The 72089-nt window shown below is 40.3% G+C and overlaps 3 protein-coding genes across 3 annotated transcripts; all 3 read left to right on the forward strand.

The window, feature by feature from the left end:
* The first annotated feature begins 5810 nt into the window (after positions 1-5810).
* Positions 5811-21956, forward strand: ADGRG4 (adhesion G protein-coupled receptor G4). The gene is made up of 16 exons (XM_032124330.1): positions 5811-5941; positions 6390-6484; positions 6880-6932; positions 7630-7669; positions 7991-8016; positions 9142-9290; positions 10213-10345; positions 10848-10966; positions 12001-12211; positions 13326-13491; positions 13613-13762; positions 14563-14685; positions 16415-16460; positions 17615-17718; positions 19494-19615; positions 20204-21956. Exons 2-16 carry the CDS (start codon positions 6410-6412, stop codon positions 20478-20480), a joined length of 1794 nt encoding a protein of 597 aa, XP_031980221.1. The 5' UTR covers positions 5811-5941; positions 6390-6409; the 3' UTR covers positions 20481-21956.
* A 13043-nt stretch (positions 21957-34999) lies between these two features.
* BRS3 (bombesin receptor subtype 3) lies at positions 35000-42772 on the forward strand. Its single transcript, XM_032123690.1, is given in 8 exon segments — positions 35000-35364; positions 35367-35501; positions 35504-35651; positions 38346-38697; positions 39431-39457; positions 39459-39560; positions 39562-39615; positions 39617-42772. Coding segments are annotated over 8 exon segments (1185 nt in total). The 5' UTR covers positions 35000-35222; the 3' UTR covers positions 39842-42772.
* A 3105-nt stretch (positions 42773-45877) lies between these two features.
* Positions 45878-69805, forward strand: HTATSF1 (HIV-1 Tat specific factor 1). The gene is given in 18 exon segments (XM_032123691.1): positions 45878-46148; positions 46151-46203; positions 49775-49816; positions 49818-49856; positions 49858-49927; positions 49930-49980; positions 50290-50323; positions 51444-51624; positions 52647-52734; positions 52737-52809; positions 54516-54615; positions 55147-55236; positions 55720-55857; positions 56217-62323; positions 64874-65375; positions 65529-65761; positions 66358-66776; positions 68851-69805. Coding segments are annotated over 14 exon segments (1365 nt in total). The 5' UTR covers positions 45878-46027; the 3' UTR covers positions 56502-62323; positions 64874-65375; positions 65529-65761; positions 66358-66776; positions 68851-69805.
* Positions 69806-72089: the final 2284 nt, after the last annotated feature.

Here is a 72089-nt window from a genome sequence, read left to right on the forward strand (position 1 = left end):
TCCACTAGACCAGCTTGCTCCAAGCTGTGTCCAACCTGGCCTTGATCACTTCTGGGGATGGGGCATCCACAAGTTCTCTGGGCAACCTGGAATGATAGTAATCACTTTTCTGCAAGGCTTCTGTCTGTTGTGTGCCTCAGATGGATGTTACTTCCTTGACAAGCAGTCTTATCAGTGTTTTGGGGTATCTTATCATTCAGCCCTGATATCTCTATGTACTACATGGTATTTAAATTACGCAGAGAACCAAGATTGACTAATTGACTGATTGACTGACTGATTTATGTAAAACTAATGACACATTTAGGTGCTCCACAGTAACAGTGAATGTTTCTCTGCTAGTTGTCTGTAAGCTGATGGCTTCACAGGGAAAGCAGAGTCACAGCATGAAGTAATTGGTCATTTCTGGTGTCCCCTTTGAGAATCCAAAGAGCATGCCAAGAGATGGCATATCTCCATCACGTGCAGCACCCACTGACTTCACCTCAGTTCCCACTACACTTCCCCATCTCCTGCTCCAGGTTTTATCAAATCTGGGCCCAAGGCAATGAGATCATCACAAAATTTCTGACTGCCAATGAAACCTGTGCTCAGAGGGATTCCCCCTCCCCAGTGGCACCCTCCCTTGCTCTGCACCAAAGGACACAGGCACTAATAACAATTGCTGTAAATTACAACCTTCCCATCTGTCTCCTGGCTGCCTGCTGCACCGCCTCTATCCAAGCACCCCTCCTCCTGCACTACCTGCTGCCAGAGGTATTTCCCCACTTGTGTCCCTGGCTGGGAGGACATGATCTGATGAGGAGGGAGGAGGCTCGGTTTCCCTTTTCCAATTAACCTTTGCCCTTGGGCCCATTTGATCTGTGAGAAAAGTGTGTGCTTGGCTTGGCAAGAAGTCGAAAGAAGCTTAGTCATGTTTGAGGATGAAAATCTTAGCACCTCTGATCAAAGCCTTCACTCAGTGTTCCTGGACTTTAATTTTTCAAACAGAAATAACCTGGATGAATTGGAGCATATTTTTAGTGAGGCAAAGCATGTTAGAGAGAGGCTCTCAGTGGTCAAAGCATTCTTTCCTTCTAAAGCAGTCCCCACAAACCAGGTGATTTCTTCTAGTTAGGATTCTCCAGAGCAGCCTGAATTGGACATTCAGTCAGTAAAACGTTGGCCCAAATATTCAAAAGATATCAGCAAGGAGAGACAGCAGCACGTCTCACAAGCGAGGAACTACACTGACAGGCACCAAGGCTACTCTTGCCTACGGAACCACTGGATCGACTTTATGATCCACACTGGGAGGAGGGTTACTGGAGTCTGACATCTTCCCAAGAGCAATAACTAAGATGACTGTTGTGAAATTACAGAGATGTTCTTAGAATTTAATCATGTTTGAGGATCTGTCATGTGTCAGATCTTAGCAAGACCTTAGCAAGTACCGCTTTAAATCTACTCTTTAATTAACTGGCTTTCATGAGCCAGCAGTAGCACAGAGGCAGACTGATGGTACATGAGGTGGGGATAACAGTGAGCAGTGTAAACACGTATTGACATTTGTGTCCCATCTGTCAGGCAGGGGAAGCTGCACCTGGCTGTGGTTCATGTGGATTGTCCATATGAGATCATGCATGTTCCATCTGTGTGAGAAAATCTGAAGCAGGCATGTAAGAAGTTGTGCCAAAGCATTGCTGTGGAATGAAATGCCGTGGGGAAGTGCCATGTCAATGCAAATGTCCCATCTCAAATTGTTGCTTATGCCCTGTAACAATTTCTAGCTGCAAGGCTTGCCTCTTGCGTTTGTAGGTGTTGTTTGTAGATGTTTTAAGTTAATGTTGCTTGGTTCTCTTTGACAGTAGACAGGTTATGCAATTGTGCTGGGAAGTTAGGCAGCCTGCTTTGTTTTGGAAATCTTACGTCGCTTTTGGAAAGCCAGGGCTCATTTAGGCAAAGTGAGGGAAACTTCTCATACGAATGTAGCCAGAAGCAGCCTCAAAAAGGTGTGTTGGCATTTTAGAAGTGCTGTAATTATTGTAGTCATTGCATTGGTTTTGCTTGATGTAGCAGGAGTAAAATTATTGTTCTGCCTTCACTTTTTTCCCAGAGATCTTGAAGATGATCCTTTGCTTTTGCAGCTCAGCTGGGCCTTTACTGAAAGTGTGGAAGTAAAAGTGTGTGTTCTCATCCTTTCACTGACTCAGTCTTCATGTCTTCCTCCCCCTACCACACCCACACACTGCTTTCTGGTTTTTTTCTTAATTTTAAATACTCTGGGAGAGGGATGAATATTCAATATCTGAACACGACTGCTGATAATATAGAAATGTATTTATTGCAGTTCTCTTATTGGCTAGTCTCATTTTTTATGCTCATCTGTTGGAAACCGTACATATTTACAGGATGCCAAATAAACCATTTATTAAATTATTAAATTGAAATCCTCGAGTAGGACTTTAAAAAGTCAGTGGTACAGTACTCTCGTAGCTTCAGACCTCATCTGTCATCACGGCTCAGTCCTCTTTTTGCGAGCAGGATTACATACATGTTAATTAAAGCAAATGAGGTTACAGGATGAAGATCGCCAGTCCCACACCTGCCTGCTGGTAATGTTCCTTGACATGTGAGAATAAACAGATTTTTTTTTTCTTCTGGTGATAACGAGAGAGAAGGAAATAAATTAATATCTGTGAAGTTGTAACCATGCTTTAATTTGTCAGGAGATGGAAATAGAATTCTGAGTGACATCCCTGATCAGAATGGATTTGGGCTTTGTTTGGCAATTTCTCTGTTGTTTTTTTTCCCTAGCAGATTTTTCTGATCCATCCTGCCTGACGCAGGGTAATATCATACATCACCCCCGAGGAAATTCTTTTCAAAAAATTACACTGATAACAACAGGAACAGAGTGGAGCCTGTAATTGTCCTGTGCAGTGATTGATAGATTCAATCCTACCTGGAGAGGATCTGCAGCACTGGAACATGCAGGGAGACAAGTTAAACCCCAGGTGTTCTAATAGTCTGGAATGTGGCTTGATGGATCATATCCTAATCTTGTGTCTATATTTCTGTAGGAAAGAAAAAAATATTTATTCCGGTGATAGGACATACCTGGCCCTTCTGCATTCTCGTCTCACTCCCTCTATGGCAGCGGTTCTTAAAAAGGCTCATAAAGAGACACTAATTTTCTGTCAGTTTGAAACCAGGGACTCATTATCTGCAGCATCCCACTGGGGCTCACAGAACCATCTCTGCAGCTTCGCACCACAGGAAGGCATACAGGTTTTCACTACAAGTTTAAGCTGTGGAATGGAAGTCCATGGAGATGCTAGAATTTCTGCACTGCCAGGGCCCAGGCCCTTTGTATCCTCACTGCAGTATATTGTGAGGATGGGGGGGGCTTGGTGCGCACAGGTGCTGGAGGAAAAACCGCAACCCCTTAGTTCCGGATCCTTCTGTTTTCTTTTGAGGAGTCAGTTTCCTTTGTCTCTTTAATTTATCATATACTTCTGGCTTCTTGTTTTCTGTGTATTCCTGAGTCTGTCAAACAGCATTAGTGTTGGTAGGAGCTCTGTGGATGGAACATCCAGGTCTGTCGTGCAGCTCAATGAGCTAAGGCCTGCGGATCTTTTTCCAAATAAAGAGTCAGCAAACACCCGTCATGCCAGGTCATGTTTCTGACCTACTGCAGGCAATGGGTTTGAAATGGCGATGTGGCAGCTTGCTCCTGGACTTGCCAGTGTTTTGGTGGAAGAGTAAAGCAGACTGGATTAGTTCTCTGATTCCCAAAGTGTACTGCTATCTCAGACACAAAAGGCCTGAGTAAAGAGGAGAGATATCCAAATGGAAATCTAAGATTCATTAAGCATGGGAAAAGCAGGCTTGCTGTTTTTACAGCTTTCCGTGCATCCCAGGAACAACAGGGACTGTACTCTATCAAAGCAGGTTCTGGACAGTTTGATCTTTGGAACAGCTGGTCCATCTTCCTTGCTCCCCATCCTACTCCCGCCAGGTGTGTGGGAGCCTCCTGGCTCAGCTCTCCATCAGCCCTGAGCACTCTGCCTCTGCTGAGGAGTCACAACCATTTCCTAGATCATGAGGTAACACCAAAACAACTCCGAGGAATATTCAGAGGCTGGAGGTCTGAGCTGAAGACTGGAGGTTCTGAGCTTAGTCTGCAAGAGCCAAACCTGGAGAGACAGCTCAGAGCTGGATTTCGGTCGCTTTGTTGTCCACTTGCTCCAGTCTGACTCTGTGCTGAGTTCACAGCCTGTGGCTTAGTGCAAAAGGGAAAACCAGTTCTGTGTATAGGAAGTAGGAGCTTAGGTACTGTAGCATGCCTGCTCAGAAGGGGCTTTTGACTTCAGCTGTCCTTTGAACTTCACAAGACAATTTGAAGTAATTTAGGATAGAAATAGGAGACTTCAAGTTGTTAACAGCCCCTGTTTCTGTTATTGCCATGGATTTGAGTGAGTCAGAGATGGACTGTTGTGCTGTAAGCATGGGTGAGTCTCCTTACCTTGAACTACAGTAGAGAAAACAATGTTTTATGTATGAAGCATGGTCTTATCCTGCTTCTTTCTGGCCACACTCCTTATTCATAGATATTTGGCTTTGTATTCATATGTTGAATTTATTTCTCTTAGTCAGAGCTGGAATGTCAAGTCTCTGACAGTCGTGTCAGAGTGTGAAGTAAAAAACGCCAATTACCAGCCTCGAAAGGAAATGGTGCTTCAGGGGCAAAGTGTTGTGATCCTGCTTTTCTTTGAGCACCCAGACCTGTAATGTTACAGGGTGATTCAGTTCACTGCAATTTTCTGTTGTACATGTGTGCGGAAAAATTCACACCACCAGAGGTTTATGTCCAAAAAGGAGACAGAGGAATCCTGTAACTTTATTCAAATAGAGGGAGAGGCCACGGGGCATTTCCTCTGGGGTCTCTCAAATTGTTGGAGGATGCAACCTCCTTTTAATACTGTTTTCCTGGCCACATCATCCTCTCCCTTTCCCCACTGGCTGAGGTACTTGAGAGGTACAGACTTCCCGAATCACCTACTACATGACCCCCCTAATATGCGACACACCCACTCCCTGCTTTTGTATCTCTGTTCTTCTTTAAATTCAGGAATTTTACATGGCTTTGATTACGCAACACTCCTTGTCAATTAGTACCATTCCTCTGAATTTTATGGTTCCTCTCTGTTACTGTCTTATTTTTCAACCTCCGGTTTTATCTACAAGCAGGATCACACAGTCTATTTGTAAAGACACACTCATTCCTTTCACATATGACAAACATCATCCATTTTCTCCCTGTCTGCCTGGTGATGTGGCAGATTGCATGTGAAATGCAAAAGTCATATCTGCTTTGACAAGGTGATTCACTTTGAGGAAAATTAGCTATGAATGAATGCCTGGAATTCTTTACTTTGAAAACAACAGGCAGGATGGTCAACATTTAAAATGGGAATCTTTATGCCAGAGACCATGAATATCAATGTTCCTCTCACAGGCATTACAAATGCCTTTTCCTGAAGGCTGGCCCAACTTACACAGGCAAGAAGGGAACATGGATAACTGTCCTCCAACACAAGAAATGAAAAAGGATAAAGGTGCATAAGCTCTGATTTTCCCTGTGATCTAAATTCCATTTTCTCTCTTGTTATGTTGTGTTTACCTCTCTATAAAGAAGAAAACCCTGTGTGGTTGTATTTTCCCCTTTGCCTTCACCCTGCTGAGGTCTGTGGAACCACGGCAGCTCCTTGTAATGATGACCTTTGCAGAAGGACTCAAACCTTTCTCTCACCTGAACTGTGCTCTTCCTCGCACTTTTGCCAGTGTGGATTCTCAGGCCTTTTATGGTTCTTTCCAGCAGATTTCAGTGAAGCATCCTCAACAAGGGCCTCCACGCTGCCCCCGGTACCTCCAGCCAGTACCAATGGTACCGTTCCACGTAAGTGCTCAGGGGGCCATTTTAAATGTTGTCATGATCGTCAATGACACTGACTGACACTGTAGATGTGACAATTTAAGACTTAGTCACATGTTTAAACCTTTGCTGCTTAGCAAGGTGACCTGTGTCAGCAGATCCTCCTGTCTCTGCCTGTGCATTCTCAGCAGGCAGTAAAGGCCAAGACAGTGCACCCCAGCTATGAACCACAACTTGGTTGTTAAGGTGTGATAATGTGACCACGTGTTTGGGCTCTTGAGGTCTTTAATAAAATTCCTATCAATGCAGCAGTAACATAGACTTGGACACTGCAGTCTGGGGTTTCCCAAAGAGCCTCAGTGCCATGGGAATGGGAACACAACTATGGTTCTACAGGGGAGTGAGCAGATGGGGAGCAGGCACCTTCTGTGCAAGCTGCAGGATATATCTCACCTCTATCCTCTCCTTACAGTCAGATTCTTTAATGTTCACATGAACTTTTCTCTTCTCTACAAAATGGAGAGAGCTCCTGATTGCTATGATGCAAGGAGGCTTCTTGAACACTGGGTGAGTAGCTTGCTTTTCTCATTCTCATGTGTTTCTAGCAAGTATCACATGAAGACAGCTGGTAGGATCACAGAATAGTTTGGATTGGAATAGAATGGGTTGGAAGGGACCTCTATAGGTCATCTAGTCCCACGCCCAATGTACAGAATGCAAACTGCTGGGACAACACAGAAATGAGCATCCATGTAACAATTGTGGTGTTTCAGAGTCATGTTATCCAATATATAACAGGACAAAATGAAATTCTGAAGGAAGGGAAAAGTGTTAAAATTTTGCAAAAATTCTTAGCCACTTTCATTGGCATTTAGAATTCTGATGACAATTCTAAATTTACAAGCAGGTCTAGAAAAAGTATTGATAAATAGTCTTAAAAAAATGTTACTGTTTTTTTCCAGTTTAATATCATGTTTACTGGAGAAGGATTTGTTGTGACAAACTTTAAAGTGAGGTAAGGTTCTGGCTGTGTGGTGGTGTCACCTTGGCCCTCTGTCCTTTGCACAGTCAGGTTCCAGATACCCATTTCACAACTGACCAGTCTGGGGGGTCACAGAGGAGAACGAGGCTTACAGACCCCTGGAGGCTGGCTAGGATCACACTGGCTCTTATGTGGTATTGTCTAATGAAAGAATGTAATAGTTTGAAAACGCTGCTAGGAACAATGGTTTCTTGAACCAGATTCCCCTATTTCATTCCTTTTAGCCCACTCCACCTGTATTCATATTCAAACTGTGAGCAGCAGAGAGGGATATTTTAGCAATTTGTAAACATGTCACTAACACAGACAGTTTTGTCATTTTACATCTATTTCGACATCCTAATTTCTTCTCTGACTTCCACGGGTACTTCTTGTTTCATAGATGACGACAGAGTAACATGTTGCACTGTTCACATGGGATGAATCCAATTCATAAAACATTAAGGGAAGGTTCTTCCCATTTTGGAAGAAACATTTTTTGTGAGAATGCATATGAATTATAGCACTTGGTCCTGGTAACTTCTGTAGATATATCTATGCTGAATTCAAGATGACTTCTAAGTTGTAACATCTGTGGTCACGAGATTTTTTTTTTAGGTGATAGCAGAATGGGGCATGTTACAGTTATATGCTACTGTGAAATAATTGTTCTGTTCTCTTTTGTTTTCAGGGATAATTATCCACATCACAGTGCCTATAAGAGGACTCACGTATGTAATTTGTTATTTTCTGATACCTCTTACAGACAGGTATATTTTCTTACCTCTTATAAAGAGGATATAGTAGTTGAAGGGTCTAAATGTTGATGCTATTGTGTTTTGTTGAAATTACTTAATTATCCTGATGAACCTCTGGCAGTACTGTGAAACAAGGGCTCCTCCCAGGTGTCAGGTCCCAGTAACACTTAAAGCAACAGGCTCTGTTTTAATGAGCACACTGAGTTTCTGCTGATTGCTTTCCTTAAAAACCAAATTGTGCCTGTTGATTCTAACCAGTTTCTAACTTTCTGTGTCCTTCCATGCGAACTGAAGGGGAAGGTAAAGCAGATGTCACAAAGGTAAGACCCAGGGTTATGAACTGGGTTTCCATGCTTTGTACTGATTTCATTTTTAGAGGGAGGAGGAATTGTATCCCTCCATGGCTCTTTGAGTTTCAGAGTGACCGGAAAAGCACACATGGAGGTCAGAACCACAGGAATACTTGACCTGGGGAAACATGTTTTGGCATCCAAGGTTCCCCTCTCATACCTCAGATCTTGGTGCTTCCATGGCAGGTTGTGAGGTTTGCGCTGCCCTGTAAGAGCTGGCCCTGAGCAGGGTCCTTCACTGGGGCCAGAACCGTGAGTGGACAGTGCCCAAGAAGGATACCAGGATGAATCCTGTGCCTCTTCTGTAAATCTAATTCTGAAATCCTAATCGCCTTCTGACCCCAGGCCAGGAGGAAGAGGAGCTGAATTCCCATCACCTCCAAAGGGCCGTGAATGGTTTAGAAAGACCATGATGAGTGGTGGACAACTGTGTGAATTGAAAAAGCTTGAAATATCCCAGCCCTAAGGAACTCTCACTCATTAACCCTCAGTTAATTTAGAGGCCCATGAGGCATCTGCCCAAGGCTTCTTGCATTTTTCTGCCATGTCTGAAGCCACTCAAAGAGACATAGACTCTTTCCAAACCTTCCAGAGTCAGCAAGGGTAATTACTTAGAGCAATAGCTGTTCTGAGGAGAAGAAGTGGAATCCACCAGAGATACTGAAAGTGGTTAGTTAAATCCCAGTTTTCCAGGGAGCCGTGGAGTCACAGGGTGCTCAAGCACATCGCTATTTTATGACTGGCTCTCTCCAAACTTTAAATGTTGAAAAACCCTTACTTGTGACAGGGATGTTCCTTTGCCAAGATAATGTCATTAAGAAACCTTTAGAGTCATTTACCATGAAACTATAGAGATATTCTTGTACCTGTATTCCCAATATTTTCTACTTTAGAAAGCATTTCCAGAGATAAGGTGCTAGTGTACATTAGAAGTGGCATCCGGTGATGTTCACCATAGGACTGCACTTATGGTGAGCAAAATACATACATTATCCAATTCAGTGTAATTATCTGGGCTACTCCTTAATTTTGTAGCCATTTATATTTGTGAAATGCTACTAATATGGCAGTCTTGTTTGTGTATTCTATTTGTAGCTATGTCTGTAAGGCCATTGTAAAGACCACATTCCTGGAAACACAAGAAGTCTTGAGTCTCAAGATCAAAGAGTTGTTGAATGACTCTTACAAAGAAGGACCATTTTCCCTGTATGTGAAACCTGAAGATGTGGCTGTGAAGTCTATAGGTAAAAATTTACTGAAACCTCACTGCAAATCAACGTGCTTTGCAATTCTGTCTCTAAGTGCTTTTTATCAAATTTATATTCTGTGGAGAGGTTAGGCTAGAAAACATCCTTACAAGTGACCAGACTGACTTCACGTGATGTACAATCTGTAGAGCATCATGCAATGACAGCGATATCAAAAATTTGGGTTCCAGGCAAATGGAGACATGAATCCTGGTGCCCACGCTGGTCTGAGCACCTTTGCAACGAAGGCAAAGTAAAGCTGATGCAGCTACAAATCCAGGAGCTCCTGCTGGTAGCCAGTACCCCAGGGGAACTGAAACAAAACAATCAAACCAAATCCCCTGCCAACATTTTCCTAATGCCTGTGCATATTGGACCGATCCTCAGATGGCAAATAAGTATTTTGTTAGTTTGGTTACTGTCTCTGTTCTTCCCTAAAATACAGGAGTAAGCCAGAGATAAGAGCTAATAGATCATCCCTGGGATTCAAAACCACATTTTACAGCAATAACTTACAAAATATCAGTTGCAGATGCTAAAACAACAAGCCTGGAGGAAAGACATTGATGGGTTAATGAGGGGCAATGTGAAGCACTTTCTGATAGATTAGAGAAGCCTGGAGGGTGTGCTGTCATTGAATCTGGTTTGTGATGCTGGAAACCCTCTACCTGAGAACTGGCCTTATCAAACAAAAGAGAAAAAAATGTAGAAGAAGAGATGAAATATTTAAACAAAATGTTTCCTTACAGACAGTAAACCTGTAAAATGCTCCTGTCCATTCTGCAAATTAGAACTCATTCCCATCAGGAAACCAGGTCCACAGAACAGATGGGTGCTTGGGTGTTGGGGGAGTGGGCGGGGGGGTCTTCTTTTTGACTATTGAGTCTTTTTAAAGAACTTTTATTTATTTCCTCCTCAGCACTAATGGGTTGTCCGGAAAGCTTTTCCCACACGAGGTACAAGGGAAATTATTCCTGGCCTCTAACAAGTCCAGCCTCCAAGACAGAGGTCAGCTGCAGGAAAAACCCTCTGCAGTCTGCTCAGAGGAGCTGGTGAGTGACAAGACATCTTGTTCTGGTTCTTCCATGGAAAACAGGAGGGAGCAGCAGGTTTTGTGATGGCAAATCAGATGGCAGTCTGCCACGGCACACAGCAGTGCCATGCCAAGGAAGATGCAAAGAAATTTGGGGCTAATCCTTCATGGGCTGCAGGAAAAGGGTGTGGCATCATTCCCATCACCTGCAGGGAGAACCTGCTGGCACTGCAGGGACCTGACTTTCTGCTTGGGCAGGAAGGGAAAACCTTGCCCTGTTGCATTTTGTGCCTTCTCTCAATTGCTCCTGCCCTCGAATACCTCAAGGTGCATTTCACATGGCTCTGGCATCTGGGTTCTGCACCCACTCTGCTGGGTGAGTGGTAAGTCAGATCTGACTTGAAAATCCATTTAAAGTTGGGTTAATAAATTACCTTCTTAGCTACTTGAGTGGGAAATATGAGGAACATCATTATTATATATTTTTTCTTGTAACAATGTATATTGTTTTCATTTTTCAGTGAAATTAGTATTGAACTTGAGCAAGCTTTTTGGAAAAAACCAAACATGACTAAATGCAAATTACTGGAAAAACTTCCAAATAATATTCTAGGCCTCCAAAATATCAAGATAACAGAAGGTAAGGCACCAGATACTTCAGTGACACAGTGAATCACAGTAAAAATAGTTGCAGTTAGATAATGCTCACGTTGGACATCTGAAGAAGCATTAAGGTTGTTTTTGTGCATCCTGTGCATCTGGTCATCTTGAAGGTTTTTTATTGCTGATGAATTTTGAAGGTGCTTCCAAGTTCTCTATCAAATCATCTATTCTCAAAACCTACACTTAGATTTATAATTAAGTAAGTATATGTGAATAATGTGGCAGGTTTTGCCTGTCTATACACTCTGTTACCACATCAAAGCAATTCACAGTATCTCATAGAAAGAAGCACAAATCAGTGTCTGGAGTAGAAAATTTGTGCTGTAATTCATGTAAGTTATGAGATGACCTCTACCACCTGTTTATACTTTTTTAAGCTATGCCAAACAGTGTAAGTAGTTTGAATGGTGAACAAACCAAATACCAGAGGGCTTATCCTCATCCTCAGGAGTGTATCAAAAAATAGATAATGGAAAGATATCTGCAGTTGCACACAGTCCATCTGACTCCCAGGTTGTAGAATCTGCTTCTATAAGAAAATTATAGAAGGATGATGAGATGATGAATGGCAGATACAAAATACCATTCAGAATTTGCTTTTGCTGCTGTACCAGGTAAGCAGCATTAGGGACAGGGGCAGATCTTGTGTAATTTGGGACTCACAAATTCTTGTAAACACAACCAAAGTTAAAACTAAATATTATTTGCAGATAGTATTTATAAATCCAAAAGCAGGTGACAGTATTCTTATGAAAAGTACATTATTTTTTTCCTTTAAAATACAATCTGAGATATGCAGATTTTACTTGGAAGTTTTTGCTGGTTTCATTGACATGTTGAGGGCTTATTGACTTATTCTTAGGACATAATTTTGTAAGAGATCAGGAGCATTAAGACCATCTGGAAAGAACTGAGAAGCAGATTAACTCCTGGATTTAACAGAGACATGTAGCTGTATGGCCAGACAGATAGCTATGTCACATAAATCATCTGTACTTCCTTTTTTTTCAGAGAATGCACAAGATGTTGTACAGCATATTTTATACCTCTTGCCTGATGCAACACTGCATGTGGAAGAACTGGAAATCATTGCAAGTAAAATTTCTGATATTGTAGAGCTTGCAGATGTGAGTGTGACACTTGCAGAGACTGTATTGTCTATACTAGACTATACTGTGCTGCAAGAAATAGAAGATGAGAACTTTAGAAAAATAACCAATAGGTAAGTAAGATAACTTGCCCAGAAGAGGCTTCCTAAGCTGAAATGGCACCATGGTGTAATTTATTCAGTCTATTAAAATATCGTCACTGGAGCTACCAATTTCTGAACTTTGATCTTAAACATATTTGAGGTTCTTAACAGCAGAAATTGATTATTGTGTTGTCAAAGGTGCTTTTAGCAGAACCAGTTCTGCAGAAGTCCCCATTCCAATGTTGTTCCCTGTGGGCATCCCAGCCTGGAGGCAGCCCAGCTGCTATCTCCTCTCACAAGGATCACAAGGATCTTTGTGGCTCAGCAGTGAGGGCTGTGGGCAGGTCAGCCTGGAGAAACAACTCTCTTCCACTCTCTACCTGTGCTGATAAAGACTTTTTAAAAACAGCTATTCAATGTTAGTCTTCAAAATCTATATTTAGGATCATGCATCCATGATGTGATTCTCACACATGCTAAAATAGAGGTTCTTAGCTTTAAGAACACCTCTCTTCTTTGAGGTCTTGAAGGGAACTCAGCTACCTGGTTTTGAATGTCTTAGCAGAGCACTGTCCAGAGCAGTGCAGCCAGCCTTGACAAGGGCAAATGAAAGGACACGGAGTTTACCCATTCAGAGCTTTGCTGGACAAGCCCCTGAGCAGCAGCTCTGCCTTTAGAGCCTATCCTGCCTGAGGTGGTGAGGAGATGGAGGATGGACTTCCAGAGGTTCCTACCAGACTAAATTGTTCTGGCTCCAATATTTCGTCTCCTGGTACAATTAGATGACTGAAAATAATCAGATTAGCAGATTTTAAAAGTTACTGCCTTCCAGATGAAGTGCAGTTTTTGACTGGGTGTGGATTTTGGTTCAGTTCTTCTCAGAACCTCCTTCTGTGGTCCCTGCAGGAGAGTATCTTCCACCTGCCAGAGTCCACTGAATCATGCCAACTCAGCTGTTCGCCATCACCTGAGCCTGTGCAGACAAAGTGCCATCTACCCCCAAATGGACCCATTCTGCTCAAGTGCTTGCTCTTTGTGATCATAAATCAGAGCAAAGGGTTTTAGTCACTTGGGTGTGTGTTATGAAACCAGCAGAATATTTCAAGAGTTGTATTTTTTTTTCTTTCTGTTGCTCTTGTTGAAGTATCCTGAAGATGGCTGAGGAGATGGGCTATAAGGTTACCTACACAGACAGAAATATGTCAGTCATAACCACGTCCTTGGCCCTGTTGGTGCTGCGTCCAGATCCCGGACTGTTTGGAGGACTGGCCTTTGGCATTACCTCCTACAACAGAAGTGTGGATCTCAAGGTGAGAGCAAAGTATCACCTCAGGGACCACTGACTAAACCGGACTATCTTCCTGCTCTTTTGTCTCATTTTGAATTTGACCGGAGGATGGCACCCCTGAGCATGTCATCTCTCTCCTGCAGATCAGTGTGCAAGAAAACCCTTTCAAAAAGGCTTTGGCCTCGGTGTTTTTGCCAAAATCCCTGAAGAACTTCCTGGGGATCGAGTACTCTGACCCAGACAAGCATTCAAAGATCCAGTTCAAGTTTTTTGGCACTACTTCACTTTTTGTGGTAACTACGACTCCCAGCAAACCCTAACACAGCAGGAATGGGCTCAGCTGTTCTCAGTGCCTACAAAAGAAATCCCAACAGCATCATCTGTTCTGGGCACATTTAGCATCAGACTGATGGAGGGATGTGCAGGCAAAATGTACTCAGGCAGCAAAACCTTCTCTGTAGCAAGGTGTCTGTAGACCTTAGACTTTTTTTTCATTTTCTGTAGCTGATGTTATTCTAGTCCTTCTGTTCTGCAGAAAAAAACCATACCCTAACCTTCCTCTGATAGTAAGGATGGTGCATAGCATACGCCAAACATCACAAAAATAATTTCAAGATTGATGTCTCCATTGAAATAATATAGCAGCATCATATGCAGGATTTATGACTATTCTAATACTTATTCTATTTCCTTAAGGGGGGGTGGGTATAATTTAGAAAGGGAGACATTTCTTTGAAATGATGGCTCATACAGTGTGCTAAACAATGCTTTTCACAATGAGGGAGCATTTACAGTTGTGTCCACTGTCTAATGACCTTAATGATGTACAACCAAATGTTTAAATGTACTGAAAAAATTACACAGCTTTCTCAATCCAGCTGATGCATCTGAAACTCAGTTCTGCTTCAGCTGATGTGGAGACTGTCCCTGAGCTGCAGCTAACTATGTTTTTAATGACGTAGCAAGTAGCTAAATTACATCAGGCATCCCATGGAGTTTAGCTGATCACTATTTCCAAGGAATACAGTTTAAAAAAAATGAGAGCAGGGAAGAGCTTGGATTCTTTTTGCATGTGTGTGTTTTTCCCCTGCAGGATGACAGTTTAACGATGGAGAGGTTGAACACTTACGTTGTGAGTGCCAGCATTGAAAATGCATCAATTCAGAATCTTAATGAGCCCGTGACTGTCACTCTCCACCACATAGACCAGAACAGGGTAGGATGTGTTCATTTCATGAGGAACGGGGTGAGGCAGAGCTGACTTCACTTACCCTTTCAATAAACTGGGAACAGGACAAATAAGCTTAAAACACTTTGCTGCCTGACCTCCCCATGATACATGGACCCAAACATTGACTGACCACACAGATCTCAGTGTTTAATAATTCCTTTAGCTGGTCACTAAAGCTTGTGTCTCCACTTTAAATCCATGCTTAGTAACAAGGGACATTCTTATTGTTTCCTTGTTCTGATCTAGACAATTTTTTCAAGGAATAGTTTTATTTGCTAAAAACCAGTGGGTTTTGGATTGGACTGAAATGATTTATCCTTGATCTGAATTTGGAAAATAGGTTAAGTCACCAAAAGAGAGAAACTTTAAAAAACCCAAAACCTTGCAAAGATGTTTTCAAAATCAAATTGCTTTATTTTGTTTCAAAATGGTGTTTCAAAAAGTCTGTTTTATTTTTAAATGGGCATGGGTCAAATTTGTTGACTGAATTCCTCCTTAGCATTTTTGTGCTGCCAATGTTTATGGCCCAGCCTCCACATGAATATATTACAAACCCAGGGCAGAAGAAAATTATTCAATGAGATGAACTTGATTAAAGTTCAAGTTAATGAGGACTTGTAATTGCTGCTTTTATGGCAAAATGCTCTTTCCATTTGGTTCTAGCAAATATATACCCAGAAATTTCACCTAGATATCCCCTCTCTTCTGTCATTTTTACTCCACCAGGCCATCTGGCACCTTTCAGATATTTTCCTTGACCTTTTAAAATTATCTTAATTAAATATTTAATGAGTTATCATCCAAACCTACATCTTTGGCTCTCTGCCTAATTATATTTGACAGTCTACAAATGACACATCTTAACAGCTTATCTGTTAGGCTGGCTTCCTGTAAGCTCTGTGCATTATTAAACTTTATTAATGATATAATGATAATAAAAGAAAATTATTCCGTGCCTTGGAAAATTTTGCTGCAGCATTATGAGTAATTAACTAGAATGTCCCCATGAGAAAACATTGCATTGAATATCCATTTACCTCTGTTCAGCTCTTGCTTGTCTTCCCTGCCTGATTTCAGAGAGGGCAATTGCTGAAATTCTAAAATAAAGGTTTCTTGTAGGGGTTCTTTTGTTTTGGTTTTTTGTTGGTTTGGGTTTCTTTTGGTTTTTTTTTTTTCCATAAAATCTCAGGTTGTTATTCCAGGTCTTAGTCATAACTTTTGTATTTCACTAGTAATTTGGTGTGACATCTCAGGTACCACATGAACCGAATGAGATTAGACACAGGAATTTCCCTAAGGTGAACCATTTGTCAGACTTGCTGCTGTCCTTAAAAGACTACAAGGTATTGAAAGATACAGGTAAAACTGGGAAAATCACTGACTCAGGATTTCCCTTGGTGAAGGGGAAGGCAAAACTTGGGACTCTGCTGGTTTAGTGCCATGGGTGAGATGGCCAATATCCTGGCTGTGTCCCCAAGCCAAGTGTCCAGCCTCTGACCTCGTGGCATCTCCACTCACCCACAGACCCCCTGCAGCACCACCACACAAACAATCACAGATGCGAGTGGGCTTTGCTGCCAAGTGGTGCAGGGGAAATCAAATCCAAGTGCCTTGGTTATACACCCCAGTTAGAGGCGAGATGCACTGTCTGCAAGTGCAGACGGAGTGCAGATGTCCTGAATAAATGTCACAGCCTCCTTTCCTCTGCTTCCAGGGCAATGCAGCAGTGCACTGCGTCTTTTGGGACTTTGGGAAGAACAGTAAGTGTTACTTGCTGAGCTGGCTCTGTCCCCAGCATCACAGAGGCTTTGGCTTCTTGACAATGTACCTTGAAACTAGAGTATGTGTTGCTGCTTTGTGTTGATGTCGATACCTCAGTACTCAGTGTTATCCCCAGGGATATGGATATGGCATTGTGCAGTGCTGCATCTACACGAATAAGAAGACTTCGCCTAAGAAAAAGGCAGAAATGCAATGAAATGTCAGATGAATTCTTACAATGACTTCAGGGAATACAGTAGGGGCTTTGCTGGGGTCAGGTCTTTAAAGTGGCTCAGACAGTCACCAGACAGAGAGGGATGACTGTGAATTGGGTTAACTCAGAGCATGTGAGAGAGGTTTCCTCTGCAATTACTAGGATTAGAAATTTTTTTTTTTTTTAATCAGAATCTTAGCTTCTGGGTATGTGATGCACAATACATAAATAGGGTCATAACTTCAGTCTTACCAGGGAAGATCTGGCTACTTCAGTGCTGCACTCTGCCTAAACAAATCCTCTGCCCTGGACATGTCTTCTTTTTTCTTTTCTTTTTTCTTTTCTTTTTTCTTTTTTCTTTTCTTTTTTCTTTTCTTTTTTCTTTTCTTTTTTCTTTTCTTTTTTCTTTTCTTTTTTCTCTTTTCTTTTTTCTTTTTTCTTTTTTCTTTTTTCTTTTTTCTTTTCTCTTTTCTCTTTTCTCTTTTTTCTTTTCTTTTCTTTTCTTTTCTTTTCTTTTCTTTTCTTTTCTTTTCTTTTCTTTTCTTTTCTTTTCTTTTCTTTTCTTTTCTTTTCTTTTCTTTTCTTTTCTTTTCTTTTCTTTTCTTTTCTTTTCTTTTCTTTTCTTTTCTTTTCTTTTCTTTTCTTTTCTTTTCTTTTCTTTTCTTTTCTTTTCTTTTCCTCCAGCACAATCTAGCCCAGCACTAGGTTCTTTATCTTCCTTCTTTCTGTGTATGCAGGCATTCATTCCACCAAAAGCTTTGAGGTTCTCAGGCAACTACAGAAGATGTGTTTTGGTGTGAAATCTCACTTGTGTGCTGCTAAATGACCCTGCAATCTGTACTAACTTGAGCTCATCTTCACACACCCTGCATGCTACAGAGCTATAAATGACGGAGCGTGACTACCTCTGCTTAAAAATCCTTTTTCTGTATTACACAGATGGACTGGGTGGTTGGAATACATCAGGGTGTGAAATGGAATATACAGATATGAATTACACAATCTGTTTTTGTAACCATCTTACCCATTTTGGAGTCCTACTGGTAAGTACTCTATGAATCATCTCCCAGAAAATCCCATGGCACTAAACAAAGTCATCACTAGTTTTGGAGAAGAGATGGGAGATTCATATCTATATAAGCTGTTAGATATCTGCAATTTTGCCAAAATCAGCAATAACAAAAAAGCCAGTTATAATAATTTAACGGCGTAAAGTCCTTTAAATATCACTTGTTTCAAGGCAATTTTGTTTTACAGATGTAGTTTGTACTTCTTTGCAGTGTAACTTAATCAACCTTAATGGGTTATTTACTGTGTTGGAAGTACTGTGTTAAATTTATTAACTGCCAGCAGCAACTAACAACATTACATCTTTTTGAAAGCTCTATCTATGCTCCATCAGAAAGTGAAGTTTAGTATAAATATGGGAGATGTCATTATCTATCACCTCTTATTTCTCCAGAAATAAATAATTAGAGATAATTGTGGATACAAATATTGCTGTTAGCAAGAATTTTTCTTGCTTCTTTCCAGTCCCATGAGATAATTTCTCTCACAGAAGATATTAGCAGAGTTCTATAAACTATGAACACCTGCGACATTGTAAAGCTTTGTTTATGGTACAGTAGAAAAATATTTTGACAATGGATGTTTTAGGATTTTAGCCAATCACCCCAAGGGGTGGCTGATCCTTTGACCAATTAGACTATGAAGAAAAAAGTCTATAAAAGAGTTTGTAAAATAATTAAATAAATCAATCTTACTGCACAATTCCTGCCTGTTGGATCTCTCTTCTCCTCCCTGCCACTGCGGGATACTGTAGTAGATAATTTTTATATTATATAATAATTATTATTATAGAGGTAATACAGAGAAAACTGCCTCTAAAAGCAAAATATCAAAAGCTCGGATGACTACCTGAGAATGGGCTGCAACAAAGGCAAAGAGACAGGGGAGTTCTAAGCAAACTAAATAGGGTAAATTGTCTATTCCCAGTAGGACACCACCCACAGGATGGGATGCAGCCCTAACTTTGCCTTTGGATGATTCCCCTAGAGGTCAGCATGACCCTGCTCCAGAGGCAAAAGCCCTCCTGGGAGTAAAATTGTGGCTTTTCAGAAAGGAATTGAGATGGTTCAGATTTCACACACTTGCTCAAGTTTCCATTCAAGCAAGGAGAATTCAACCTGATTTTCAGATCACACCTCTCACTGCCACTTTGGTAATCGGCACAGCTACAGGTATTCAACAGCATCGTCCATGGTACATCAGAGATGTAGGTTACTACTCTGAGGTTCAAAGTTTCACAAAATAGCGGAGAAGCTGTGTCAGGGAGCAACAAAATCCTCTCGATATTCCTCCTGGCAGCAGCCGTGGAGAAGCAGGGCTCCTGTCTGGTCTTGCAGTGGTGCTTTCTGGACAGGTAGGGCCTACCATGCTCCAAGACATTTAGCAGGTTTGTGCAGTTGCCAAGCATGGCAGCTGACACTGAAACAAAGCAGTTTCTCCTACAAAGCGAGCTCCCAGTGGAATAATTTTTATAAGATCCTGGAATCCATGTTGAATTTGCAGTTTTTGAAGAACAGCTTTTCTAGCTTCACAACTTATTGCTGGATACTTTAAATACTGCTGGTTAATTTACCGTTTACTAGTTTGGATATTCTGTGGGACTATACAATAAGAAACACATAAAAATATTAATGGAAAACCTCCAAAAGTAGCAGTAAGCAGAACAGGAATTTCACAATGTGAAAATGTGGAAAGGAATTTTCTAAATCTGTCTTGGCAAACAACTGTGTTTCTCTATCTTGTAACACAGGACTTGGCTCGGACAGAAATAGATGTCACACATGATCATATATTAACTCTGATAAGCTATGCAGGATGTGGTGCTTCTTCCCTTTTTTTGGGAATAACACTCATGGCATACCTAACCCTTGAGTAAGTCTGATCCTTTTTCTTACACTGATTTAAATATTTTGGCAATAATGAATTTGCAGCAGTTATCAGAATGTTTGCTAATATTTGATTCTCTGATGCATAAGAGGGAAGACTGAGAGCTGACAGTATAAATATTGTTTTATTTTGATGTCTGACTGTTGCAAAATTAGAGGGATTTGAATACTCCAATACAAGCACCTGTCTGAACTGTCCAGCAATTTTTATGTTCCTAAATTTCACAAAATCATGGAATGGTTTGGATTGGAAGGGATCTAAAAGGTCCTTTAATTCTGATACCCTGCCATGGGCAGGAACACTTTCCACTAGACCACATTGCTCCAAGCCCCATCCAAACTGGCCTGGAACACTTCCAGGGATGGGGCAGCCACAGGTTCTCTGGGCAACCTGTGCCAGGGCCTCACCACCCTCACAGTAAAATGTCTGTAAAGAGTAAAAACTTCTCTCATTTCAAAAATTTACCCCTGGACACGGGTGAGATATTACGTCAAGAATCTGGAATATTACTGTGTATAGGCTGTACATTGGATGATGCAGTGATAACCTTGTGGACTTCCCCCTTCTTGTTAGGAGGGTGCGGAGAGACAACCCCTCAAAAATCCTGCTCAACCTTTGTGCTGCACTGCTGATGCTGAACATGGTCTTCCTCACAAATTCCTGGCTGACCTCGTTCAACCAGCCAGGCCTCTGCATCATCATGGCCATGCTCCTCCACTATTTCCTTCTTGCAGCATTCACATGGATGTCCCTGGAGTCTGTTCACTTTTATTTGGCTCTTGTCAAAGTTTTCAATGTTTATGTCCCAAAGTACATTCTAAAATGCTGCATTGCTGGCTGGGGTAAGTAGACAGATTTCCCCTCCACTTCTGTGTTTGTCAGCTTCTCTAAGATTGGGGCGTATTTACAGAGGTAAGTGAAGACACTGAGCTAGCAGAAATGCGATGCACACCCTGCACTACAAGGATGGATCTCTTCCCCCAGGCTGTTCAGCTTAGATTTCTTCCATCCGGGGAGACATTAGCAGAGAGTGCTTGTTGGTTCCTGCACAGTCATATGCAACTGAAAGTGGGTGTAAGACTCTGCTTTCCTACCCCTCTTCTCTTTACAGGATGATTTATCGTGGTACCTCACATCAGTGGGTGTGACTGGGGCAGTAATGCTGTCCACAGCCTTCACCCGTGTGGTGATCCTCAGAGGTGATTTTAACTCCCTCTTCAGGCCTCGTGTCCATTCCTGGCATTCTCTTCCTGATTCCCATGCACAGAGTGGATCTGGCTTTCATTCACTGTTCTCCCAAGGACTTCCCTTGACATGTATCAGCGATTTGTTTGGGAGAAACATGCCAAAAAGAACCCAAATTCTGGTTCACCTGTTAGAAAAGGTGTTATCAGAAGCACTGACCTAGAGCAGAATTTGGGCTGGATTGTCTGGGTCACCATTAGATGCTGTTTCAGAGCACTCTTGAATAGTGCGCAGCATATTATCATCCCTATCCTCAGATCTGATGTCCCACGCAATTGTTGTCAGGGGCAGCCATCCTTGATGGTGCTGCCAGCAGTTCTCTAGGGAAAAGCTAGAACTGAAAAAAATATGGGAAATGTGTGGAAGGGAAGACTGATAAGCACTGCCTGGGAAATGTCTGTCTCTATAAGCTCTTAAAACAAATTGCTGTGGTCTGCTTATCCTTGGACACTCAGCTTTTGTAATAATCAGTTGGTTTTATTTTACCAGATTGGATCCCTTCTGGAGATGTTTGAAGACTCACAAACATTTTGCAAACACAGATATTTTTATGACTACTCATTTGTAATTTGCATAAATAAGGAGATTAAACCTGCTATGCTACACATCTAATTGCACTTATTTCAGAAGGAGCTTTGGGGGGTAGAGTTTGATCCAAAGATGCACACATCTGCTGTAATTACGTATCAAAGATTATCTGACATCTTTCCAAATTCTCAATTTTTTCTTTTGAATCAAACTATTTATTTTTCTTTTGCTTTCCACGTTAGGAATACCAGCTATTGTAATTACTCTTGTGCTCATTATAAATAAAGACTTCTATGGCAATGGGTCACTGTCTGAGAGCCATCCTTACAGCAATTTGTAAGTATAATATTTTAAGCTTTTTTATGGTCACCAGAATATCTGAAAAATACAAGAAATAACCAGAAAGAACTCACTTTTGTCTCTTCTCCCCCATCTTTACCCTCTCCTTTTGGAGGTTCTGGTTCATAGGAATATTTTGAATGCATGGCTACTACATGGAGTAACTTTCACATTGGTAAACTGGGCTCGAGGACAGGGAAGGCTTCTGCCAGTCAACTCCACTTTTATTTTTTGTGAAATTTCTTTCTTTGAATTAACCCAGTCTAATGGGATATTTGTATATGCTTCTGCATGTTCTGGATTTCTGGTAAAATCTAAAGGCACAATAATTGCTCCAGGATTTTCCACATTTCCTTCTGTTGTTTTTTTTTTTAAATGTCAATTCACATCACTGTCTCATCATAATTTCAAGTAGTTTAATTTAAATCGTCTCAACCTCCTCTCTTTTCCAGTGGGAAAACACTGCATTCTTTCACCCTTTTTAAAAACGCTTTTATAGCAAAGAACGTTTCCACCTCCTTCTTGTTTAGCACAATCTGATCACTTGTTGGTGAAGATTACCTGGAATATTTGAATTTTCTCCCATCACAGAGGCAACACACACCCATGACACCAGAGGGAAAATTGTTCCCCATATTTAACAAAAAGATGTTAAGAAAAAAAAAAGTAAAATTCACTAATTTGTGTCTAAGGAAAAGCTAACCAGTGGCATGCTATTATTTAGACCCCTAATTAAGTTGTATTTAACTTGGTTTTTCTAAGGCAGTGTGTCTTTGTGTTTATACATTATTAAGCTGTGAAACAATCATCAGGTTTATCTGAATCTGGCAGAAATATCAATGTCTTAAAGTTACAGAATTTCCATAACATCCATAAAAAAAAGATAAGTGCAGGGATTCTATTAATGTCCTCATTGGGGGAAAATAGCAGGTGCTAGGGAATGCCCCTAACTAGGTGTTGGAGAACCATACAGAATACTTACTTTGGGAACCAGGCTTCCTGAGTTTCCCCCTCACAAAACTCCTTATTGAATACACACCTCCCTTTCTTGCAGTTGCTGGATCCAGGACAACACAGTGTTCTACATCTCCGTTGTGGCCTATTTCTTCTTAATATTTTTGATTAATACAGCCATGTTCATCACTGTTCTCCTTCAAATCCACTCTGTAAAAACAAGGACACAAAAGACATCCAGATTCTGGAAACAGGGTGTTCTCCAAGACCTCAAAAGTGCTTTCAGCCTGATGTTTCTTTTGGGCTTAACTTGGGGTTTTGCCTTTTTTGCCTGGGGAGCAGTGAGGATATTTTTCTTGTATCTCTTCAGCATTTTTAACACCTTGCAAGGTAATTTCTGAATGGAGTAGTGCAATAAGCACAATGGTTTAGGGATGGGAAATAGAAATAAATCTGTATTATCATGTAACTCAAGCATGGTCGAAGAGGAGACCTGATACAGCTTTTGTATTACAGGCTTTAGCTATTTTAAAAGGAATGTTCTGTCGTGAAGTGAGATGACAGTGTTGTTTAGATAGTATTGCTGTGATAGAAAGACTATTAAAGACATGAATTCATGCCTTGGAAACACAGGTCCCAATAAATGCACCTTTTCAGGAGCTGGCATGATCCTTTTCATCTGGGCATAAAAATGGCTGATAGAATCCACATCGACTTGCAGATTGTTCTTAAACCAAATCTGCAGAAAACTCTTCCTGTCACCCTTTCATATGCATGAAGAAGTCAGTGCAACTCTGGGCGAACATGATTATAAAATCATAGTATGGCTTGGATTGGAAGGGACCTTAAAGATCCTAATGCTGGCCCAGGGACACTTTGCCCACACAGAACTCACTGGTGTCAGTGGCATGACGAAAGTCTAGAAAATGGGCAGCAGGTTGGAGAATACGCATGAAAACCCATGAATCTCTCCTTTCTTCTTTAGGGTTCTTTATCTTTGTGTTTCACTGCCTGATGAAGGATGAGGTAGTGAAGCAGTGCCGAGTACACTTCTGCTGGGGAAGATTTCGTCTGAGTGATTATTCTGGTAAGCTCTGAAGGGATTTGTTTAGTTTACTCATAAATCTTCGTCTGCTACTGGTGTCACATTTGTTCTGCATTAAGAAATATGGCTCCTCTCAACAGCCCTTCTGCATTGCATCGGATAATTGTTCTTTAATAGGTCTTTATCCTCTTGCATTAACTGCTTGTATGATATGATAATGGGGTGACAGCATGCAGTAAAAACTGCAGATTTCCAAAACAGATTTCAGCTCTCTCTTAATTCTGTTCTCACATGCCATTCAGGGTTCCCTTAAGTGAGCCATGGTTTTGGTGGCTTTCCAGTCACCATAAAGCTGAGATTCTGAAATTTATGCAGAATATTGGGTATACTAGTTGCTACTTTTTATGTGCGGGAGCTGGATTTGCTCAGCCTGGGAAGGAGAAGGGAGATGTCTTGCTGTCTTCGGCTATCTGAGGGGTAGTTACAGAAAAGAGGCGGATTTTCAGAGCTGCACATCAAGAGGACCAGAGGCAATTAACACAAGCCACAGTGATGGAAATTCACATTATTTATAAGGAAATACATTTTTTTCACGATGTGGGTAGTTGGGTGTCAGTGGCCCAGAAAGATGGTGCGGGGAGTCCCTCTCCTTGGAGAGTAAAAATTCAGCTAGACACATGCCAGACCAACTCGATCCAGCTCTGGGCAGGAGGTTGGAGTGAAGACCTCCAAAGGTCCCTTCCAATCTAAATTATTCTAATATTCTTCTATCTGTCAGCTCAGCAAGAAGTAGCATGTGCCGTGGCTTATTCTGGGCTACTCCAGTGATGTTGATTTTTTACAGAAATGTGGAAGAATTTAATAACTCTGTGTGTCTATCAAAATGAGTTGATGTTATGAATGGGTATAACAAAGGAGAAGCTTAGCCCGTTGGTTTTCAGGAAACCAGACTAAAAATCCTGTGTTAACACCTGTGTCTTGTGCACAGCATCCTGTGCACCCTGTGCTGTTGAAGAAGAGGCAGCTTTCCGTTTGCAGAGGGGGAGTTCAGCACAAGTGCTCTCAGTAGCACACAGTGTTCTCCCTTGAGCAAAAGCCAGGTCAGTGTTGTATGACAGAATAAAGATGAGGCTGCAATTCCTACCCTTTGTGTGACTCCTGCCTTCTTCTTTGTGACCTTATCAAATTAGTATTACTAGATTGGGTCCTCAAGGGGAAATAGAAGACTGAATTGCTGGTATCCAGCCCCACCTGCACAAGTGTGATAGAACTAATGTAAAAATTAGTATCAGGAATTGTGCACTGTGTGGCACAGAGACCCCTGGCCTCCGGGCAGGAATAAGGATGACACAAGGATGGCACAGGAAGCAAGCACAGACCATTCCCCTCTCTGCTCTCTGGTAGCTTGAGATGTGGCACCTGTACAGAATTTTATTTCTGCACCTTCCACTCTCTGATTTCAGACTGGAGTGGGTCAGGTGCAACTGCTGGATTTAAACCAAAGCATTTAAACCACAGATCACTCTCCCAGGCTTTATGGAGTCTACATTTTAATGGAACAAGTTCGACTTTCAATGCAGATTTCCTTCCCAGGACTTCTCCAGATACAGATTTTAAGACTGGTAAGAAAAACCGTGTGCACTGCATAGACTGTAATAGATATATACTATAATAAATTCCATATGGTGGCAGTCAAATCCTAATCAATGGAAATAAATAGGAAACCTTTCGCTGCTTTGTCTGTGCCAGACTTCCATTTGGGGGTTAACATAACAGATGGCTTTTGCTGTACTAGGGAAAATAAGAAAGCTCTTAAAATCCTGGGATGGCTCTTCTCCAAAAGGACAGGAACTCCCTGCTCAGCTGCCACCCTAGGTACCTAAGGAATATTCTACCCTCTGCCAGCTGACTGCCACTCTCATGGGACCTATTCCCAATTAGGGAGCACCATAGTCTTGAGACAGACTATGGTGCTCTCTAACTGGAATTGCATTCCCAAAAGAGCAAGGATCTTGGGGTTTACAGAAAGTTAAACAGGACATGCTCTGAGCCTTTTTAAACCAGGAGAATCCTTGCAGAAGGTTTTGCCTTCCAAGATGGAGAAATTGTTGCAGAGACATATTCTGAAAAAGGAATAGCACCAAACATTCCTGGTTGGTCTTGGAAAAATGCTGATTTCTGTTATTTCCTCAAAGACATACATTAAAGCTGCATAGGCAGGTTCTTTCTAAATACAATAAACCAAGTTATTATAATGGAAAAATGTTCCCAGTTCTTTCCCACAGCTGAAGTCCATTACAACCCCGCTGCTGTATCTCCAGAAGATGGTGAGACCAGCCATCCTTGTCCACGAAGAATACTATCTATGGATACAGGGTTGCAGTATCCACAGAAAGTAGGAGTTTTACACCGATACTGAATTTGTTTTCCTCTGCTTATCTAATGATGGTTCTCTTTTGAGGCATGTAGAAACACAGTTCTAAAGAATTACTTCTGATGTACAGATATCACTCTGGACACAATTATAGAGCTAAAACATCCCATGACTCAACTTTAGGCTTCATTAGGAGTAGCAGTACTGACCACAAAAGGATATGGTCCCACTGTGTTTCCAAGATTAGTCCTCATGTTAAACAGAGACTGGAAACATTCCTCATCCTGAGCCCCGTTCATAGTTCATCCTCCTTTTTTTCCCTTTCCACTGTCCTGATAGCCCTCTGTTTCCTTCTTCATCTGATACTTATCTTGATGCCTTAGGTTTCACTTCAGGCATCAATCTCAGAATCTAATACTGGTAATATTGAGTTACAAGCGATATTTTTGAGCCTGTTGGCTGACTGTCTCAAGCATGGATATCTAGGATCCTTGATCAGTATCTTTCCTTACTTTTCTGAAATGGTCTTTGACCAACTCATACATGAAAAAGTTGTACTCAGATTTCCACGATGTTCCTCTCAGTTGTATGTTTTTATTTTCAGACATGCTGTCAGTGATGACTTGCTTAGACCCCTAAAGAGATGTAGATGCATGTCTAAGTGTTTGAAAATTTTGCCCAGTACCTTCCAATGGAACGTGGAAACATTAAAAACTGAAATTCCCAACTTCAAGGGGTATCCACAGGTATGGTATAGGTTTCAGATTATCTGTCCTAAAAAAACCCCAAAACTAAACCCAAACAGAACAATAAAGCCCTACTATCGTTGGAGCTGGAAATAAGGAAGTTTTCCCTTTAGTGTTGCTTTGCTGTGAATACAGCAGGATGTGAACTCTATTTCATAACATCGCAAGAGAGACTTAATTTTCCTCATCTGCTGAGCAGGGGCTTTTTTTCAGCAAATGTGTTTGAATCAGAAATTTGCCTGCTCAACCATCCTAGTTTTTTGAATGCCCTTCTCTGTATCATTCAAGTAAAGATTTTTAAATTATTGTTAATATAGTGGAACACTAACCTGTACCCATGATAGAGGAGTAAAATAATATAATGGAGTGATGTCTTAGAACTGGTATGTATGATACAGAAGACAAAAGGTTCTTTCAGTCTGTGAATAACTCCCACATAGCAATTAGTGGAAGAAGATGAATATTTTAATGTACAGTAGCTACAGCCAACCTATTTGAAATCAGACAGATCACCTTCAGTTCCTTGGTTCTATGGGAGAAATCTCGGCACTAAAAACATGCAACCAAGGTCCAGCTTGTACTTGTTTCTAACTTGAAATTGCTTTCAAGGGGAATGAAATTTAACATAAATGGCAGTTCATTATGTTGGACATGAACTATTGTATTTTTTATTTTCTTTAGTAAACTCTTTGTTCCACAATCTGCTGCTGTTTTCCCTGCTTTCCAATGTGAAGCACAACACACTGTGCTGTAGTGCTAAAGCTGTGCCTAACCTCCCCTGCACCCCTAACCTGGCTGCTGCACACCCCACTCTCAGGGATCCTGAGAGACTAAGGAAAGAGACTATGTAGTTCTTTGGGAGAACTGGAGTTTTAGTCCTCCCCCAGGCCCCTTTGAGACCAGTTTCTCTCCACCACATCAATAAGACCAGGTGGGTGGACAGTCTGATGTGTCTCTATCACCTTGCTTTGACCTGCACTTTCTCCTTCATGCAGTAATTCTTTCTGCATCCACTTCAGAGGACAGAAAATAATAGGCTTACATTACAAATAGACGTTTGGTAACAATTTCTATTTTTAAGGAATAAGAGGTCTGGAGAGCACATGGAATTGCCGTCACTGCAGGTCTTAAAAAAACACTCAGGGTGATGAGACAAATATCTGCCAGAATTGGTATTGGTTGATTTTTGCCTTAGGGCAAGTCCTTCCAAGAGTATTTTCTATGACTCTAATTTAAAATAAAAAGACATCAGAAGGGGGAAAAACATGAGAGCAACATAAGACTGGCCTTGTCTCCTGCATCCTGTAATTGTTTTTTTTATATTCCTGATAAAAGCTGAAATGTACCTTGATTTTCTAAAGTTTTTGCTAGATGCCCTCATAAAGGATTAGGAGAAACAAAGATTCAGGTAAAAGCTGGACAAGCAGTGAGAAAAGTGCTGGAATACGGAAGATTTCTCAGGCTGCCGAGAAATGTCTGGAAATGCCATTTCTTGGGCATATCCATCAGCATGCTTCCCACTTTGGAGGTGTACCAGTGGGAAGAAGGGCTAGCTGCACAGAGGGGAGGTCTTCATTCTTCCTACTGATTTTTTTTTTTTTTTTTAATCTGGAAGTCAATTTTTAAAAACCTGTCAAGTTGTTTATGTAAAATGCAAAGCGCTATTTGTTCTGGGAAGGTGGTTAGCTCACTTCCACTCTCCATCACATGCCTAATGCCTTTTCCAGCTAAACAGTGTATCATTTATGTTTCAAGCATGGCATTGTGTAGGTTGTCAGCTGGAATGAAGATGTGTAATTTTCCTTGGGCTGAAATAACATCTTCCGCACCAGCACTGTTGCATTTGCTCTTCTCCAACATATCTGTGCTGACATTCTGTCACAGAACTGTACATTGATGGTTTTCACAGGGAGAGGACACGTACAAAGACAAATCTAATAAAATTTTCTATGCGCTTGTGTTTCACATCCTAATAATTTTAAATGATGGGAGCAGCTTCTGCAGCTCTGGCTGGAACATGAGCAGTGTGTGACCAATACAAGAACATCCTCCTTCTCCCCGTTTGGATTCTATCAGTTGACTTCTACCCATGGCAGGGTGCTGGAACGAGATGATCTTAAGGTCCCTTTCAACCCAAACCACTCCATGATTCTATGACTCAATGTAAAAGCTGCTTTGATTTCTAAGTTACTCTCAATTTACTCCTAGATTGCTTATTTTTAGTGATACATACACCAGGAAATGTGTGCTCTATTTTAAAGCAATAAAAGGATTTCAGAAGGTATATTTATCTATGAAGACAATTATTTGATGTCAGATCTCAGTGGGTTGTTAACAATAGGTTAGATGATACAAGAGAAATAAAAAATGATAGTAAAATCACAGCAGCAGTTGTGGTAAATTGAACAAAACACTCCCCCCTCCGACTTTACTATTTAGACTGGCACAAAACTCCACCACTCTTCATCCTAGCTAAGTCACGGGATGCAGATCCAAGGTGTAGGCAGCTCACTCATGCGTTCCTGGAGACTTTTTAAGTCTCCTCATGGACAAGTAGCTAAAGCTGCTTTCTAGTTCAGCATACGTACAGTGGTTTGGTAACCCTGGGATAGATAAATATTACATAGGATGACAGCTAAGGGTCAGTATGGCTTGTTTAAGCTTCCTCCTGACTGTGTGAATCTGCAGTAGTGGTTAGCAGTACACCCAAGATGTATAATTCTTTCTAAATTTAGCAGACAGTTACTGGGACAATGAAAGAAATGTCATATGGGAAATGATTTGAGACTAAAAATCAAAATACTGGGAAGATAATTGCCTATTGCATAAGATGATTGTTGAGTCTTAATGCACAATTCTCTGGTATTTTTGGTATCAGAAAGTATTTAGCATGTAATGGCACTTTAATGGTTCCAAATTAAATGTATCGTGGAGAGTTTCAAAGATGCCCAAAAGAATTATCCTTGCTATATTACTTCATTGCCTGATTGCTCCTGTAACTAGAGAAGCGTGAGGACACGTTCCAGTGTTTATTTTTCTCTCTTTTCTAAGAAATTACACCAATATTTCACTGCCATTCCCATACTGACACTGGCTGAGGAAACTCCTGGAGAAGGGGGCTGGAAGGGATGCAAGAATGGAAAAAACAGGATAAAAGGTATTTGAAGCCATAGATTAATGACAGCATCTGAGATCCTGTTGCAGCCAAATTGCAGCACACTAAGTCCACTGAACAGGCTGGATTTGGGCATCGTAACAAAATCAGAAAACTCTTTTCTTATATTTTAACCAAAAAGATACTCCATCTTGTTGCTGCATCACTGAATGCTGCTCCGGACAGCTCCTCTGAACTGACCTTCCATCTCACTTTTGTAACAGTGCCGGCTGGGATGGTATTATTTTTGCTTCTAGACATGCTGATAAGTCTTGTGGTATTTGAAAGTTTAATTGGGTAGCTCGTCTTCAGTTTCAAAAAACAGGGACACTGTTCCAATTAAGCATTGCAACAGGATTTTATGCCCTGAGTCTCAGTACCTGCACAGCTCCCTCAGCCCTTGGTGTAAAATCAACTCCACACAGATAAACCCAAAAATAAACCAATGTATTTTTCTCCTAAATAGGTAGTCTTTGACAATAAATGGTTACACTCTGCTATGAATGTGACACAGATGAGGAAATTGTCACTGAAGTGTACTAAAAAATATTTTCCATTTTCATTGCTCAGTAGTTGTTTAGTCTCCAGCTGCTGAGGAGACTGGGCAATAGTAAAAAAAATCAAAATACAGGGTAGAGAAGATGTTCCCACTTAGTGGTGAAAACCTTCAGATTGACAGACACTGAAATCAAGCTCTTGTCATCATAAGTGAAGGAATCCAGCGTGGGCAGTGCCCTCTGCAACATTCCTCCCCTTTGCCTGAGACTTGTAGCTCTGAAATAGATGCCTGGCAAGATGAGGAGGTGATGTTCTCTCTGTTCCAGGAGGCACTCGGTGTGGTCCGTGGAAATTACTTACTCCCATTCTCCCAGTAGGACAGAGCAGAACAGAACACAACCCCGAATATGTTGGTAATCTTCTCTGAACATGGACTGCTCTCTCCGACGTGGATGCTTACTCCAGCATGCATTCAGGCTTCTCCACTTAACACTTGCCTTCCTGAAAGCTAGAAAAAGGATTGGGAACAGTCACACAGCCATGACATGGCTTTTTGTCCCCTCATCTTGCCATTATTTGTCATGCCATTGACAATATCAGTTTAAAGAGAAGACATTAAAGCTCTAACACATTCTGACTGCTGTAAGTCAGAAACATGGTAATCACACACACCCATCCCTGAGAATATGGTCTCTAGAGCAGGGACTCCTCTTCCCAACACAGAGGTGCCAAAGCCAGTTCAGAAAACACTAGGAAGAAAAATACATTTCAGAAGTTCTAGTTACAAATGCAAACTCTGTTTATAAATTGGAGTTGTTAAAGGACTCCAGGTCAGGACTTCTTGATGAAGGAGCAAAAAAGCTTTCCTGCATGTCAGAAAACATGACCTAAAAGGAAGGCTACTGGGACTTGCTGAAAGGGAAAGATTTACATTGATCTGGGAAGACTTCTAGACTTAAATCAGTTTTCCTCATCCTGGGAGGAGTAGGAGGAATGTGCCTGTGGTGTCCCAGCAGCAGAGTCCCACTTTGCACTAAAGAGTTTGGGCACATGGAGAGCAACCAGGCTCACTTGCAGGAGAGATCCTAACCTGAGAACAGCCTTTTATAAGAGAAGATGCCACAACGGAGTCTACCCAATTCAGAACTAGGATAGACAAGCTGTTCAGAAACCTCTCTACCGTAAACACCCGACAAACATAAATGTCAGTTCACTCAGGGGAGAGACAGAAGGATACGTCAGCCCAACAATAAACAGATGGTGAAACTGCTAGGAGAGACAATCGAAGGGTCTAAAATGAGTTTGAGACATAAAAGAAGAATTAAGACAACTAAATAGTTCTATTCAGAAGTGATACCAATAACAACCGAAAAAAAGTGAGCTAAAATTACCCTAAAAACACCAGGCTGGCTAATATAGCTGCAGTTCAGTGTGTATCAGTTTTGTGTTCCCAGCACTTCAGCTACAAAGCATTCTGACATATTTGTATAAATAACGATCAATGCAGAATGACCAATGTACCTTGAAATAACAAAAATAAGCAACACAAAACAATTACTATTTTGGAAAATAATTTTCTTTAATGTGAGTTAAGGCTTTGGCTGTTTTCTTCTATTTTGGCTTGGTGCAGAGCAAATGGTTCTGAAAGATTTTTCTGAGTGGGTGACACTATGCAGCGCATGGCAATGATTTCAGTCAGTTGGCACACTGCATTAAAACAGAAAATTTGCATTAAAAATGCAGCTAAATGATATACTCTTGAGTATTTTACTCTTCTTTTTTTTGCAGCATGGAGTTCAAAAGGAGCATTTATTTTCTGTGAAGCTGGAACTTGAAAAAGTAGCTAGAATTACTCAAATTGCTTTTCACACCAGGAGGCAAAGCTCTAAAATAATGCCTTAGAGTACTTTACTGTTTGGAATAACAATGCCATTCTCTTCCTTTTCAGCTGGATTTGTACAACAGAAAGCTATCAGAAATAGCTAAAATTCTACTATCATAAATTGCAGATGTGGTTTGCTGTCTGTCCTTCAGATTTTCATTGGTCCTAAACAATGTTATTTTGTGTGCTTTTTGAAAATAGTGTTTTTCACCTCCTACTGATCCACTAAGACGGTATCTTAGGCTCCATAAAGAGAGAACCTGGGCAACTACCTAAAACTTCCAGTAATATAAGGACTGAAGAAAGAATTGTGAGAAATGATGAAACTTCCTTCTGCCACATTCCCACTGGGAGGCAGAAAGATGGGGGAAAAAGCAGTTTCTCAGTGGAAAGAGAAAAACCAAGTAGAATTTCATGTTGCTCTGAGCAGGATTAGACATATGTACTGTGCTCTGTTAGAGAGAGAGAGCAGGGAAAATGTGTCTGTGTTTCCAGACTGGGGGGGATTCTAAAGCATGAAGCATCAGAACGGGCATTCAGGTCCAGGTACATGAACTCAGATCCAGTTCAGGATGAACAGCACATGAAGTACCAATAGTAATGAGAATTTTAAGCTTTTGCCACTTTCTGGAGTTGCTTGCATCTGTGACACATGTTGATGTCCTCAAGAGGCTTTAATATGGGTCGGGAGGTCTGTCTGCTTTCCCTTCATATCTGAATCATCCCCCAAACTAACTGGTGGGAGCAACTCACAGCTCAAGAGCCCAGTCCTGTGGATTATGAGTTACACAGAGGGGTATCAGTTTAGGTCCTCCATCCCAACATACAAAATGCTCAAGTGACAGAACTACCAGGCTTCAGAGTTCACACTGCCAGCCCGAATCTCTCAGATGGCTCTGGAAATTCAGGGACTGTAAGCATTGGTTGGATCTCTGCTGCTGGCTGAGCTTTGTGCATTAATCAACCTGTGGTGTAATTCAAGGCAAGCAACAAGCTTCTTTCAGCTCAATTCCAGTTTCAGCTAAACACCCAATGCTTCATTCAGATGCCACCCTTGAGTACTCAACACCTGGTGGAGTGCAATTAGTTCCAATGTTTGGTGACACCCTGCTTCTCCCATACAGGAAAATGAAACATTTTATGTAAGTATCTGACATTAAGCTGTCACAATCTGCTACAGTTACTGAACTCTGTATTAAATTTAATGCATGGTACTACGCCAGTGTGGGTGGACAACATAATCAGGATCCTCAAAGGTACCTAAATCTGTGAGCAACCTACATAGTTGTGCGTGCATGAAAGGACATATTGTGGTTGATGATGACAAGAGCTTCTCTTCTAAAAGCACTTTCAAAAAGCATAATTGGAATTTTTAACCCATGAATCCTCTTTCCATCAGTGACTCCTTCTCCCACCATGCCACAGTACAGATCTTCCATTTGATGTACAATCTACCACCTGGTCTTTCACCACCTGATATCTGTGGCATGGTTATATTTGAAAGGACTGGGGTTGGGAGAGGACAAATTAGGCCTCTCATGCATAGTACTTAGAGAAGTTTTTTTTGAGTAAATGAAACAAGCTTGATTTTGTGTGCCTGCGTGTGTGCAGCTAAAGGGACTCTGCTATAAGGTTGCTTTTGTGATTTGGGCAGGGTACCTTCCCCACTCCAATGTCACAGCTCAAGAAACAATCCAAAGCAAAAATACCCCAGCACCTGATCTAAATTTCGAGGGCATAAGGCTTTGATCCCTTTTCCACTCCCCACTATTTAGAAATTAGATCTTGGCTTTCTTAATTTAAGAGATTTAACTCAATGCACCACATTTCTTGTATCTTAGTTTACACAAAAGTTAGTCAGGAGTTCATCAAAGTAAGATGATTTGAGCACATAATGAGATGATGTGAGATTTGACTGTTGACTAATCTAAAGATAAGAAAACCCATACTACTACTAACATGACTGTTTGAGAAAGCATCAGGAAAAGTTTTTTTTCTCTCAGAAGATTTAAATCATCAGTTTGTACAGCCAATACATACATGAGTTATTGCAAGATAACAGGCATCTATCCAGCAACTACATATGAAGTTGTTCAAAACTTTAGCGTAAGGTGTGGTTTTAATGTCAGTGGGGCTGCTTCAAGGGAAAAAAACCTAAGTGTTACCAGGACTGTGGCCTATGAATCTTGATTTTATATGCCTTTTGGAAGGTCACTGCATATCTGTGATAGAAAGACTAATCAGAGCATAGTCTGTCTCTATAGCTTTTTCCGCAAATACTAACTATATTCTGATATCTTTTATCTGTCATTAATGTATACTGAAGAGTTTTGTGTTAAATTAGTATGTTCTCTGCTTACCTGTACTACTGAGAAAACTATTTCAGGTTTTCATTTTATTTCCATTTTAGAAAATTTTGAACAACGGTAACAAAGGTTTGCTACGTAATATACAAACCCTAACATTACAGTTTTGATACAATATGATATTTACTTGCCAGACATCCCAGGAAAAAACCCACCTTATTTCAGCTAATGTCTTTAAAGAAACTTCCTTTCCCTTTTCCCCTCCCTCTCTGTTCCAGTAGCTGAAAAGCCAATAAAAATATTCTCCTCCTCCCCAGTTCAGAACAAGATCTATGTGCATTTCTCCTAGGCATTTTTCGAGATCCAGAAGGGGATGAAAGTAGTCAATGTGCAACAGGAATCTGAATTTCAGACGCAAACCTGTACCTTTCCCCTGACCCTGCTGATATGCTGCAAGCTAAATATTAAACATTTTTTTGATTAATTGAAGTCCAGCCTGGGGAGAAGAAACAGTTAAAGAAATGTCTCAATTATACTTGCAATCAGCTAATCAGACTTTGTGTGCATCTACAGATGATACAGAACTGAAATCAAGCTCTGATAATGAAACCACGAATGAAAAATGGACTGAAGACTCCTTTCCAGGATTAAAAATACTGTGCATAATTATGTTACATATGCTGTGATCATTTCAGTGGGTCTCCTTGGAAATGCAATACTCATCAAAGTCTTTTTCAAGATTAAATCAATGCAGACGGTTCCCAATATCTTCATCACCAGCCTGGCATTCGGAGACCTGCTGCTTTGTTAACGTGTGTGCCTATAGATGCAACACGTTACATTGTGGATACCTGGCTCTTCGGAAGAATTGGGTGCAAGCTGCTGTCTTTTATCCAGTTAACATCAGTTGGAGTATCAGTGTTTACCCTGACTGTTCTCAGTGCTGACAGGTGGGTCTGTGCCAACTGATTTACCAGGAGATGCTGCAGGTTTGAAGTTAGAAATGGATAAAATAGCAGGTATTATCATTTTGCACAGTACTTAAACGTAGCACACTGTAATAGACTAAAAATCCCAAACTACCAGTCTCCCATGTAATTTAAAAATGCATGTTAGTAAAATCGTAGCACTTCTTTTTAAGGTAGTGAAGTGAGGAAAAACTCTTTAACTCTTCTGACCTTTTATTAGTTTGACGTACAGTACAAGGGTTAGTCTCAATTGCACAAAAAAGGAAAATGGCTTAAGTTTGAGAAAAAAAGACAGTATATTGGTGCTATCTAGTGGTACAGTGAAGTAGTCGAGGAACATGAAAAATAAAACTGAATATGAGTGAAAATTCTTTGATCTATGCACTCAGGGAGGATTTAAAATCCTAGAACATAAAAGACTGACATGGGATAAAACGCCAAAAGAAAACACAGAACAGACTTACGGACAAATGAATTACTCTCATGATGTGATGGCTAATATACTTTTCAGCTTGAAAAGTGCATATCTATTATTTTTTTTCTCTTGTAGTTCTTCTGTCTTTTACAGCAATATTATAGCCCAGGGGTCCTGAAGTTAAACTCAGGTGGTAAGGACAGCATTGCTAGGAGGGATCAGTATTCTGACTGCTGTCAGGAAGTGCTGAATCTTTTTTCTGTGTACTTCTTCTTGAAATGAATAAAACTAAGATGATATTTCAGTTCTGATAATCCAGCAGGAAGCAGGAGCATTGAGGAGTAGAAAAAACAAAAAAATAAAATTTACTATTAAGAGGGAAAAATATCTTCATCTTGTCCACCAGCAATTTTAGATTGTATGTAATAGCGAATTGTTCATGTGTCCAGAATTTTACCAATGGTACTGTTACTGTACTCTAAAATAATCAGCCAGCACAGGAATGGCCACATAGGGTCAGATCAAGGATCCATGTAGACCAATACCAGCCCTCCAGCAGTGGTAGTATAAGAACAAAGAAAAGGACAAGTAGGAAGAATAAAAACCTCTATCCAACTACATTTTTGACCCTATGCCTTCAGATGACACTGAAACAGATGTGGTTTCTGTCTATTTAATAACCTCAGAGGATTTCTCTTCTGGATACTTGTTCAGCCTCTTCTTGAACTTGTTTAACAATGGCTTTCACTGCCTGTACCAAACAACTCCTTTTACTTCTGCACTGCACATGGCTTCATTTAGGGTGCTGGCTCTTGTGTCATAAGAGACAGTGATCCCTGTTTATGTCTCCAGGTTATTCATGTCATAATCTCCTCCTTAGGTTGTTTGGTGTTTCTTTTAGTTAAGGTGTGCAGAGCAACACATGGTATTCAAAGGTTGCATGAATCAGGGATACAGGTAATTGCACAATTGTCTCTTTTGCTCTCCATTTATTTCCTAATGCTACCTAACATTTTGCTTTTTTGTTGTTGTTTGGTTTGGGTTTATTTTAGGGTTTTTTAACTACTGCTAAAGATAATGCTAATGTTTACACTGACTATCTATTGTAGCTCCAAGGTCTTGGTCCTGTATGACATCAATTCAGAATTCACCATGACTAGATGACCTTTAAAGATCCCTTCCAACCCCAGCTCTTCTCTGATTCTATGGTTTAGACACTTGCTTCTGTATTCAATTCTTCACGGTAGCTGCTACATAAATACTCTGCACTACATTCTCACAGTCACTACATGGTAAACTTACAGAGAAAGCTCAGGTCATGTGCTCAACACCAGACTGTTATGTTCCACTGTGCTAGAAGAGCTCAAAGTCAATAAAAATGGTATTTATTTGATAAATAGCAAGCCAGCTTCCAGCTTGCTATTTAAATTTGCCTAGAGGAGAAAAAGACCAGATCCTCAGCTTGCGCAAAATGGTACAACTAAAGCTGCTTATCCTCTGGGTCCTTTTCCACCACCTTTCTTTTCATGCCAGCCTTGTGCCCCCCTGGAGGGGTTGCTTCTTTCTGCATTATCAAGACTCCCTGGTCCTTTAGGAACAGGGTATAATGTTTCCTGCTCTTCATCTGCCTTCATGGAAGTTGGTCTTTTTCCATGTGCCACTTCCACACAGATTATCATACATCTATAGATTAATCCAGATTTTTCTCGTATTCCTGACTCAGTCCACATGCTGCAGAATCACAGGCATGAATCAACAGCAGTGCCCTCTCCTGCTTTATAAATATGAATGAATCCTGGAGCATTATTTTGAGTCAGATCACTGCACTCAGCTGTGGTCTTAGGAAGATGGAAGAAAGGAGGGGTGAACATGCTTGGTTTCATGTATTTATGAAATATTTAACCTGTTTCATCCCTTCATCAGTTTTGCATACTAATTCCCTCATTTATCTTTCAAGGCAGTGTCATAAAATTAGGAGTGATGATTGCCCTTAGTGATCCCAATTCAAACTGTAGAAGTCATCTTTACATAGGAAGGTTTCAATGGCAAGTCCTGCCTGCCAATCCATTAAAATACATGCTTGAAGTTAATTTTACATTTCCATTTATATTCCAAAGAGCTAGTGTCTGTTTTCATTTCCAAGAGAATTCCAGCACCCTTAGTTTAGCAAGAAGAGTAATGGCTTTAGCCTTAAGAATTTTGCAGTGTCAGAGCTCGCATTATTTCTGTGTTTATTCTAATAGTGATGTTGGTCATTCTAGGTACAGAGCCATCGTTAAACCCTTGGAACTGCAGACTTCAGATGCACTCCTGAAGACCTGCTGTAAAGCTGGCTGTGTTTGGATTGTCTCCATGATATTTGCTATCCCAGAGGCTGTTTTTTCAGATTTGTATTCTTTCAGGAATCCTGAGAAAAATGTAACTTTTGAGGCATGTGCCCCCTATCCTGTATCTGAGAAGATCCTGCAGGAAGCTCACTCTCTGGTTTGCTTCTTAGTGTTCTATATTGTGCCCTTAGCTGTCATTTCTGTCTACTACTTTCTTATCGCCAGAACTTTATACAAAAGTACATCCAACATGCCAGCAGAAGAACATGGTCATGCCCATAAGCAGGTAAGCTCTGATCAAGCACTAAACTCTCCAATTTTCCAAAGTGTATTGTGCTGATTAAATCTGAATTCTTGAGTACAAAACCTGACAATGGAGTAAAAATCTCCACAAACTCAGCCCATACCAAACTCAAATCCAAACTCAGCTGTGCACTTAGGCATGACACATGCTCATGACTCATCACTTGTGAGTGTCCACACTGCCCTAAAGAGGGACGGGTCTGTCATGCTTTATCATGACCCTGTTAAAAAGAGGAGTAGCCTGTCTGTACTTAGTCACTAGTTACTGCCTTCATTTAATATAACAAAGCAGCTTAAGAAAAGAGTGTTTACCTAATTAAGGATTAGCTAGCAAATTGCTGGTTCCCCTCTTATAGGGAGCAAAACATTTCAGAAAAACCTGAATTTTAAACACTGAGACCTCATCCATGTGAGCTGACACATTAATTACTGTACTTTTAAATGCAAGTCTAGATGAGAGTGCCATATGATTTTATAATGGAAAGGAAATGTGATCTGCACTGGGAATACTTTGTTAAAAAATCATGAAATAGATTTACTTTCCTGTTTAATTCTTCTGGTTTAGGATTTTGTTTGTTTTTTTTCATTTTCTTTTACTTTTTGCTTTTTTGATTACTCATGCATTTAGACTTTTACACTGCTTTGCAAATCAGCACCAACAACACAAACATTTTATTAATTGGTATTAATACCAGCTATGCATTAATTTCTTGTAGATTGAATCCCGCAAGAGAGTTGCCAAGGACAGTGCTGGTGCTTGTGGCTCTGTTTGCCTTGTGCTGGCTGCCCAACCACATCCTCTACCTGTACCGCTCTTTCACATACCACACGTCTGTTGATGCTTCCCACCTTTCATCTTATAGCAACTATTTTTTCCCGCGCCTTGGCCTTCAGCAATTCTTTGCGTCAATCCTTTCGCTCTTTATTGGCTGAGTAAAAGTTTCCGGCAACATTTTAAAAAGCAAGTCTCATGCTGCAAGGCAGCATTCTGTGCAAAGCCTCCCAGTGCTCCCCAGAGCAGGTCTCCTACCAGAGCCCTGTCGGTCACAGGCAGCATGCATGGCTCAGAAATCAGTGTTACACTGCTAACAGATTACAGCATCACGAAAGAAGAGGAAAGTGTTTAGTCCATGTGGGATGAAGAAGGACAGAAACTGAGTCTTTGCTATCAAGTCACTGCTACTGGGATCCTGGAAAGAGGTGCCATGGCTTGCCCTGTCTGTGAAAGTGTGATCATCAGGAGTTCCTCATTTTTCAAAATATAGAATAAAGAAATCAAACTGGGGGGGGGGGGGGGGGGGGGGGGGGGGAGAGAAGCTGAAACTTTCCAGCATAAGCTCAAAGGGATTGCTCATGTTCCAGGCATGAACATAGATTCCTCGCTGGAATTCCTGGACTGGAAAGGAAAGGACTTAGCAGAGTTGGTGCAAGAATTGGCTGTAAGGATGGTTTGTTCTTGGTGACTTGCTCTTTGAGTCATGCCTGAGAGCTCCCTCTGACAGCTACTTGCTTCTACAGCAAGCAAGAAAAGCCACTTGGTCGTAACACAACCAACCAGGCACATTTATTTTCTTGTCCTAAATGTTAATAATTGGTAAACACATGAGAAAGAATGCTAAAATGAAAGAAGGCTAAGGTTTGTAGCACTGTGAAGTAAAAAAAGAGAAAGCATTATGGGCCAGATCCACAGTAGCTGTTTCTCTGTCAGTGACTTAGAAATTCTGTGTAAGAGCTGACTGCTGTGAGATGGATGTTCCTAAGGAAGTCAAGGGAACCAGCAGGTGATAATCTCTCCAAGAAAGCTATAATCATCTTTAACCACACTTGTAAAATTCTTTGTGATATATGGGTAAAACATCTCGATAGTGCAGAGTTTCTTTATTGTTACAGTAATTTAATATCAGGAAATTGGGGTGGATCTGTATCAAGAGTTCTAGCTGGGATTTACAGTGCACTTCTGAAGTGCTTAAAACATCCTCTCCTGCCTTACTTTATATCCCAAAGTAGTCTTGAGTGCACAACCTGGACTTCTCTCAGATGTGGAACTGTATGTCCAATCCACCAAACCAGACTAGAGCGAATTTGAAGTGAAAAATGTACAGTGTGAAGAGTCAGACTGACCCTTTAGCTGCAGAGATCCACTCCTGCTGTAGTGTACATGATTGTATCTAAGTGGTCTGCACACATTCAAGCACACTGGGAGAGCTGGATTTTCTTTATACTAATTTTCTATTCTTCAAGTCGTATCCCTTTTTAATATTAGGATAGGCTGTCTTAATGCCATAGGCCTTCTAATCTCAGTTCCACTGATTTTATGACTGGGCTTGCAGAGGCAAATCAGGTCAGGCTGTCCACGCTCAGCAGCACTGCTGGCAGGACTGCCTTCCCATCAGGAAGTACAGGAGGCAAGTCTTCCTACCTCATGGTACAAAATAGTTGAGTGGCATTATTTTATGAATTTTGTCTTTCCCTGAACCAAAATTTGTTCTGTGGAAGCTGGTGATAGAAAACACAATAGATTTTCCATTGTTTAAACTAAGGGACTTCTATTCCAAAAAAGAATTTGTGCATTAAAGTATAGAACAGAAGTTGCAACATATGCATTAAAATAAGTCTGTCAGTCACACAAGCTTCAATTTTAACTAATCCTTGAAGGTATAGCCCCCCTTCAACTGCACAGAGCCCCTTAGCAACACATGGCTAGAAATCCATCCACTGACGCACTATTATCTGATGAGGAAATATATTTACAGACTCTTTCTGTTGCCTGTTCTAATCAGAAAAGTAAAACCAAACTATAAATCCCAGGGGCATTGCAATACAATGTCGTCATTGTAAACCAGTTAATGACAGACCGGTTTAATCCCATCAGGCCCGGCCTTATTTTACTACAGTCCTTGTACTACAAGCTGCAACGCTACAAGCACTAATTTTCAAATGGATTCCTCCTTTTATTGTACCAATTGTATACCAGGATAGGATCACTGAAATAAATGGAAATCCAACAGCACAGAAATACAATTTATGGCACAGCAGACTCCAGAGACCTTATTTTGCTCTCTTTGTCTGGTAGAGAGCTATGTACAAATACAACAAACATGCTGCACTGCTATTTTCTTCTTCTCCCTTTCCTTCATGGAGCTTCAGGGTGAGACTGAAATAAGAAGATATGCCTACACACTTATGAACCTACATTTATCTTTCTGGATCTTACTATAGGGAATTCTAAACAAAAGAAAAATCCACCAACATTACCATTCCTTACATCGTTCTTTATTCTAGCTTAGTAACGCCTTGGGAAACAGATCTCCTACATGTTTCTGGACTTCACAATTTGTCTCTGTCAGAGACCAAATTTCCCACTGCAAAATCTTTGACTACACCTCACAGTAGCCCTTAAAACCCAGTTTCCTAATTCACCATTTTTCTTTCTTTGCATGCAGCTACTTTTCACTTATGTAACTACTCCTCTAACTGGATTGTTTATCTACTGCTAATACATCCTGTTACAAAACTGATGGTTTTGCTATATTCTGCACATGTTCTGGTTAAAGACTGGCAATATTTCAAGCCACAATTTAATTATTCTGTGTACTTTATGCTTTGGCAATTCTGTACTTTCAAATCTTCATGGCATGATGTATTGGAGTGATATATGGGTCAACGCATCTTTTTATCCAGCCAATCTGATATTATTAATTCCATCTACTCCCCACAGTATCATTATCCATAAAAAGTCTCCACATTACCATAACTGGATTTAGGGGGAAAGAGTTGTTGCCTTTGCAATCTTTTCTCGGTGTTCCAAAACCAGTTTCTTTGACTGTTAAGTAATACAAGTGTAATTCTATAAGAGCATGTGGGAATACCATCTATTTGCATGAATATTGAGTGTTATCTAGCAAATAAATAGGATGAATAATTAGGGGTTCACTATTTATGTCCACAGTGTAAGAATAGGTAGAAAAAAAGGCACGGAATACTGAAAGGCAGACTCCCTCAAAGCTCATGTCCATCTGGAGTCATAATGAGAAAGTAAATACAATTTCTAGGAAGTACTTTTTTTATTGTTTGTTTTGTGAATGAGATGTACACATTTCATCTTCACATTAGCAACAGTTTTAATGTCTGTGTATCACTATGAGTTGCTCGTTTAGTTAATCCCCTCCAAAATCCACAAAAATTAAGAAACCGATGTCAAAGCACTGCTAAGGTGCAAATGACTGGGGTATTAAAGTCAGTTACACAATTATAGCCATTTTAAAGCTCCCGCTCCTGTTCCCATAGAAATTGTTTCATTTTACATAGGCTGCCTGTTGACACTCCCATGTTTCTGCTGAGAATATTACAATTAAAGAATAACCCAAAGCTACACGCAGCTACAGCACTTACACATTTCAATCAGTGTTATTTAAAAATGTAATATGGGCTTTAATCAGCATTTAGTTGTTGGCTCTGCCATAGATGGTCCCCTCAGCGTGAGGTGAACTGTGAGGTGGAATTTCTATGCATACGACAGGATATTGAATTTTTAGTACATCTGTACAGGTTCTTTAATTTTTCCCACCATGAAAACTTCTCATCACTGTCAGTAATCTGTGTAACAGCTACAGTCTCCAGGCCCCTGAAAAGCTCAAAGAGGAGTAGCCTGTCTGTACTTAGTCACTAGTTACTGCCTTCATTTAACATAACTAAGCAGCTTATGAAAAGAGTGTTTACCTAATTAAGGATTAGCTAGCAAATTGCTGGTTCCCCTCTTATAGGGAGCAAAACATTTCAGAAAAACCTGTGTATCTGTATTTTTAGTAGGTGGCACCTCTCGAACAACGTTCAGGTGATATCTTCAGACCATCAGTCAGTTTTGATGAGCCAAAATTGCCTTGTATCACACAGACACAGATACAGAATCATCATGCTAATGCCTTCTTTTCATATTTACTTTGAGACATTTTGCCAGGATTTAAAACACCCTTTCTTGACAGCTTGGACTGATCGAGCTGTGGAACGCTTGAGCTCTTTGCACCCTCCTCAGAAGACGCAGCTTGCTGCAGCAGTGCTTATGCAACCATGACCTGTATCATTTCAAGAGTGAGATTGAGAGGAAAGTTGTCTCGACCCCACAAAATGATGAGTTTCCAGCTGAGTCGGCTCCCGGGGCTGTTCACTGTGTCTTTATCAAGGAGGAGGGGAACAGATGGCTGTGGAGCCGTTGTAGGCTACGCCGCAGCAGCTGCGGTCACACGTTCTGTTATGTGAAGGAAGCGTGAGGGAACTCGAGGCAGTTTATCCTCATAACTACATTACAGTGTGCAGAGCAGATTTACTGAGCATTAACCCGGCTGCACACAAGCACTCTCTAACTCCCATTGGATTGAGAGTAAATTTGGATCTCCTACTCCCCAGGATAGTGTCCCAGTGCCTCACTGTAGGCAGATCCGCACAGTAGGGAAAGCTGTACAGACCTCACTGCAATCACTCAGGTAATAAACATTTAAAACCCTGCAAAAATAAAACAAGCCGTTTAAGACTTAAATTGTATTTCTCTTACAAAGTTTAAGGCTATAATTATCTGATTTCCAAACATATACCCAATTCCAAATTTATAAGCAAGGGCAGTTTATGTCAAGCCCCTCATGCTTCTCTCCAAAATCCAACAACTGTTTGAAAGTGAAGACAAATGTCCCTTAGGCAGTAAGTTTATAAGTGATCACAAAACAATCTTTGGACAACTACTGTAGTAGACCTGCCAAGAGAAAATTCTTGAAGAATCAGAGATGCCATTAACTAGGCTGGATGTTCTTTGTGCAACAGCCAAAGGTTACTAGAACTCTATATTCTCAGAAATTTTGTCTGACAGCTTGGTGCCCGGGCAGGGAGCTGATGTTTGTCTCTCCCTGCAGAGACAAACACGTCTTTGATTTTATTATCATTCCAGTCTGTATATTTGTTCCTGGTACACTAATTTCCCGAAAACTTCTGTTTATAATTTTTATTTCTGAGTGGAAATACTGTTTTGCCCCTGGCAACCAGCCACTGCCAGCTTTGCTGGGGCTGTTCAGCTCAATTTCCATTTATAACATGTACACTGATACACGGGGCTTTATAGCTCTAGGTTAAGGTTTGCTAAAGAAAACATGAAGAGTGTGCTGGTTTATCCTCTAAATAGAAATACTTTAAAATACGTTGGCAATTAAAATTCGGTTTTGATGTAATGCTGTCTGGGCTACACTCTAAAAACCACTAGATGGCACTAGATGAAGGGCACTTAAAAGAACTGATTTGAGAGAAAATTATAATTAAAATATTTAAGTATCCACGGACAGAGTACTAATTGCAGCTTCATTAATGCAAAAGGAATTAAGTGTTTTGAAGCCAAGCTTCATCCCACTAATACAACGTACTAACCCTTTCCTAAGGGAGTACAACCGCTGGACACCCTCAGCCAAGAGACCAAAGACAAGCAATGTGATTTCTTGACACTTAAGAGTGCCATTTCAACCTCATTTATCTATTTTTGCTTCTACCTTTTCCTCTAGCAGGACATGAGTACACTTCCAGTGCCAGACAGCAGCCAATCTTGCACAGCACGCTGACAACAAGCCGTTTCACTGTCCAGTGTTGTCCTAGGCCCAATAGGGAAAAACATTGCAGCAGGGAGGACTTTCCGTGCCCAAACTTTTATCTATCATGTAAGAAACCTGCAGTAGTCCCATGCAAAGCCCATCAAGGTACAGCTTCTCGCCCAAAGCAGTCTGGTGCCCAGGGGCAGCTGCCCTCCTGCAGAACTCCCGCCTGTGGTGAGACAGCGCTGGAGCCTAAGGCTAAAGGGAAAGAAAAAAAACGGGAAAGAGAAAAAAGGGCAAGGCCACTGTGCTGACTGCCCCCGTCCCCTAGCGGACCCACCGCCCTCAGGGCCCGCCCAGAGGCGGGAAAACACGACCCACTCCGCGCCCTGAGTGCGCCCGCGCCCTGAGCGCGCCCTGAGTGCCCCCACTCCGCCCTCCCCAGGAAAGGCTCCCCTCCCTCCCTCCCTGCTCCCCATTGGCTTCGCCGTTCCCCGCGTGACCCACCAGCGCTCGTCTCATTGGCTACATCGCAAGGTAAAGGGGCGGGACGGGCGGAAGGTACGGCAGCGAGGGGGGTGGTTGTTTCCGGTGTTGTGTGCGTGCGCGCTGGGGCCCGGGACGGTCGCGGCGGCCGCGTGAGGTACGGGGTTGTCCGCGCGCGCTCCTGCCACCGAGAGGGGCGGGGTGGGCGTGCCTCAGGCGGCGGCGGAAAGAGCGCGGGTGCCCAGGCCCAGTGAACGGGGCAGGATGAGCGGCAAGGACGGAAACGAGGAGTTCTACCGGCAGCTGCAGCTCCAGCAGCAGTACGAAGCCAAGCCAACCGAGGGCGAAGGCGAGGGCGAGTCCGACCCCTTTACCTACGTGGACCCGCGGACGGGGCTGCTTACGAGTGGGACCTGGAGAAGAAGGCCTGGTTCCCCAAGGTGGTGTGGGAGAGCCCCGAGGAAGGGGGAGAAGGAGGAGCAGTTGATGCCGGAACTCGTCGGTACAGAAGTGTCCGCGTTCAGCCACATCGTGTCTGCTGCGAGGTCTCAGTAGCACCAAAACACTCATTTTTACAGGCAAAACCACGGTGTTGTCTCCGTCTTTGACTGGCTGCGCTGTTGTGAGGAGCTGTGTGTTGCGTGTTAGCGGAGAATCCGTAGAGTTCCTCGGGCCTGGGATGAAGTCACGGTTATATTTGTGAATGTTGCTCGGGGGTGCCTGGGATGTGTTTAGGTCTCTGTCACAGTAGCTGTGATCTCTTTGTGGGCAGTCTAGAAATGAATTAGTATTTTACGAGGTCTAGATGAAAATAGAGTAGTATTTCCGTGTTTTACTATTATCTGAAAATTATGTCAGATAAGCGATGTGTTGTTGTATCTCTTTCAGTCTTAGAAATGCACTTGAAAAATAAGTGTTTTTCTTAGTGGCACTCCACAGCATGGAAATATATTACACCTTTTTTTTTTTTTTTTTTTAATTTAGTAAATATTTTAAGTATAAAATATGATCTTTGCTGTCGATAATATGGCTCTTCAAGGGGAGAATGAACATAGATTTAATATGTTGAGCCAATCTACTGATATGCAAGTGAAATAGTAGTTTTTGTTATCATATAGCAATGAGTGAGGGCAATTACTTAATTTAATATTAAGACATTTTATGGTATTTTATTTGATGGATGTAACGTGTCAGTTCTAGCTTGTGACTGTGAATTCATTGCAATTCAGAGAATCTGAGTGAGAGTGAAGCCTCTGTAGTGCCAAGTTTGTGTGTAAACCTAGGAAGGTGTCTATGGAGCAGATGGCTTATGGAGGGGTAAAAATGTGAAAAAATCCAGACTCACAAAGTGGAGCAGTGGAGAAGTGAGTATTCCTGGCTCCCTGTAGGTGCTATATCCAGTAAGCACCAGTAACCTATAAGAGGGTTCTTCCTGTTTTGATCCCATTTCTTCCCCTTCTCACCTCTTTTGAAATGTGTCTCTTCTCAGTAGCATTTGTCTTTCCTAAGTGCTTTTCTTATCTCTTCTGTCTTGAGGAGGAGATAACATTAAGGGTTGGACAGATTAAATAGAAGCAGCAAAGTTCATTAGTAAATATGATGTATAGTAGAAGTTGGTGACCTATCCATGACCCATAGTGCTGCACAAAGATTCTTTACCCGGCTGGATGTCGTAGTGTTTTATAGTGTTTTTCAGGTTACTTCTTTTGGTTGATGATTATTAACAGAATGTTTTATCCAGGTAAACTGAGGAGACTGTTGTAACCAGAAGCTGTACTTCATTCTCCACGAGCAGTAATAAAACTTTTAATCTGTTTCTTGACAAAAGATGAAAATATTCTGACTGCTCTAAGTGATCGTTATCTACAGACTGGGATTGCACTGCTGCTCTGCTTTGGGAATACAGTGTCTGCTGAACTTGCGCTAAAGCATATTTCACAGCAGTGCAAAAAGTGAATGATACTAATTGCCAGCATTCCCCAGAAAAATTTGGAGACAATCAAATATTTTACAGAAGCAATTTTAACCTCGTTTATACTTAATTTTTTTTCTTTCAATGGTACTGTATTAATGAATACCAACTTTTTTAGTGCTTCACAGACATAGCATCACTGCTTTGCGTCACTTGCTGTGAAAATACAGACACTGGCTGTCATCTGCAAGCACAGGGTAATCTGTTCTTCATTTGGTTAATCTATTCCTTTCCGTTTCAGTGGGACCAGCAGTTAACTACATGCTCACATGTCCTGTAGTATTGTGTTTCTTTTCCCTATAAGCTTAATCACCCCAAACTGCTTGACTGTGTGGTGTGCAGGTAGGACTGATTTCTCTGTGATGTTCTCCACCAGAATGGGATTGAAGCCCCAGTAACCAGTTTTGTGAGTGCTTTGTTTCTCATAGTCATGGTATGATAGAAGTTCCAATAAAAGCTGCTATACGTGTATAAGCTTCTCTGTGCTTGCAAAAAAAAAACATTTTAAAGTGAAGTAGGTGGTAATGGTTATATTGGTAGGATGATAGCATGTATGCAAAAACATCTTTGTTACTGAGTGGCAAAATTTGATAGTCCATGGTAGGTAATTTGCTAATAATAAATGGAGGTTTACACAGAATGCAGTTCCCACAGAAACTGCAAAATAATCCTGTTGCAGGTTTAATCACTAATTTACCAGTAGGTTCTCTGATGAAAATTAATAATGCTGTTCACCAGGAAGTATAGAAGCTTCTTAATTCTCTGGATCTCATCAACTGTGACATTAAGGATTTGCTAAGATTGCTAATGTCAAGTATAGTGAACCTGATTAGAGCACAGTCTTCTTTTCTTCAGTAAACTTAGTTGTACTTTTTCTTTCTCATGACGTTCTGTTATGTCATACCTGTAAGAGCAGCCATTTACATTCTTTATTGAGGTGTGTGGCAAATCTTGTTTAGCCTAAGAGTTATTTTGTGCTAACCTTTAAAGTTATGAGGCTCCATGGCATCTTGCATTATTCCTGACAAGCCTGTTACTGTCAATTTTGCATTTCTGATCTGTCATAATGAAATTTTAGAGTTGAAACATCAAGTTTCAAATCACTATGGAAGATAAGAGATTACATTTTCATCACTGACACTTGAAATTGCTCTCTTACAATAGCTTAATGGCATTAAGTTTTGTTCCCTTTTGAATACAGATGAAGCAAGTGCAGCACAGATCAGAGTCAGATAAAATTTTCAAAGGTCAAGGCTCAGTTTTGAGAAAAAATATTTCAGAGTGTGTAACTCAGAAAATACTTCATAATGCAGGGATGCTGACAAATGCAGCTATGATGTACCTCTTTGTGTGTGATTGCTAGTGGCTGGAAGTACTGGATGTAATTTATGGGGGGGGGGGGGGGGGGTTGACTGCTAAAACATAAGCATTGGCCAGTCTTATATTTTATCCAAATATAGTCTCTCTCTGGAAAAGAGCAAACTAATTCTTTATCTATTAGTGGGATATAAAGTAAAGCCCGTTGCCTTAGAAGCAGTGTGTTAAGATACATCTCTGGTTAAGTGCAATATTTACTGCCTGTCAGCATAAATATAAGTCATTTCTTGAAGTGATTCCATGAAAAGGCAGATGCCTGCAAATGTCAGCCATTCATCATCTGTGGATAAGTTGTTGGCTTACCATCAGTGTTGCTTTATCTCTTCACCATGGCCAGGAGCACTTGGTTTCTGTCCCTCAGGCAGATCCAATTCCCATGAAAAGCAGAAAGCTTGGTTTGAAAAATGTCAGAACTTGTGAAATGTTTGTGTAAAAATTTCTTGTGCTGTATGGAATTTATCTTCGTCTAGTTCAGGTAATGCGTGAACTGGTTGTTCTTGTTGTGTGTATGGCTTTGCAAAGATCATTTAAATAGTTTTAAAATATTGTTATTTTCTATGTTGACAGATTAGAAAATAACCGTCACCTAATTAACGTTAAAATACAAACCTGAATTTATAGTTCTTTGAAATTTTATATTACTCTTCCTAATTTCTTTTCAGATAACGGAAGATTTCCTGGCAACCTATCATGCCAACTATGGCTTTCCATGCAGATGAGACAGACACGTCATCTGCTTCTGGTTACAGCCGTTGAAAGTAAGCAACCAGTAAGTTCTAAGACATCAGGAACACAACCATCAGCAAATGAAACAGGACGAAAACAACGGATCCAAAACAAAAATCAGAAAAAAGGAAGCTAGAGCCAGGTAAGTGACAAAGCACTTCCCTCTGTGTAGGCTGTGACCTGTATTGTGCTGAGGAAAACTGGCAGTTGATTGTTGTTATCTGGTACAGCAAAGATAAGGTTGTGCTGGAAATTTCCAGAATGGTTCTAAATTGTATGGTGCTTCATAGGTATTCTCCTGAATTTGTATACAAGGGGGGAAAAGCAAATTAAGGCATGTTCAAAGTTTCCCTGTGCGCAAGCAAAAAGTCTTACAAATCTGATGGAATATAAATGTGTATGCTCCCATGTTTAATATATTACCATAACTGAATTAAACTCTTGTGTTTAGGGTGGTTTCATGTTGAAGAAGACAGAAACACAATGTTTATGTGACAGGTAAGTAATAGTGTTTGTTTATCTACTTTGAGCTAAAGATGGTAAAAGGGACTCATATGTGTCTCTAACATTATCTATTCAGTCTGTCACCTTGCAGGCTACTTAATGTTGTGTTCCTGACTGCATAATGTCTTTGTGACCTTTAAATTGCAGAAAGAAGTAGAAGGGACGTATTTCATGCTTTTATCTGTTACATGAGGTATTCTGTGAGCTGTGTCAGCCAAGTCACTAATTTATTCTTTTATTAGAAAAATAATTTCTGCAGGCTTTTAAGGGATAGGATAATGACAAGTTTATAATGAGATAGGGCCTCAACTATACGCATTGCTTAATCTATAATTTTCATTTGCTCTAACAAATAATTATTAGGTAAGAAGGAGGAAACAGTAAAAAAGAGTTTGCAACAGTGAGAAAGTAATGTGAAAACTCAGATGAAATTATCTGTGCACTTATTATGGTGTTTCTCTACCTGTTTTGGATGGTGGGGTGCTATCTCTAGATGTATATACTTAGGTACACTTGGTGGTTGTGAGCAGTCACAGGAGTGCACATACTTGCATTTTCAAAAAATCTTCAGGCAGGCCAAATTAGGATGGGACATCCACGTAGTTTTCTCATCCATTTTTGGTTTTTTTACTTATCCTCAATTCAGAGTTCAGGTCTTAAAATCTCTATACATAATCAGTTACCTCTTTTTATTGGATTGTGAGTGGAGGAAACAGTTGTCTGTCTGTTTATAGGTTGTGTTCTTATGAGGTTTTTTTTTGTCTCTGATACCTAGAGGTGCAGTAGAACTTGAAGCTTGGGCAGGAGAGTTACATTTGCAGAGGCCTTTGTGTCCACTGCAGTGTTGATGACATATGTGACAGTAAAGCTCTAGGTGTCCATATCAGGGAGCACAGAGATGTTTCTGTGCATCACACCTATTATAAAGTACAAGGATTTTCAAAATACTGGTATGAAGTAATGTGTAGAAGGTAAAGCCCAAGGGCAGTGGTTTCATGCAGTGTATGTAGAATGTCCTTTATTTTGATATCTTTCATTTAAAGAAACACTATGGAAGATTTGTTCCACAGAGGTTTTTTTTTAAGAATCGATCATACTCAGGCCTTCTGTTTGAATTTATTTTGCAGGTTTGCCTCCAGATATTACAAAAGATGAATTTGTACAAGTCATGTCAAAATGTGGTATCATCATGCGAGATCCTCAGACAGAAGAACACAAGATCAAACTGTATAAAGATAAGGAAGGAAATCTTAAAGGAGATGGCCTCTGTTGTTATCTGAAGGTCAGTGGTGCACTGAAATGCAGTTTTTCCTTACCAGTGAGGCCACATATGGCCACTGTTTCAGAATCACATTCAGAAGATTCTTGAAATCTAAAGCATGATTTGGAATATAGGTGTCTGTTTTAAAGATTTACTCCGGAAATGCCCACTTACCTCATTTGTTTCCTCTTACCCAACCCCACCCTCTGCCTGGAAATGGCCATAATACCTGCTGAACATGTCTCTGCATGCTCCTGTCTTGGGTGCCAGAGATTATGGGCTGAAGTGGGGGGCTCCTCACCTTTTACTTTGAAAGTATGCCACTGTGTAATCAAGAATACAAAAACAACGATCCAGGAAGGAACATACTGTAGTCCTGTATTTAGAGCTTTTAGTCGAGAACTGGTTTTGGTTCAGAACTGTGCTTTCATTCTTTATTAAGCTATAAAGTTTAGGCTGCAGTACTATTTCTTGTGTTTCACTTGTGAATCATTTGGAAAGTTGGTGATTGCAAGTGCAGCCTGCTTTAGTTCTGCAAGAAGCACCAGGCAGTACTAAATGAAATGGCATGTAGTTTGTGCTATTTTTGTAATTGTAGTAGTTAGGGCTGTGGAGTGCACAAGCATAAATACAGTCTTCACTCTAAAGGACTTTTAGGAAAACATTAAAAATTACTTCAGAGTCTAAACATCTGCCATTCGTGCAAAAGTGATACAAGTTTTACAGGGAATCAGTCCCCTGAAATCTTTTTATTCTTGCTTTTAAGTTCATCTGCTTGCTTGGATATTGCAGTTTAGTGTCTGTGACATATTTGAATGAAATATATGCAGCTGCTTTTGGAAGTATTAATCAATTACAACAGGAGTGAAGAAATACTATGTTTTGATCAGGAAAGCGTTGCCAGCTATGTGTCAGAGGACATCAGTATGTTTTTTCAGTGACAGGGACTTGATTCTTAGCACAGTATACTTAATGACATGTTATTGCAATACAGTTCGACTTTGCCATGTGCTTTAAAGTTTGTGCTGTTTATCTTCAAATAGAGAGAATCAGTTCAACTTGCTTTGAGGCTTCTGGATGAAGCAGAAATCCGAGGCTATAAATTGCATGTGGAAGTTGCAAAGTTCCAACTGAAGGGGAGTATGATGCAAGCAAAAAGAAGAAGAAATGTAAAGACTACAAGAAGAAGTTGTCTCAACAGCAGAAGTTTGTATTTTTTATTTCAGTAGAATATTGCTTGAGTTCTAAGTGCTATTAGTAAAGTGATGCTTTCTTTCAAATACAATGCTAAGTTATGCCAAAATTAAAGTATTTCCTGACAGTGCAATAACTTAACTATTGCACGTTTAAGGGGATGAACTCCTAGATTAAGTGTTGATATAATTAACTTCTTTGTGATTCACACATTGAAATAATATGTAGGGAGCAGTGGTGCCTTCAGATGTAGAAGAAAGTACTATGGCTCTGGGGAAATAAAAGACTCTCTTCCTCAGTGGATAAGAGCATGCAAGTCCTGTCACAATATCTGGGCTTACTGCTGGAAGGTCATAATACTCTGGCTGCTCACATCTATTTAGTGCCATACTGCAGTAGTTGCAAAGGGCAAGAAATGCTGGCTGCCACAGGAGCAAATACTAAAATACCTCTGTAGATTCCCCCAGACATCTCTCTCTGCTATAAAATATACTGGGGTTTGAGTTCATTGCTTTTGTCAATTTAAAATGTTTTTCTTCCTTTTGGAACCAAGAAGATGCAGATTAAAGAGGAAAAAAGTTTGAATATAAGACTTTTGATATTTTAATGAAAGCAACATTCCACTTAACATTGTAAATAGTAATGCAGAAATGTTTTCCCATAGTTAAAGGGAGCAAAAGCTACTTGATATCTTATCAATTAAAGCCAGAAGTAACTTGAAATGTATCTGCCCCAAAGATACACTGACAGTTCTTGCTGTAAGAAGTCTTCAGTGTGTAGGCAGGTGTATGAAAATTATGAAATTGCATTTGATAGCAATTAGTGTGAATAAAAGGACTGTGTTCCTTTTGAGTTGAAGAGCATAAGTTACTTGTAGAACTACTCTCATTGGAAATCCAAGTTTTCTTCAGCTAAAGTAGCAGCTTTAAGGAGAAACTTAAGATTCCCTCCCCCCCTCCCCGCCCCCCCCCCCCCCCCCCCCCCCCCCCCCCCCCCCCCCCCCCCCCCCCCCCCCCCCCCCCCCCCCCCCCCCCCCCCCCCCCCCCCCCAATGTATGATCTTGAGATTTGAAAGTGTAAGTAACGTGTGGGGGTTTTTTGTAATAGGATATGAAGTAGGCGTTTCTCTGAGAAGTAAGATTTGATGTAGGAAGGCAAAGTCCTAGAACAGATGTGCTGGGTTACATGACTAGTTTATGTTAGTGGCTCTACACTGGGGAACAAAATACATCTTGTAGTAATGCCTGTATAAGAGTCAAGGTGTTCTTGCATGTTCTTTTAAATAAAAGCAGTTAAATTTTACCAAGGGGAATAGTGGATCTCCTTTTTTACAGAATAAGTTAGGAACAAATGGTAAAACACTGACACTTTAGTTGTAGTTGTAGTTGAAAACAGCTGGTTCCTTTATCTGAGTTGCTATTAGGAAGGAATTAATACTTCACAAATATTTTCTCAGTATTTTAAAAAATACTTTACTTTGAAAAATTATTTATATTCTCTCTATGAGCCTTTAAGTACCTTAAAACCTCAAATGCTTTGTAGGAGTAGTAAACCTGGCTAATTACTGCATTTTTTAGAAGAATAACTTAACTCTTTGTGTCAAAATATATGGTAATATATTGCAAGAAATGCCAAATTAACGATTTTTTTTCAACAAATACTTGTAGAAACTGAAGAGAGCCGCAACAATATCTTCTTACTGTTGCTTCATTTCATTAGACAGCTGGATTGGAGGCCGGAGAAGAAAGATGGGGCAACTCGAATGCGGCATGAACGCATCGTTATTATCAGGAATATGTTTCACCCCAAGGACTTTGAGGTAGGAAGATGCAGTTTGCTTCTGTAGATTGTGCTGTTAAAAGTTATCATTGTCTGAACTTTCTGCTGTACAAATTGTAGCAAAATTCTAAGCAGATGAAAATAAAATTAAACTTGCTGTTTGGGAAGGATGTTCTCCTGTGCCAAACATCTGCTTTAAATTCATTCATCTCTCTGCAAAAGCAAGAAAAAAATGTTGGTAAGAATGTATTTTTCAAATCAGGGCTTTTCACTGCCTGAAAAACGTATATATCTGACAATATTCCTTTCTGGGATCAAAAGAGGAGTAAACAACAGTAATTGTTAAAATGGAGAAATGAGCACAAAAAAGCCTTATTAACATGTAGTATTTATTAAATTCAAATAAGAGCTGTCTGCCAACTCCCAGGTGGCTTTGAAAATGCTGCTTAACAGCACTTAATTTACGGACTTTTAACAGACTGGCAGATGTGTACCACTGATTATGGAGCAAAAATAAAGCTGAAAGAAGTGAGTGCTTGTGTTTAATTAAAGCTGTGTAATTGCTTTGTAGGAGGACCCTTTAGTGCTAAATGAGATAAGAGAAGATCTGCGGACAGAGTGTGAAAAGTTTGGTCAAGTAAAGAAGGTTCTCATATTTGATGTAGGTATTTTTACATGTTGTGTTGGCAGAATTGATGTAATGTGCAAAGGTGCAAAACATTTAGGCTGCTTTTAATGAGTGGAGCATTTATTTGGGTGTGTTTATTTCATGGAAACTTGACTTAATCTTTCAGTACTTTAAAACTTTTGGAACTTAATGTCTAAGCACCTGTCTACTTCAGCATATGTGAAGGCAAGCTAACTCTTCCCAGGAGCTTGGATACATGTCACAAGTTTGAAAGTGTATGGATACATTATTTGTAGCTAAGCTAGCTGAAATATTTTTTGTTTTCCGTGTTCAAAAATTGTGTTCTGTGTGCCAGTAGAAAAACATATGGAAACTTTAAAACTTAACTTTTAAAATACAATTATGTATGATCAAAATGGAGCTATGTCCTGATTGATTTTATAAGACAATCTAAAGGGTATTGGAATAAATACATTAGTTAGAATATTATTAAATGCAAGTTGCCTGTCCTTACAGAGGCACCCTGATGGCGTTGCTTCTGTGTCATTTAAAGAAGCAACAGAAGCTGATCTGTGCAAGCTGACTCTAAATGGAAGGTGGTTTGGTGGCCGTCAGCTCAGTGCTGAAACATGGGATGGTGTAACGGATTATCAGGTAGCCTTTCATGGTTCTGTTTTATCAAGTATGTCTTCCAAACAGTAAATCTGCTTGAATTCTAGGAGTGATTGGCATTCTTGTCCCCATACCCTTCCCCTGCTCATACTTGCATTATCTTGCTTCTCTTCAAAAGCTGTAGAATGTCTCCAAAAATCATTCTCAATTATTCAACTTAGCAGAAAATTAGAGGACCTGTTTGAGTACTTAGAGGATTAGCCACTGGATGTACAGATCATTAGCTCACAGTCAGCATTGAGATATTTCTGTAATACAAATATTTGTTTAATTTTATCTTGTAAATACTCATTTTGACAAGTATGACTCTGTAATGATGTGTATAAACACTTCTTTAACAGGTGGAGGAGACTGCAAGAGAAAGGGAAGAAAGGCTCAAGGTGTGGGAGTCATTTTTAGGGGATCCTGATGCAAAGGAGCAACAGACTACATCTGATTCGGATTCTGCGTCAAATGATGTTAAACTGCCCGAAGGGAAACAACCTCCAGAGGTTAATGACACACCTAAGGAGGATGCAAATGATGAAGCTCATAAGAGGGAGAATAGTGATGAGGGTGTTAATGAAGATGGAGCTCCATCCACAGACAGCAGCCTTGCAGGCAGTGATGGTGAAGCTGATACATAACACCTTTAATACTTTCTGAAAGCATGATTTTTAGGGTGATGTTTGAGTGTATCACTTTCTTCAGGGTGACTGTTGACAATATTCATGTGAATATAGGCATATTAGAATGTCATCAACTGTGTGCTTTGAAGTTTTCATTAAAAGCAGTATTTAATGAGGTTCTAAAAGTTTGTATTAATTGGCTGTTCAGGTAAAGAAACTCAAGTTGCCAAGAATGCAGTAAAACTCATCAGGCTTCTTTTGTTCTAGCTATGCTTGTCAGTGTTTCATCATGTGTGTGAGAAATACGTTCCAGCCCTTAAGTTTATGTAACTATGTGTAGCTTCAGTAATGCAAAGCTTTTACAAGATTTGTGGATTGTACTGTTTATTTTCCTGTACCCCTTGGAACTCAGTATTTCAATAATGTGTGTCCTGATATGTTGGATCATTTTATGGAATAGGTGCTGTGATACATATAGGGTGAATGCATTGGATGCATTGCTATGTATTAGATGGCAGATGATGAATAGTATCAGGTCACAAGCTTAAAGAAAGTGGCAGACAGTGTTCACATAGCAACCCTAGGGCAAACTGAGTGAAGATAGGTTATTAAATCACAGCATTCAGCAAATTGTTTTTTTCCTTTCCCTGTTTAGATCTTCTGTTGATGTTGGATAGAGGCTGGAATTATGTCAAGGAGACTAGAAATGCATGAACACTCATATTCTAGGCAGATTGGTCTTAAACTCTCATGGTCTGTATGCAGTAGGTATCAAAATAGGCTTTGGATTTTTGTGGTGGCTTTATTAGTTCTTGCTTTTATATTGGAGTAAAGAGTTTTTGTTTAACTTTGTTAGCATGATGAATGTGAGTTCTCAACATTTTAGTTTAGCTCTGTGTACTCTTCACAGTGGGGAGGATCTTCCATACTTCATAAAATTTAAATGGCAGCTCAAACTACAAAAGTTAGTATATTTTAAAATACGCTTTCAACTAATGCTCTTATATGGAAAAAGCAAATGCTAGTCCTCTTCAAAATATTTCTGAAAGCAAGGACTTAAGAGATAATCTAACTTAAGATATCTTAATAAGTGGCAGGCTTTCAAAAATAACTGGTTGGAGCTGTTTTGGACATAGTCATTCTTAATTTAGAATTCCGTTATTTTGATAAGTAAGGATAGAAGAACATGGGTTTAGGCACTAAACAATTAAAAATTGATAGCATGCTGTTCATATGGATCGTTACCAGTACACATTTGCAAGGATGATCTTTTGAATTTTTTAAATTCGTATTGGATTACAAGAAACTATAGATGTTAATTCCTGTATTTCCATCACGAGGTAATCAGAATACTCTGAAAATGTTATTTTCAAACTTTGTGCTCTGAGATTACCATACAGATTTTTTCCTGAAGTCTATATGGTTCTCTAAGTTTATTTTGTTGGGTTTTTTTAATATATGTAGTCAATATGTGTGGGTGACTATGCCAACCAGAGCATCTCAGTTGTCAGTTGCCACTGTGGTTATAAATTACATCTTTTTGTGACAGAAATAGCTGTCATATTTGAATTCAGAGGTTAAAAGTCTGGGGGCTCATAATACGCTAATATGACAAATTTCCCATTTTGAGTTGCATTATAAAGAAGAGATACAGCTCTCGACAGCTAAAATAAGTCCATTTTCTCATCTTTCCAAGTGTGTGGACCGTGTGTTTCAGCAAAGCAGGTGTTTGAAGAATTCAGGGAATCTGGAACACTGCCTGGTTAGTAGCTGCACATAGTGGTATATTCAGATACGTTTCTGGGTTGTGTTGATTCTGCCTTAGTTATTTTTATTGGTAATAAGCACCACAGACCTTTGAGAGCTGGAAGTGTTTGCATATGAGGAGTGTAATTCAGTGTGGTATTTCTTTCAGTGCTGCTTTTTTCTTCCAGCTTCTAGACTCCAGTCTTTAGATCTCTTACTCTTGTGTTTTGTTTGCTTTTTTTTTTTTAAGGGAGCCCATTTGTGTAACACTACACAGTTAAATCACCTGTTTTACAGTAGAATGACAACTGATATAGGGAAACTTGTGGACAAATATATAAAACTTGTAAAGTTCTGTGAAGCCTTATCATGGTATCAGATATGGAAAACAAGGTTAGTGTTAATGTTTGAAATAAGACTTTGAAAAATAAGGAATTATTGTATGTGCAGTAAACCTTCCTCTCTCCAATTAATGTACAAATTTGACTGGCTTGCTGCAGAAGTCCTTTCTTAGTCCTTTCACCTTCTCCTTTAGATTTCACACTAAGGTAGAGTACCAACAAAGACTGAGACCAAATGCTTTACTGGCTTTCCTATTAACTAGGATTATTAAAAAATAAAAGCTCTTTTTCCATGCAAATACAGTGTTCTCAAGTGTGGCATTATACTCAAACTCATATTTTCCTTTTGTCTACCTCCGTTTTCTCCCGAGTAAAATGTAAAAAATATATTTTTATAATCTATTAATTGAGTTACTGAAGCATTTAGTAGTCCAGAGAGAGGTTAATGCAGCTGTGACTCTTTTCAGCAGATTTTCATTGAAACCAGATTCTTCAGATGTTTTCCTTTTTGAAATTATTTATGAAATTACTTTGAATTTATGAAATTTTTATAAATCAATCTGAACAAAAATCAAAAATTTTCACAGGAGTTAAAATTGCTGTTTTGAAGTATGATTATGAAATTCTTATAGTATAGAGCAGTAATGTTTAATTAAGAAATTTTAACAAATCTGAACTAACAGAGTTGCTTTTTAAATGCACACATTTTTCTTACTGATCAGCATCATACGTAAAGTGGTAAGAAATTAAAACCTTAAAGGAATTTTCACTTTATTTGTTCTATAATTAAAAGGGTTTTCAAATTACTTTTCTTGCTCATTAGAAGTGACAAAAACAACCTTCTTGCTCAATTTCTAAGGGTTTTTTAAGTCCCGTTCCAGTATACTGCATGTTCCTCCATCCCTCTGCTTTTGGTGGGAGGTTCATTTTAAGAGAATCTGTCTCCTTTCCTCTGTATACGATGAAAACAGTAACTAGCAGCAGGCTGAAACAATTTGTGGATAACTATTTTTGCTCAGTTTTGAACTAGAGAAATAGTTGTTTCTACCAATTCTCAGTGTAACAAAATGGATGTGAAGCCACTTAAATACAATACGACAGAGTATTAACTGACCCTTTAATATAATTTCACAGAATCACTTTCTGAAGCGTCCAAAATCATTGCTTAGCTTCAGGATAAATTGGTAGTTTGCTTCAGAATCAAATGCCGTTCAGTGGTTTGCTGAGAAGGAATTTTTATGGGGTTACAGGTATTCACCAGAGATGATGTGGTTTGAGGCGCATGGCCTCAGAGGTAGACACCTGGAAACAAAAAGCCTCAAAATAAAAGGCTTTCTAGAAGGCTTTCTCTTTTTTTGCAGGTTCTCGAATGTTCATATACAGGTGTAAAGAGAGAATTAATTTCATTTTGCATCAAAATGTTTATCTGTTTCTCCTACTGACTTTTAAAATTTTTTTTAATTGAATTTCAGTCCCTTGTACAGCTTAGGTTTTGTATAAGGATTGCAATTCACTTAAAATCTTTAGTATGTTAAATGCAGTGCATTTTAGCTAAAACATATCCTAGACATTATTCAGTTAAGGTTAACCTATTAACAATTACAAATAATTAATTAGCTTAATTCACTTAATAAAACTTGAAGGTGTTGGATGCTTCATAGAAACCCAAACTTGCCTTTCTTCAGTATTCATACCTTGAATTCTTGAACCTAAACCAAACCAAATTTAGAAATAAAAAATTTAAAATGCATTCCTATAGATTTTAATTGGATTTTAACTTCTTGTTTTTATTTCTGCATTTGAGGAAACATACTGCAGTATGGTAAATGAATGCTGTGAGTTGTGTATTTGTGTTGATTTGACTTGTGTGTATTTCAGAGCTCATTATAGTTTGACATCTTACTGTCAGGATACTCTGAAAGTTCTGTAAAATATTTATAGAATTATGAAACCTTTTGCAGCAAACTGGTTTTTTGCTCATTCTGTAATATGAAAGTATATTGTTAGATTAAGCTTTTCAGTAAGTAGACTTGGAATTTTTTCTGACAGGTGATTTTTTTCAATAAATTAACCGTTTTCATTTATCCCTTAGAAAAGAAACATTAAAAAGCAAATGGTATTTGAATAATATCTAAACTTGTGATAGCATCTGAGAATACCCTTCGTTTGTCTTCAATTTGTTTCTTAAAGGGGTTGTGTTTTATACTACCTTTTTAATAAACAAACTCATGAACAGAACAAGTCTTTGCTGATTAGTTTTAAGATAATGTATTTGTCTTTTTTTCCTCAGTAAAAGATACCATAACATTTGGTGCACAGGGGCTTCAGTTTATAAAGCACATGTGTTAACATGCCAGAGCTTCCAGCTGGACCCAATAGACACACTGCTGGAACTGTAAGTGGGATATGGTATTTGTTTCCTGTTTATGGGTTTGGTCTCAGCCTTCTTCCTGGCTTGGGTGTTAGTGGACCTGCGTGGAGAGAAAAGGAGCAGGAGGGACCGCTGCAGACACTGTAGTTAAAATTGAGGTTGTGAAGATGTTTTTAGTAAGTACAAGTAATTAATAAGGACAATTTTAATTTTTAGTATCAAAGTATTTTTAAATTTTTTTTTCGTCAAAGCTTTGACAGTTTGAATACTTCAAAAGCACTGGAAATCAGTCATTCAATTCCTGTACTGAAGAATAGGGATTATAATCCCATTTTACCCTGTAGTATTTTCTAGGAGCTTTAAACTGGTGCCATCTTAACCTGAGGAGAGCTTTAACTGCCAGCATGAGAAGAAGATCTCAAATAAGGTCTTGAAAAGCTTTAGCAGAGGAAATGTCTGCCATGTGAGACAGTTTTGAAAAGGGGGTCAGAGAAAGAGCCATGGAGATGTTGAGGGCACTTGCCCTGCTGGTGGACTGAAATCCAGTCTGTCTCACAATGAAAATGTGTTTATGCAAACAGTGTGTCAATAAAAGACTAAGCACCATCACGAGAACTCTCCCAGCCTGGTAGTTAAGTTGTTCTGGGAAGGGTAGAGGGTGGATTCATATGTATTTAGGCAGAGGGAATTGGATTGTGCTCTCCAGCTTTCTGGGTGAGTAAAAAAACTCCTAAGGTACTCTATAAAAGACATAATGCAAACTCTTTCCTGCTACAGCCCTTACAGAACAAGAATTTTTTTTTCCTGTGGTTATTAAAACAGATCCAGCAAAGAAAAGAGAGAAAATTGGTTATCCAGTTTATCTGGGTTGGAAACAGGTCATCTTTTTCTCACAGGTGTTTGTAGTTACCAACTTAATAGTAAATATTCTGTAACATGGCATAGGAAAAGTCCTTTATCATCCTGGCCAAGTTTGGTTCTCTGCCATAACTTGTTTATCATCTTACTCCAAACTTTTCCGAAGTCCACACTGTCTTCTTTATTGTGTACACATTGTCATAAAAAAAAAAAAAAGCCAAACAAACCTAAACCTACTTACAGTCCTATTTTCCTCATTCCTGAAACCTCCTAACCTGGTTGACTTGTTGGAGTGCATTTCATGCATTCTTAGCAGATAGGCTGAAGGAAACGCCTCGTTCTGCGCAGCTGGAGGCTAGAAAGTGTGGGGAGCTCATGAATGTGGCTTGTCTTCTGCTGCAGTCACTGCAGTGCACTCAGAGCTGGCCGGGCCCAGAAAGACTCCCGACCTGCTGGACACAACATGAGTGTCCCACATCTGGAAAATCTGACTGGCGTGACACCGCTGCTGACAGTGAGTTAAGGTAGGAGAACTCACCAACTTCTTCAAATGTTCCCTTATTTGAGGAATAACTTGATGAGAGGGAATGCCTGCTTGTTAAATTGTGGCTTAATACTAGGGAGGTGGGAATTTTTTTTGTTTTTACACTGGTTTGAGCTACATGAAATCCAGAATGAAGAGTTCCCTGTCAGATGCTCCAGTGATGGGAAATCAATACTGCTGGCAAGGGTGGGGAATGTGAAAAACATTGTAAAGTATTAGCTCTTGTGGTGAGCTGTCAACAGCCACCACTCTTAAGCCTGTGTTGACCATGGGTCCTTGTCCACCTGAGGGAGAAATAACTTGGACAAATATTTGCACTATTTTGCCACTATTAACCCATTCTGAGAGTAGTGTGATATGAGCTGGGTCCATTTCATCCTGAGCTCCACTTCTACTCTATTTTGACAATGGTTTGTGGCAGACACAAGTTGGAAGGATTTCTGCCTTTTGCAGACTTTGTGCTGGATGATGGAATAATGGGAAGTTCAGGTAAAGAAGACTACAGTGTTCCAAATTTAGGTCCTGTCTCCTGGGACATTTAGAATCTTTATGTGCATATGATCACTGAGAGGACTGAGGTGTAACCTAGGTTATACCCAGCCTACTTTTGGCTACTTGTTGGAAAGCACAAGAGGTTTTTAAGGGAAACAGTGGAAAAGAGATATAGGGCCTTTTTTTGTTTAAAATATATTATTTTTCCAGCGTTGTAATTGGTCATAGTCATACAAGCTGCTGCACATGAATAAACTATGCTAAAGGAGCCCAGAATTAATGTCAGGAGCCAGTTATGCATGTTAAAGTGGTACAAAGACACAATGGCTTGTACTGAGTGAAGAACAGGAAAAGTGATCCTCTAGGCCAGCGCTAATGCTTTCTAAATTGTATGTTGATGTGTAGTGCTGGAGCAGAATAGGAAGAGCTGCTTTGCTTCTTGCTGTCAGTATGACTCCTTGTCCTTTCTCAGGCCATCTGCTTGCTCATGTCTTTGCCAAGCTTTCACTCCTTGGGTTGGAATTTTCAATGGCAAGTGTTGGCCCCCAGCTGAGCAACCGTAAAGTTCCTTAACCTCAACAGCAGGATGCTTTCTAAAGCAATACTGGGAAAATCAGTGTCTCTTCCCATGCTCAAAGTCCTTCCAGTTGGGTGGCTGGGTTGTGCTAGTTCCTGCTTCCCCTCATGGGCCTTGGGAAGGTGGCTGTAAATTGGGAAGAAGTGTTTTTTGGTTTTAAGTTTTCCGTGTCTGGGAAAGCTGGGTCAGTTTTAAAGTTGTGAAAGACTGTCTTCTGAATCAGATGACTCTGAGAGTGTGGCCTTGCAGTCCTATTCCCACTGCTGTGTTTAGGTGAATCTAGGAGGATGGAACTGGAGCAAAGCAATAGAAATCCTGAGATAAGGACTAAGGACCTCTCGAGTTTGGACATGAGTTGGCAGGAGTAACTCTTGGTGGCAGGAGATATGGGTTGGCTGAGCAAGTAACCATGAAGCAGGGAGAAATGAACAGAGAACATGGAGGGAGATGGAGGTAACAAGCAAAGCTAGACATGGAAGCAAGTAATAAACATGGACAAGAAGTTTGTAGGTGAAGGCTTAAGCATTAAAATGGGGATAGATTATGGCTTGATAACCTTCATCCTCATATTTCTTAATATCTGGATACTTGTTTTACAGCCTGAACAGTTTTTTTCATGTGTAAGAAAATTCTGAGAAACCATTTGAAGGCACTCTTCACAGGCACTTCAGAGTATCCTTTGAGACAAAAATTAGTGCAATGCTAATTGGAAAGCTTCTGAGGACTGAGGGATTTATGACTAGGAAAGAAGTCAGATAAATGTGTTGAACTAGGTTAAGCAGTGCTGTGTATTGCAGGGTTAGTTGGATGGAAATACATACCTAATGATTCATGAGGTTTTGTGCAGTACAACTGGCTATTGGCTAAAGGTTTCCCTGATGTCTGAAAAGTAACAGCTTTCCTTTTGCTACCAAGGTAAATCAATTATGCTGTGCAGTGTCATGAGCTGACAATGAGACTGGAAAATTGAATAGAAACAGCAGGCACTTCACTGCATTTGTAACCTGAGCCTTGCTAAATATGATTTTGATTAGAGCAGGACTTGTGAGCTCTGGCTGGGAACTTGCTCCCTTGCAGCCAGAAGCTGTACAAGCACATGAAAACAATGCTTCTCCAGGGCAAGCAGTGACATTCCTTGTCTTACTCTTACCATATCTGGCAGCAGAGATTTTTAAAGAGAACAAAAAGGAGTCTTATAGTCTTCTGTTGACTTCCTGCAAACTATTTTGGTGAAGTTCCTGCCTTGAACCTGTAAGTTCTGGTTGACCCAGAGTGTGTGTTTTAGTCTTGCTCCAAAGTTTTAAGCAGCTGGCAGACCCACCATGTTCCTACTAACTTGTTTCAAACAAGAAAAGGTTATTTCTTTTGTTGTTTGGTTTTTGGGTGTTTGTTTTTTTTTTTACTTGAATTTGCCATGATTTAAATTTCCAATAATTTAATCTGAATGTCTTTTTCTAACAGGTTAAGCAACTAATTACTCTTAGAAGTCTTTTTGTTTTGGAGATCTGTGCTGACAGTGGTCAAGGTACTTCAGACTTTACCTTATCTAAAATTATTATTTTAAGTTTTAATGTAGTATAGTGAGGTTTGGGGGTTTTGTTGGTCTTGTTTTATTTGTTTTGGGGTTTTTATCACTCTATCATTATGTTTTTTGAGCAATACAAAAATCAGAATTGGACAAAACATCTTGATAAGTTCACCCTGAACTTCGTTCAGGGATTGTGCCACCTCTGAATTATTTTTTTAAGTGTTTCAGTTCTTCCAGCACAATTCCATCATGAGGGTACATTTGCACAGTACTTGGTCCTTAGCCCAAAATTATAAAGTCAGGGTGAGAAATGACAGCTGGTGGATAGATGTGCCCATTATGCCCAAGTATTTCATTTTAGAAGTATCTCATAAGGAAATCAGGAAAGAAGAGGTGCATGGAAAAAGCAGAAACACAGAGAATCTAATCCTACTAGTAAGTGTTCTTCTGGCCCCTACCATTTTTGGGATGAAGCTGGGCTCACCACTCACTAGGCACTTGAAGTTGAATATTGTCTCTTTGACCTGTCTGGTTTTTTTGGTTTTGGTTTTTTTGTGGTTTTTTTTTTTTTTTTTTTTTTTTTTTCAGGGACTGTTGGCCATAGAAAATGGAAGAAACAAGGAAGCTCTCCCCAAAGCTGAATAAAAGCAAAGAGCCTGTGAAAACAGAATGGGGATCTCAGAGCGTCGTGTTCACCTATTTCCAAGGGGACATTAACAGCATGGTAGACGAACATTTTTTCTAGAGCTCTCAGCAATGCCCAAGAACCCCAAGATCTGAGCACAAAGCACAAGTGGTGAGACCGTTGTCCTGGAAAAATGGTGAGCTCCTCTCCATATATGAGCCTGGTGTTGGATGAGGGTGACTGGCTTTCATTAAGGAATTTAAGATCCATTGAGCTTAAATTTGGAATTGTGTGCAAACAGAAGGCAAGAAAATCATGCTTGTAAAGCCCTAGGTTATGTAGCTGGGACTTCCTGGGTAAATCCCTGTGATTGCTGGAGTGCTTCCCAAGCTCTTCCATGGGCCTGTGGCAGGACTAGGTCATTGTTCTCCAGCATCATTTTCAGCCAAGTTTCTCCATCACTGCTGGAAGCCAAATAAGTGCATTATGACTTACCTTATCATCTTCATGAAAATATATTTGTCCAAGCTTGCAACTGTCAAAAACCTGCCGAAGTTGGTGGTTGTGTAGTACACATTTAATACTTAGTAGAAACTTCGGTGGTAGTTTAATCTGCTTTTACTATGAATTGTGGTGATGTTTAAGATAAGCAGCACTAAAGTGATTATATATTTCTGTAAAAATGAATATGCCATCTGGTAGCATTCCCTTAGAAGTCCACTGGAATTTGCCTTGGGAAAAAAAGTAAGAATTGATGAGACTTCAGATGCTTTTTTTTCTCTTTTTAAGTAGACAGCATGTCTCCCCATCAGTGGAATTTCTCTTCACATTGCTACAGACCATATCCGTCATCTTCTGCAACAAGCATAGGCAAATTCTGCTCTGAATTTTTCTGCTGCTGGTGTGGTAGGCCAGTTGCCAGCCATCATCTCTGCAGAGTCGTCCAGCTCAACCTGCAGATTTATGGCCCTTCCCTCCAAGTGGAACTCCCAGTGTCACCAGTTCAATGTATCCTCAACCCTCCCTGACCTGCATGTGGCTGATGAGCCGATCTCTGACAGGAAATACAGTTCTCTTCTTGGCCTTCTGCAACAGGAAAGATGCTTAGCATCCATGCAAGAATGCCACCATGAAGCAACACTCAAGTTCTGCTTGTTTGACTGGACCTGCCAGGTTACAAAATATGAGTCAAAGTTCACCTCCTGGGGGAGGTAAGAAAATAACCTTACTATCACTTTATTCTTTCATGGCATCTGATGTAAAGTGACATCTCTTCCTAGCTTCTCAAGCTGGATCCAACTTCAGGCAAACCCACAGAAATCTTTTACAGTAGATAACCCTGATATGTACTGTGGTACTTGAGATCAATTAGCCGTATAGTATGGGTTAATCAAAAAACGCTGCGTTGCCTACTCACACAGTATTTTACCTTCTGGCTTACATTGGGGAGATATTTTAAGTGAATATAAGCTTTATTCAGTGCTATCACAATCTCTAATACCCATGGGTATTAGGTGTGGTGTGTACCACACGCCCCTCACTGGGACCAGAAAGGGCGTGGCCAGGAAAGATCCACTGAGCAGCCTCTCTCACTGTGCAGCTGTTAATTATGTTCTGACTACAGGATGGGAAACTGCAGCCCTTACCAGCATGGCCTGGGGTTTTTCTCCCTCCAGTCTGTCTGTAGCTGGAATGATGAGGGTACAGGGGCTGGTGGACCAGCCTTGCCTTGCGTCCTGGCTAAGAGCTCCCTGCCATGAGGCACGCTGCCCTGCCTGCCAAAGGCTGTGTCTGCTCCCTGCAGATTTCTCAGAGCTAATGAAATTCATAGAGTGATGATCGTTGCTTGTTTATTATCCACAATTACTAGGAATCCCAATACTAGGTACTACCAGCACACAGCAGAAAGATACCTGAAGTTCATTTATATCCCCACAGTGTCTAGATCTGCTGGATAAAATTGCTCCCTTGTGAGTAATTCTGCCTTTGAGAAGCTCTCTGGGGTCAGACTTCCTGGCCAAAGCACTGATGCATGTTGGGTACATCTGCATTGCTGTTCCTGGGCGTTCCCCAGTCAGGCAGCTTGACACTGGTTTCCAAGAAAAAGGGTTGCGGAATTGCTTAGGGAATCTGCTGAAAAAATACAGTGCATCCTACCTGGTGCTTCTAGACAAAAAAGATCAGGCATGTGAAGAAGCAATCCTGAGGCTTAGGTTTCAAAAAATAAGCAGCTGTGAAATATCTCCTGGTTACCCAGTTTTGAAACTGCATCAGCAGGACTTTGGCAGAATGTGGGCTAAAGACTGCCTGCAGATACAAACAGGAGTTTATCTACGGTTTATCTATTTTGAGGATACAACGGAGCTATGTTGTTATGAGGACCCCTGACTGTAGGTGTTTTGTTAACTTTACTACTGCTAGAATGTCTAATGCCTGTCTGTGTCTGTGCATGGTAAAGGGAGAATGTCTGTATCTTCAGCTGGAATGCAAACTTTCTGCTCATGGTATATGAGCAGAGGTTTTGTGTATGTGTCGCACAGGCATTCACCCTAGACTTTGTGTAGCTAATGAATGTGAGTTTAATTAAAGACACTCTCTGAACTGGGATTTCATTTAAGAACAAGGTAAGGTGCCCTCTTCCCCCAAGGGAGCAATGTGAGCCTATCAACACTTGGGAGCCCCAGGAACTGACTCATTCAGAAAAAGAGATATTTCATGAAATTAGTTTTGTGTTGAAAACAGGGAAACACTGCTAAAAACAGTGGACTTTTTTTCCCAAAAATTCAGGAAGAAAATGAGTGAGGGAAAAAATTGAAAAGGAAATTAAAGAGCTCAGTATTCCCCAGCCATTACCAATTAAAGTCTTTGCTTTCAGGACGTATACAGGGCTTTTCTGAATATTCGGGAGCCTCTAAACACCACACATGTAACACTATCCTTGTGATTATCAAACAACCCAACAAGGATCGATAAGAAGTGGCTGGTCCATGTTCACAGGAAGTCTTTGGCAAATCCCTAGGATGTGTGCATTTAGTTTGGCTGTAGGAGTCCCTGTTTCTTGGCTCTATCTGTTAAATATACTTCTTGCTCTGTGTCATGTTTAAGAACAGCTGATATTTATATTTCTGGAAGTGTATGTTGCTGTGCCAGACCAGCACAGAGCTCCTCAGCACCTGTGCTATAGGCTGGGCTGCAAAAGCGCAAGGTTTCTTTAGTAACTACTGTCTACTTTTAGCTCTGTGCTGAATCTCTGCTCATTGCTGGTATTTTTAATTTTTTTTTAAGAGAGGAAAGCAAGCTCTTACCAAGGCTCAGAAAATCCCAGTGTAAGTCATGCCACTGCAGGTGAGTAAAGAAACCAGCAGGTTTGGAACAAATCAGACAGCAGCCTTGCTTATGCATGCGGCATTAAAGATGCTTCCTTGTTTGCTTCCAGACTGTATTTCAAAAGCTTGTTTTTCCCCCAGATAGAACCACCACCCCCCATAACTACATTAACAAAGAAGAAGAAAAACATTATATTAAAATGAGATACATTTTTTTTTTTTAACCCCATCTACCTTAGTTTCTGTGCTTATACCATCAGGCTGCCATTTCACAAAGCGTGTTTTGCCCTCACTGTCCAAGTTTCAGATCCCAGAAAGATAGAACAGCCCTTGCATTGTACCTCAAGCACTCATGTGGTAACACCGCTGCAGTTTGCACCAACAAACCCACCATACTGCTGGGTGAGTTGTCCTAAGAAATTATTCCCAAAGCATTCAGGCTTCCATATTTTTATTGGTCTCTTGAGACTGGTCATACCCCATGTCGGTTCTTTGATGCGAAGTGTTTTGCGGATACTTTGAATGGGTCATTCTGGTTATTCTAGTAAGGGCTCTTTTGCACCAGACCCAAAGGTGCAATTTTGTTTGCGTGACGTCTTAAGAGATTGTGAGGACTGTGCTTGCTGTTTGACTGTCCTGATGCTGCTGTATCTTTCAGGTATTCAGATTCATGACAGAAGACGAGATTTGTACTTCTAGCAACAGAATGTTTCTACTTTGTTGGGAAAGAGAAAGTTATTTCTGTGGACTTTTATTATTTGCAACTGTGAATCAAGATGAAATGAACTGCAGCTATCTATCCTGTGTTTTTCTCTCAGCTGGAAGAATACATGTACTATTTACTGTTTGGGGAATGACAAAATAATCCTTTTCTATACAGTAAATAATTTCTAATGTTTGTGGTATTAACCTGACAGTATGTTTGTTGTGGTGATATATTGTCTATTTAAGGCTTTTCATGTAGCCCTCTTGAAAGGATTCCTGCACTTTTTAATCTTTCTGTGTTTATTCATTTACCATCTCCTGATACGAAGCACAGTTCTTATCAATGCAGCTGATAACCGGTAAGTGCAGGGATGCAGTTAGCATAAATTCAATGCTGCAGCTTCTTAGCTTGATTTGATATCTCAGTATTGTTTAAAATAGTCTTAGACCACTTGCGAGAGACTTCAACCACAGGCTAGTAAAGCACATTATTTTATTTATGTTTTGAAAGTGCAGCAATTTGTAACCATACTTGCCTTCAGGGATCCCAGGGATACTCTTCAGAAGTTATATAATATGCCTGTGCCTGAAGGCTCTGTTTTGCCGTCTCACTAATGTATAATCATCCTCTAGAAAGCAGTGAATTCACAGTAGCTCTGAGAGGAAACCTGGATTCTCACTGAGTACAATTAAAATACCATTCAGCAAAAAGCTGTAGGTAGGACTCTTCTATTTTCCCAGCCTCTCTGCAGGCGTAAATAAACTCTTTGGGTTTATTTTTTCCTTCTCCATTTGTTATACATTAATATAATATAATGGAGCATGATTAGCATTTTCTGACAGCTCTATGCAGTTGTGTAAGGCAATTTGACCTCTGAGATCACAGAGCTTGTGATTTTATAGAACAAATCCTGAGCTGGTGTAAGTGTTTGTGACTGTTGCACCAGATATCTCTGCTGCCACTGCTCCAGTTGTAACACCTTGTGTAATTTTATAAATAATGTGAGTTTAGCAACATCAGGTACTAATTTACAAACTGAGATTTTAAAAATATTTTTTTTTATTTTACTAGTCTGCTCTAGAAGTTACCTGCTCTAGATCAATTTGAGATCACAAGATTTAGTTAAAATTCTGTTTTAACTAAATTAATAAAAGATATACCAATATCCTGTCTCCCTATAGATGAGCACTGAAAAAAACACCCACTCTTTTTTAATATTTCTACAAAAATACCTTTCTTCTCTTTTAAGAATACTTTTCCAAGTAGTTTTCTTTTGTTATCCCAAATCACTTGATTCCCTGATTTTTAAGGCTACATTGTAATATAATCTGACTTCCTCTGTGGGCCAAAGCCAAGATTTCCAAGCTGTGCTCTGTACATCTGTCTTACTGGCATGCGCTATAAGTCTAGCAAATTATAATTCTATTGCTTCAAAATATTGAAGTATTTTTTTTTCTTCTTCTATCCCTTCCAAAGGAAGATGCTTATGTAACTTCTGTGCAAGGTCTGAGAAGACAGTAGATTTAAATGCTCTTAAATGTAGTGCTTCCTTGAACAATTTGGTTCTGGGCATGTTACAGCTGGGAAATATTCAAGACGGCTTATAGAGTCCTTGGTGCTGGTGAATCAGCCAAGTGGGTTTGGACAGTGTGGGGGGAAAAAACAATTTTTTAAATGCCTGTCCCTTATTGCAAGAACATGAGGCATCTGCCTTGACAGGGTAACGCTGTGAGCCGTTGCTGCAAGGTTTGTGTCCTCAGTGTCCAGCTGTCTGGCAGACCTGGAGAAAGGGAGCAAGTGTCCAAGTAGCCCAAAGGTCCCTGGACCCCTTGGCAGTGCAGGCTCCACACCAGGCACACAGATACTTGCTCTCTTCCCTGGCTTTTAGAGGAATGAGGATGGAATATAAAGCTGCGGCACAGAGGCTCTGCTACTTTGGCATTTTGTCTTACACCACCACAGCACCATGCACCAGAGTGTGCCTGCATTTATGGCATCTCACTGCTCTTCTGCAATAACCATAGTTAACCCATTGCTCCAATTTGCCTCTAATGTTTTAGTATAATAGAGTTTTGAACATTTCACAGAAGTTCTCTACATCAGATAGGCTTTTATTTATATGTGTATGGATTAAAACAATACAGATACACATATATGCTCCTCTAAAATATTGTTTGTCCAGCGTGGAGTGTTTCTTGTTCTCCAGCCCAGGCTGTTGCTGTGTTCCTGTGCTGTCCTGCTGTCGTCATGTTCCAGTGACTGTGTCTTCATTCCCATTCAGTGTGTACTCTCCTTCCTGGGAAGGACTTGGCAGCTGGGACACTGCATCCAGCAGCTGCCATCTGGTACTTCCCACAGTTATTTTCCATCCCTCCTCTGAATGCAGCAGTCCTGGAGGTGATGGGAGAAGGGATACTGGATGTTCCCTTTTCAACAGCTTCTGACTCCCTGAATGCTAATGGGCCTCTGCAGCGACCATTCTGAAGGATAGA

The sequence above is a fragment of the Corvus moneduloides genome, chromosome 14 (assembly GCF_009650955.1).
Source record: "Corvus moneduloides isolate bCorMon1 chromosome 14, bCorMon1.pri, whole genome shotgun sequence".
NCBI lineage: Eukaryota > Metazoa > Chordata > Aves > Passeriformes > Corvidae > Corvus > Corvus moneduloides.

Excerpts from the sequence above, each read along its gene's own strand:
- ADGRG4 (XM_032124330.1), top strand. The coding sequence starts at position 6,410 with ATGAACTTTTCTCTTCTCTACAAAATGGAGAGAGCTCCTGATTGCTAT. Across the intron at positions 10,967-12,000 it reads AAATATCAAGATAACAGAAG|AGAATGCACAAGATGTTGTA; the intron begins GTAAGGCACCAG and ends CTTTTTTTTCAG. Across the intron at positions 13,492-13,612 it reads ACAGAAGTGTGGATCTCAAG|ATCAGTGTGCAAGAAAACCC; the intron begins GTGAGAGCAAAG and ends TCTCTCCTGCAG.